This window comes from Hemiscyllium ocellatum, chromosome 2, assembly GCF_020745735.1.
Source record: "Hemiscyllium ocellatum isolate sHemOce1 chromosome 2, sHemOce1.pat.X.cur, whole genome shotgun sequence".
In the NCBI taxonomy this organism is placed as follows: domain Eukaryota; kingdom Metazoa; phylum Chordata; class Chondrichthyes; order Orectolobiformes; family Hemiscylliidae; genus Hemiscyllium; species Hemiscyllium ocellatum.
The window spans coordinates 148,354,348-148,415,295 of record NC_083402.1 but is presented as its reverse complement, the minus strand read 5'-3'; the positions used below and the strand labels follow the sequence as shown (position 1 = coordinate 148,415,295).

General features: G+C 40.4%; 1 protein-coding gene across 1 annotated transcript; it reads left to right on the top strand.

Moving 5' to 3' along the window:
- Positions 1 to 8,996: 8,996 nt before the first annotated feature.
- On the top strand, positions 8,997 to 45,588 carry LOC132826271 (prolow-density lipoprotein receptor-related protein 1-like; the record flags this gene model as incomplete). Its single annotated transcript, XM_060842035.1, has 41 exons — positions 8,997 to 9,123; positions 11,212 to 11,334; positions 12,115 to 12,237; positions 13,315 to 13,683; positions 14,777 to 14,905; positions 14,979 to 15,092; positions 15,548 to 15,667; positions 16,050 to 16,175; positions 16,442 to 16,613; positions 16,941 to 17,165; positions 17,625 to 17,743; positions 17,842 to 17,981; positions 18,986 to 19,127; positions 20,164 to 20,298; positions 20,702 to 20,824; positions 22,030 to 22,401; positions 22,584 to 22,703; positions 23,448 to 23,567; positions 25,473 to 25,592; positions 25,673 to 25,802; positions 26,419 to 26,586; positions 28,245 to 28,469; positions 28,743 to 28,861; positions 28,942 to 29,081; positions 33,188 to 33,329; positions 34,831 to 34,977; positions 35,326 to 35,445; positions 36,641 to 36,763; positions 37,626 to 38,000; positions 39,642 to 39,764; positions 39,838 to 39,957; positions 40,659 to 40,778; positions 40,866 to 40,991; positions 41,138 to 41,309; positions 41,458 to 41,679; positions 42,236 to 42,351; positions 42,435 to 42,574; positions 43,383 to 43,521; positions 44,106 to 44,243; positions 44,670 to 44,780; positions 45,473 to 45,588. Coding segments are annotated over 41 exons (6,351 nt in total), but the record flags the coding sequence as incomplete, so codon positions are not given.
- Between the last annotated feature and the right edge of the window lie 15,360 nt (positions 45,589 to 60,948).

The following is a 60,948-nucleotide window of genomic DNA, read 5'->3' as shown; positions in this document are numbered from 1 at the left end:
ACCTTTAATTATCAAATTCTCTAAGTTCCATTTCACTTTCCATCCTAATGAATTCTGAAGTTCTTTCCTTTTCCATTTCATTAGCTGCTTTATTTCTTTCTTGTGCTCATGCTGTCTTACTCACAACCTAATTCACGCTAACACAGTTGACTCACCACTTAGTGTATGTGGTCCCCGTTGTATTTGTATCAACAGGAAACGCTGGGCCATCATCTTAATGATCTCTGCCTTCCCAGCTTTTATAAAGAATTTCCACCATTAAGTCCTTTGCCAATTCTGTTGCATTTAGACCAAGTTAAATCTTGTAAAACAGTCAAGGATGCCTCTTCTATTTGGAAAATGGTTTTAGCTCTTCCAATCCCATCTTAACTTAGAGTACAATAAACCCTAATCCTTTATTAAATACTGTCCCTCTATGTCCAGTGCCATGTAATCCACATTCAAAAACCTAGCACTGAGCCCTAATTTTTAATGGCATGACCTGGTCAGAGGATTGAGTTGATAATCAAGCCCCTTCACTCCATGGGCAATCACAAATGTATAAATGTCAAAATTAAAACACCATTAAAAACTTAATTAAGAATTTGCCTGACTTTGACTGCTATCTAGGACAAAGGAAATTCCCATAACATTTTGTCAATAAACAAAAATATCCTATTGATTATAAGTTATCTTATCGTTTAACAAGTGAAAAGATGGATTATTAGTATGATATCACAAACTTAACCTATTTACTCACAAATGCGATAGAGGAGTCAGAAAACAAAGGAGAAACATGATGGGTGGAAAACACAGGCAAAAAAGGAATAAATTTTGTGGATTAAATGTCCAAATCAAAAGGTGGATTAGCTGAGTTTCTCACAGTTTTTCTTTGGTTTCCCGTAATTATATCACATATTGTCATCCAGAGATGTCTAGAAGATCCTCGATTCAGTAGCAAGTCAGTTGGACCTAGATTCAATCTGAGTTCCATTTCCATTTCCATCCTTATGAATTCCAATGTTCTTTCTTCTTCCATTTCCTTGGCCAGTCAGTTGGACTTAGGTCTTTGATTGAGTTGGAATGTCTTATTTTCAGACTCTTGAAATATTGGTTTACAAGAAGGAAAAGCTTAAACTATGAGGAATGTTTGAGGACTCTGGGTCTATAATGAGGAACGTTAACATATGAGGAACATTTGAGAATTCTGGGTTTATACTCAATGGAGTTGAGAAGGATGAGGGAGGATCTAATTGGAACATGCAGAATACTGGACAGAGTAGATGTTGGGAAGGTGTTTTCATTGGTAGGCAAGACTAGGACCCAAAGGCATAGCCTTAGATTAAAGGGAAGACCTTTTCGAATGGAGATAAGGATAAATTCCTTCAGCCAGAGTGGTGAATCTATGGAATTCATTGCCACAGAAGGCAATGATTGAATGGCAGAGCAAATTCAATTGGGTGGATGGTGTAATTTCCGCTCCTATGTCTTATGGTCTTATTTAGAGAGAGATTTATGCATGACATTGCTTGCAAATTGTCAGGATGCCTGTGTCCAATTATGTCCTCTTAGGTCCATGAGAGACTGCAATGTAAAAACTCAAAAGTTGTTGCTAGGCAGATATTCTACCCAGAAACACCTTGTGCCATCTTGTCTCACAAAAGTATCAAATGCAGCTTCTGCAAAATGTACATGTCCTTTGAAATCTGAAAAGAAAAACATACTTAGTGTAGTCTCTGCAACACAGCAGTGCCCAAGCTTCCTATTAACTAGTTTATATTCCAAACAAACGTATTCTTTACACTTCCTATTGAATCCCTCTCACCTTGAAGTGGAAAAATGAAATTGGGAACGTACAACATATTACAAATTCAGATTTTAATAATGCATATTACTGAATATTATACAGATTGGGTCTCTGTAATCCAGCAACCTTGAGACCAGGTCTTTGCCAGACCTTTGTGTACCAAGGGAGTTTGAACGTATTCAGTGAACAAACACCTCAAAAATAAAGGCCTCACTTTGAATTGTATCAAACACATACCTAATGGATGAATGATTCTCCCAGCTGGATATCAAAAGCAGGACATAAGGCACCCACACTAGACAAGGTGTAACAAGAAGTGACACAAGTCAAGATTGATGCTCTAGAATCATTTTAGGGGAAGCTGGAAGTATTGTGTGTGCCAAAGCACAGAGGTTGCTAAATAAGAAAGTTACAAGCTGCTTTGTCACTTTGCTTTGAAGGGCTAAACTTGCAAAGAGATCCCACTAACAGATTTAAAAAGTTGTTAACTTTGACCTCTGAGTGCATTACATAATAAAAAATGTAAAATGTTATGTACAATATTTCTATGTATAATAAGTAAAGTGCTCTCCCCTCAAAAAAATTATATTCACCTAACCATTGGACATACTGTTCCCATATTGCACATATTGCTTTCACCTGCGCTGTTTCACTTGCTCATTGCTGGAACACAGGTGCAGGGGCATAGTCTTCGAGGGAAACCACTTCTTGTTCTCAATGCCAATTCACGCAACTGAATGACATTAGTACTTTCAAAACATAAGTGGCAGTTTGTTGTTGCATCAACTAGTCCCATCTTCATGAATACAAAACCAATTAAAAATATTGATCAGATTGATGTCAGACAATAAGCATAAAGTGGTAATAATGTTTAAACATCATAAGCTGAGCTATTGACTCTAATCTGAACTGAAAATGTGTTGATCTTTCTGATGTCTACACACTTACACAGGTAAATCATTGTTAAGGATTGTTGCAATGATCAAATATTAAATATCAGCCTACCTATGCAAATACTTTGCCATATAAATTGTCAATAAATAAAGAATGTTTTAAGGTGTAGCAACATTGGCTGGAAGGAAGAAAAGAGAATTCACTTCTAAGTGATGAGTTAATCAATGCTGTAAAATGTACAGGTGTCAATAAGTTTCTGCATGAGAAAACAAATATTTTTCTTTTTGTTTTAGAAAACAGTACCCTTCCCTTCCACTCCTACCTTAACTTAATTCATGTTTTTAGCATGGATTTGCAGCAGACATACAGATAGTAACTGTAATGTCATCTTAATGCCATGTTTTCTAATTATTTTAAGACCATAAGGCATGGCAGTAGAAACAGGCCATTAAATCCATCAGTTCTGCCCCACCATTCAATACGGTAATTGTTGATGTAATAATCTTCAACTCCACTTTCCTGCCTTTTCCCCATAACCTGTGACTCCCTTACGGATTAAAACTCTGTCTCTTTCAGCCTCGAATATACTCAATGATCGCACCTCAACAGCACTCTGTGGTAAAGAATTTCATTGATTCACTCCGCTCAAAAAAGAAAGTCCTCCTCATCTCTGTCTTACATGTATGACCATTTATTCCGAGCTTATGCCCTTTGATGCTAGACTCTCCCACAGGGGAAAACAACCTTTCTCCATCCACGCTGTCAAGGCCTCAAAGAATCTTGTATGTTTCAATAAGGTAGCCTCTCAGTCTTCTAAATTTCACTAGGTCCAGGCCCAATCTACCAACCTCTCCTCATAAGGCAGTCCCTCCATACATGGTATCAGCTAAGTGAACCTTCTCTGGACTGCCCCCAATGCCAATATACCTTTCTACAGATAAAAGGCCCAAAACTGTGCACTGTATTCCAGTTGTGGTCTTGTTAGTGTCTTGTATAGTTTCAGCACAACCTTCCTACTCTTACACTCTACTCTCTTTGAAATAAAGGCCAACATTCCATTTGCCTGTTGAACTTAACAGTGTTTTTTTTAAACATTTAAATTGCATTATTTGAAGCTGATATTTTTAGTGCAACAAACCTTGTTTTAACCAGCACCTTATGAAACAGCGCTCTTGATAAGCCAGTCAAAATTATATACCTGAAATGCCAGAATTTTACTGTATTATAACAATCTCTGCGGTCTCCAAGTAGTCAGTTAATGGTGCGACTGAGAAGGCTCTCTGCCAATTTATGCGGTAAATAAAGTATAACTATGATGTGTATACTGCCTGCATTATGTTTCTGTTGCTTAGTGTGTGTTTTTTCCATTGAACATGTGAATCTCTTGGCCAATGAGAATATTTGATCAACTGGTAAGCTCCTGGTCCTACAGGTGCTGGTTAATAAATATATATATATTATATCCATTAATCCTTTCTCCAATTCCTCATTAATCTCATTCCTTAATTTTCATCTAATTATATACACAAAGTTGGAGGCTGGTTAGCTCAGTTGGCTGGATGGTTGGTTCAATCCCTGCTGAGGCTGTCCTGATGGATTCTCTTTCTCTACCACTCCCCCCAGCTGAGGTGAAGTGACCCTCAGGTTGAAACACCACCAGTTGTTTCTCAAATGTGAAAGTAATCCCAACCCCTTATGTATTTTTTTGTTTGATTTCTTATTGTCACGTACCCAGGTTCAGTGAAAAGCTTTGTTTTATGTACAGTACGGGCAGAACATACCAAATACAGTGCAGAAGGGTTCATAGAACAGAGTGAAGAATGCAATGTTACAGCTGTAGAGAAAGTGCCTGCAGAGCGAGGTCAACATTAAATTTGAAATTTGAAAGGTCCATTCAGAAGTCTGATAACAGCAGGGAAGAAGCTGTTCTTGAATCTGTTGATCCAAGTATTTGAAGTTTCAATAGTTGACTGTCGATGTGTCCCTCAAGGCTGATTTTATAATGAATATTTGGTTGATGTTTAGAAATGAAAATATCTCAGCAAGGTATTCTGAATTCACATTAAGAGAGATTCACATTGATTGAGACGTTAAAGAGCTATCTTTGTGGTTTATGAATATGATTTCATTTTCTTCTGAGATTAATCACTTTAGATATAAAAATGCATCAAATGGAGTTTTTTTTTCAAATAGGAGCCTTTAAAAAAAAATCTGTATAGTGAAATCTGCATCAAAACGGTAGAACTTAATTTGATTTCATCTCCACATGGCTCCTGAAATCTGCTGGGGGTGAATCCTGGGTAAATAGGCATGAGTTGATGTTGAAGATCTAAAGGACAGTGGTGTTGGATATCAGACATTATAAGGGTTATTGGGCGTCAGAAATTGGCAGAAATTAGAATAAGTTGGTATGTGGACATAATGGGCCCAGGAGTGAGAAGGAATAACTTGGCACGCTTTGAAATGGAGGGTACAAAGGTAACCAACAGAAAAAGGTAAAGAAAGAAAACACAATTCAATGATTGAAACAAAACACAGAACAACAACATGGCTTTGTGCATGGGAAAACATGTCTCACAAACTTGATTGAGTTTTTTGAGGAAGTAACAAAGAGAATTGATGAGGGCAGAGCGTTAGATGTGATCTATATGGACTTCAGTAGAGCGTTCAACAAGGTTCCCCATGGGAGACTGGTTAGCAAGGTTAGATCTCATGGAATACAGGGAGAACTAGCCATTTGGATACAGAACTAGCTCAAAGGTAGAAGACAGAGGGTGGTGGTGGAGAGCTGTTTTTCAGACTGGAGGCCTGTGACCAGTGGAGTGCCACAAGGATCGGTGCTATGTCCTCTACTTTTTGTCATTTACATAAATGATTTGGAAGTGAGCATAAGAGGTACAATTAGTAAGTTTGCAGATGATACCAAAATTGGAGGTGTAGTGGACAGCAAAGAGGGTTACCTCAGATTACAACAGGATCTGGACCAGATGGGCCAATGGGCTGAGAAGTGGCAGATGGATTTTAATTCAGATAAATGCAAGGTGCTGCATTTTGGGAAAGTAAATCTTAGCAGGACTTATACACTTAATGGTAAGGTCCTAGGGAAGTTGCTAAATAAAGGGACTTTGGAGTGCAGGTTCATAGCTCCTTGAAAGTGGAGTCACAGGTAGATGGGATAGTGAAGAAAGCTTTTGATATGCTTTCCTTTATTGATCAGAATATTGAATACAGGAGTTGGGAGGTCATGTTGCGGCTGTATAGGACATTGATTAGGCTACTGTTCAGATATTGCATGCAATTCTGATCTCCTTCCTATCAGAAAGATGTTGTGAAACTTGAAAGGGTTCAGAAAAGATTTACAAGGATGTTGCCAGGGTTGGAGGATTTGAGTTACAAGGAGAGGCTGAACAGGCTGGGGCTGTTTTCCCTGGAGCGTTGGAGGCTGAGGGGTGACATTTTCGAGGTTTACAAAATTATGAGGGGGAATGAATAGGGTAAATAGGCAAAGTCTTTTCCCTGGGGTTGGGGAGTCCAGAAGTAGAGGGCATAGGTTTAGTGTGAGAGGGGAAAGATATAAAAGAGACCTCAGGGGCAACTTTTTCACACAGAGAGTGGTACATGTATGGAATAAGCTGCCAGAGGATGTGGTGGAGGCTGGTACAATTGCAACATTTAAGCGGCATTTGGATGGGTACATGAATAGGAAGGATATGGAGGAATATGGGCCGGGTGCTGGCAGATGGGACTAGATTGGGTTGGGGTATCTGGTCGGCGTGGATGGGTTGGACCAAAGGGTCTGTTTCTGTGCTGTACATCTCTATGACTCTATGACTTGTAATAAACATTAGTTTCTTGCCCAGATTTGGAGACAAGGAAGTTCAGGAAGTGTTATGTCAGACAAAGTGAAGGTGAGAGAAAACTGAGCATTGGAAACAAAGTCAACGACAATTTCCAGCTCGTGGTAAGAAGCAGTGGTTAAACATTAATACATTTTAAAACTAATTCAAATGTTTTTTTTAAATTCTGTTCGAAAGCAACTCCCTCAAAATCTTTGAGGAGTTAAACTTGGGCTATTTCGATGTTGAGCGACTTCAGGAACTGCCTTTCTTAAATTCACTCCCTCACCCCTTTCTCCGAGTGACATTACAGTTCCTTTTCAGCTTGTTTTTTTTTAAAAAGTTTGGAGGGTGGAGGAGTTGGATTTAATAGTTCAAGACTTAACTTTTTGTTATATGAAATCATTGCTGAGCTCAGTTAGCCGACAGAAATAATCAGGGAGCTGGTCATTAGGCGGACTGCAATTAGCAATGTGAAACTTGGAACAGCTCAAGATGCGACCTGCAGTTGGTTAATAAGGTTAATTGGAGGCATTCATTGAACAATCAATTCCTTAGGTCAGCAATGGGGAATGTGATATAAAAAACACTCTCTGCACTAGCTTGCTATGTGCTTTTGGCCGTTTTGGTTCGGGGTTGTGAAAACGAATTATCATTGCTGGAGGAAGGCAAACTTTGGATTATTGCTGTTCCTTTAAGAATTGACATGATTCCTTTTCACGTAGCCTTGTTGCTACTGTCAGTAGTATGTTCAAACCCGACCAGACTCGTAAATGGTGAGTAACTCAACATTTAAAATTAAAACTAGACAGCTGTAATCTTTAAATATGACTCCCTCGTTGTGAGGGAGTTAAGATGGGGAAATTTCTAAATCTGTTGCCATACATGTTTTGTTGTGATCCATTTGTTCCACAAAGGGGAACGTGACTTTTTTTATATATATTTTTGTTTTCTACCTTTTTTATGTAGAGCCCTGAATGCAATCCCTTCTGATCTGTTCAGATCAACAATTGCAGGGAACCCAGCTCTAATTTCTAATGGCCCACTTGCAGAACACGGGGCTTTTTAGGTAGCACTTTAGGTTTACTTCCCTATGCTCGGTTAAAATCCGTCCTTTTTTCACTAGCTCCCGTTCAAAGTGACGCTGCTAACACTTGATCCTTAACTCTTGCACTCAATGTCCATTTTATTTCTGGTCAAACTTTGTAAGTTTCAGTTAACGGCGTATATCTACGTAGTGCTCCGTGGGTGGGGAGCTGTGGTGTAGTGGTAGTGTCCCTATCTCGAGTGTTGGGTTCAGTCCCACCTGCTCCAGAGTTAGGTGTAATAACACCTCTGAACAGGTTGTAATTAAAATCGTACCTACCATTGAGTACTTCACCTTGGAGTAAGCTCATCAAATGTTTGTAGCCAATTGTAGCACTGAATCTGTGTAGAAATTGGACATCAGCTATCAAAGTACTATCAGCTTCAGTCTTGATTCTATCCCACAGAATGGAATAAACAAAGTGGAAGTTGTTGGAGAAACTCTGCAGGTCTGGCAATCTCTGGAGAGAAATAACTTGCCCTCAGATGCTGCTAGACTTGCAAAGTTTCTCCAGTTATTTTCTTAAAATGAATATTTGCCACTTTTGTTTTAGTCTAATGTGGAACTTTAAGCACCAGTTCTAAGCTTATATTTTAACCATGAAGCAACTGGAGTGGGCTGAAAATGTGTTGCTGGAAAAGTGCAGCAGGTCAGGCAGCATCCAAGGAGCAGGAGATTTGACGTTTTGGGCATAAGCCCTTCAGGAATCACCTGAATCAGGAACCAATTGGAGTGAGGTCAAGGAGGAAAGGCCTAGTTGCCTTTGCTCTGATATTAAAATGTTCATGCTGTGATTTTAACAAACTGTAGTTTCAAGCTTGATTAGTGTTAAGTGTTTGACACTAATGAATTATTGTACTATGTCTAAATCTCCTATCTAATCTGTAGTCTCTGTTCCAGGCAGCCAAGCTCTGTACCCTGATCAGCATTGATCTCTGAATTGCCATTTCTCAATTATTTTACACTAACTTTGGGGCTGTGTAAATTGGAATTGCATTTGTTATATTAAGGGTGTTACACTTTAATGCACTATTACTTTAAAATGGTTAAAAGCTGTGGGACATCACAAACATTTTGTATGGGACACCAATAATTTGTTTACTAATAGATTCTCCATAAAACTGTGGTCTAATGGCTTATGTTTGCTATGCTGGGAGTAGTTTAATTCTTAATATTTTAAGCCAAATAGCTTAAACTAAAACACTCAATGTTCTTTAGTACCATAGTAAAGTATTACTTTGTATTGAGGGTGAAAATCTATCTCCAGTCCAAATGTTTGGAAGTAATTGTTTGCCAATTTTTATGATAGCTTTCTAGTTTTAATTCATAGTTGTACTAAAATTATTTATCTAACACTTTTTTTTAAAAAAAAAAATCTGATGCTATTCCTTAACTAAAAGGTTCAAGAGCACCCTGTGATGCATCATGGTTTCGGTGCAGAAATGGACGATGTGTGCCATTAATGTGGAAATGTGATGGTGATGATGACTGCACTGATGGTAGTGACGAGAGTGATTGTGGTAAGTAACTGCTCAGTAAGTTCATGCTGTGGGTCCTTGCTTGAGGCAGAAGCAGGAAGAGAAAATGTAGCTGACACACGAATCTTCAAACTGGACCTGCTCTTCCAACTTTCCTAATTTTATTGTCACAATTTTGAGTAATCCAAACTTAATCAATTGTAAGATAATAACACTCGTACATATGTATGACTTGTATACAGTTAGATATTTAACCTACTCATTTGAGCTTGCTTTTGAGCTATGGGCTAGGAACTAATGTCAGTTCTAGAACTTTCTACACAGGCTCCTTTACAGCCTGGCTGCAACCTTATTACTGCAGTGTGATGACCTGCTTGTTGTCATACCCTCCCCAGTTTGTTCCGTGGGGTAGCACCGATTTGGGAATCTCAGTAGAAGGTTTGACTTAATGAATAGCCATGAAACAAAGATCTCATACTGGAGTCTCAAATGATCACTTTCAACTAATTATAAGTTGGCTTGGTTATGGAAACTTACTTGCCTACTGAAGTGCAAGTAAATAACACTCTGCTTCTTAAGCAATAATTTTATAGTTTAGAATCCAAGTTACTACAGAAACTTAATCTTTGGCCGAAGAGCTCTAATGCATAGTCTTGGCAAATTCCATGGATACCATCTTGGGACATTAGTTGATCTACTTGCATTCTTGCAGATGTGCCAATGCTGAACCAGGGTGGATAAAGTGAACAGTTATAGCCCAATTAGTGCTGCTCCTTCTCTACCTGATGAAGGGACCTTTATATCTGCTTGCTTAATAATAGACTAACTTTCAAATTCAGGGGCAGCTCAGAGGCTAGCACTGTTGCCTCAACACCTGGGTCACAGGTTTGATTCCTCCCACAATAAACAAATGTGCAAGTTAGGTGAATTGGTCATGCTAAATCACCCAGTGTTGAGTGCATTAGTCAAACCTAAACATTAGGTAGGGAATGTCTGAGTGGGTTCTTCAAAGGGTTGGTGTGGACTTGTTGGGCCAAAGGACCTGTTTCGATACTGTAGGAATCAATAGCTCAAAGCTTTTAATTCCAAATAAACGTGTTGGGCTGTAACTTGGTGTTACTTTCATTTTGGCATTTCTAGGTCCCACGTAAGCTGATATGCTAAAATACTTAATCAAACATTGTGCATAAAATACATGGTGTGGGAGGAAGGAACATAGAATTATCATGTTCAAATTCATTCTACTTAAAGTGGAAGTTACTGTGCAGGTTCTCTTGAGGCTGAAGTTTTCAATTACAAATGAGCTCAGGCCATACAGCTCATGTGCCTATACTAGCTCTTGGTGATCTCAATGACATGTGATCCCTTCCATTTTTCTAGTTATTCCTAGATAACCATTATTTCATCTCAGTCCTCCAGTTACTGACTCACCTGAACTGGGGATACAATGCTCCCCACCACTCAAAGCCCTTCAATATTGAATACCCAAATCCTGCCATCAGAGCCTAACATTGGGCTGCATCAGTCTACAAAGGACTGACCAAAACTGAAGCATTGTGAAGTGGGTGCCAAAGTAACTAAGCCTACAGGTTATTATGCAAGACATGCTAAATCCAGCTGCAGGTGGGGGTGGAGACCTGGCTCAAAGTAGGTCCAAATCTAAAAATCCTTCAATGGGAGGTGTACAGAAAATGGTCTCTATTCTTGTTTAGTAAGAACATAACTAGTTTTCTTGGACTCCTTAAATTTTAATCTGAGAACTTGCTTGATGCTGCAGGGTTTAAGTCTACCAGCAAGTGAGAGCAAACTTGGAAACTTCAGGGTGCAATGACAAAGCAGTGTTGTTGAACTTTACTCCTAACATGGGCAGGGAGGGGTATCACTTTTCAAAGTGTAATCTGAATTTCCTCCTGAGGAGGATAGTATTGCTGGTTTGATGTACTAGAACATTTTAAGGTGACAGTGGCTAATATTGAAACTAGCTGAGGGGGAATAGTTTAAACTACAACACCTGAAAGTTTAGTTTAATGAACTAACTTCAATAACATGAGCACTTGGCTACTGTATTAATGATAAACATTAAGCTGCATTATACTATGATTAAACCTAACTCCTGGGTCTTTCTCCAAGGTAAAATCACCTGTGGACCATCAGACTTTACATGCCTTAACGGACATTGTTTGCCAAGTAAATGGCAGTGTGATGGCTCCACCGACTGTGAGGATGGATCAGATGAAAGTCCTGAGATCTGTCGTAAGTATCTTGTTAGGAAAATGAGAAGCCCTTAGCTACTGTTCTAACTTTACACTACAGAACAGTAGGCAAGGTAATCCTATTTCTGTATAGAAAGCCACATATCATCTTGTTTGGAGCAGCACGGTGGCTCAGTGGTTAGCACAGCTACCTCGAGCACCAGGGTCCCAGGTTCCATTCTAGCCTTGGTAACTGTGTGGAGTTTGCACATTCTGTCTCTGTGGGTTTTCTCCAGGTGCTCAGGTTTTCTCCCACATTCCAAAGATGTGCAGGGCAGGTGAACTGGTTATGCTGAATTGTCCATGGCTGTCAGGTGCACTAGTCAGGGGTTACTGTGTAGGGAATCTTAAACTTGTGGTGCACACATATCTAAGCTTTAATCTAGATTTAGTGCACTGTACTTTGGCCTTTCCTCATATTTGCTATTATCTTAGCATGGTATTCTAAAGATGTAAACTTGTGCTCTACAAAATAGACAAATCCATATAAAGGAACAACATGGTATGTGATTGACAGCATTCTGATTTACTTGTGCTAGAAATACTTTCCAAGCATTTGGGATTACCTAGCAACTTGCATTATTGAACTAACTTTGTCATGTACTCAAGTACAAGTCAAATGTTTACCAGTCTCTAGCTGTAACACCCAAGTGGGTGTAAGTGGGCATCTCTAGGCCACACTAATCATGACATTCTAAAACTTCAGTGTAAAGTTTCATAATGCATTGTTTTAACACTTTAGAAAAAAAGATAATCTTGACATTCAGTGTATCTCTTCCAGACACACAGGCATGCCATTTACATGAAATGAGCTGTGGCCCTAAATCTCTTCAGTGTATTCCTGTTTCCTGGAAATGTGATGGGGAAAAGGACTGTGACAATGGCAGTGATGAAGAGAATTGTGGTAAGCAACTTCACAAGTTTATCTAGAACTTGCTTTGCGTTATACTCGGTCCTCATCTAGAATAACTAAGTGAACATTAAAGCACCACTTTAATCTGTGGAAGTGACCTGCAGTAGTTAGTGCCAAAAGGTAAACTTCCAGCATGTACAGTTTTTTTGAAAGAACTTTTTTCTTTAGTTCTAGGTGTAGCTTTAGTACACCTGTTCACACCAGCTGTTCAAACTAGACTGATGCAAGGTTGACTTTGGCTGACTTTTGATTAAAGTCACTTAGAAATGGTCTCTTTCAAATTAAAAAGATCTTGTGATCAAACAATCTTTTAAATGTAAAGAGAATAAACATTTTGAGGTGGGACTGCCAAGAGCTACAATTGACAGCATAACTGGCCCGATTCAATTTCAAATTGCACTCGTGCCTGACAAAACCCAATGTCAATGTCTGCCACTGCAAGTAAATGAAGCTGGGATTCCAGTCAACTGCTGAAATACTATTTTGAATTTTAAATTAACTGAAGTATCACTTTTTTCAGATGTAAGTAAATAGCTCCAATTCCAATAACTCAGCAGTCACTTGAGGTTATTCTGTTTAACATTTGTCAAGACATTCACTAATGTGGCTGACTAACTGGGGATGTTGATTCTACAGCAGGGTTTTAAAGGATATAATCACTTACAGCCAACAACATCCATGTTATACACTGTTCTAAAGTGCAGCTTTTCAGTCACACGAGGTAGCACAAGAACACAGCCATTGCATGATAGAACTGACCATACTTTGTTTCTGTCTGACAGGCTTAAAGTTTGTAGTATTTTTAAAAAATACTATTTGCTTATTAATAGGAAGCTTGAACAGAATGAAGACAGTCATGTTTATTGATAACCTTGATGGCAGAATATTCCATATGCCCCATGACCGCTTGATCTATCAGTAATTGAACTTTCAAAAATCAGACTTTGTTTTGCCCAGTGGGATGATAAATGTGGATTAGACTCTGATATATTGAACACTACAAATTTGAACACCAGAGCAATTTAAACTTTGCATTAATACAACTCTGTTCTAAATGTTGTTTTTCAGACACTTTGATTTGCAGTATACTTGAATTCACATGCTCCAGTGGTAGATGCATTTCTAAAACCTTTCTCTGCAATGGTGAAGATGACTGTGGTGATGGGAGTGACGAACAAGGTTGTGCCCCATTTGTTTGTCACATCCACGAATTTCAGTGCAATAGCTCGGAATGTATCCCCCTGAATTGGGTATGTGACAACAATGCTGATTGTGCTGACCAGTCTGATGAGGCTCCAGAGCGCTGTGGGTACACACTTGCCCCTGTGACCTGCTCTTCCAGCGAGTTCCTGTGCAAGTCTGGTGAATGCATCAATCATCGTTGGTATTGTGATGGTGATACTGACTGCAAAGATGGAAGTGATGAAGTGAATTGTCGTAAGTAGCCTGTCTTGTATGCTAGGCTCACTCAATCTTACAAAACTGAGCCAAGTTTCTAGAGGCACAAATTTACCAAATCATCCCTTTGTTTTCTAAAAGGACAAAGTCTGCTGTCTCTTAGACTAGACTAAAGACCCTAAACCCCTTTCCTGCTCTAGTGTTTTTAAAGCTGAACCTCTTCAAAGCAGTGGGCCTGCTCCACAGCCAATGTAAATATTACAGGACCACAAATGGCTAGCTATTCATTTCCAAGTAAATGCTAACTTGATACTAATGCTCTCTACCATTAAACAATGGAATGTCTCTGACTAGAAATGGTCTTAATACAGCAGCAGCACAGGTGGTTCCACATCTAGTATGTCTGCCTTTTTCTGTCTGCCCTCCAAAAATGATACTTGAATGCATGACTTGTGGCCTTGGTAACTATAAGATGCTTTGAATCATAACACTAGAACAAATTTGGTTTCATACTTTAAATCTGTCCTCTAGCAAAAAAGTGAGAAATTTCCATAAAGGTTACAAGAGTCCCCTTCACTGCCTGCACTCTCCTTCCCTACCTCCACACCACCAAGGAAGGAATTGCTATTTCAGCATTGTCTTCAAAGCAATCACACTCATGGTGTTTTGAAATAATTAGTAACATCATACTCCTGGTCTGTCTCTTCATACTTAATTTTTGACTCTTTATTGAGCAGAGATCCATTTCTGTTCAAACAGCACCTCCTTGAGCACTCTGCTATACCTAAAATGAGTTTCATATGGATGTTCCTCAAACATATTCTATTGCTTTCGCTGCAAATCTGTTTCTATGCTCTAAGCATAGAATCTCCAATTTGGGCTCAAGGGACTAGCTTACTCATAACTTTCAGCTTTTGAGCATTTAAATTTCAGAATGTCCCCACAAGTTGACTGAACAGTACTTTCTAAGACTTGGTATGAAAGATTCAAACTTTAATTTCAGTGGCTTTAGATGTAATCTATTCTAACAATGTTATTGGGGTCATTATGGCTGTAGTCAACACTCAGACTAGCAACACATTTGGCCACCTTGGTTTCATGGCATTTCTAATTGAGACTTTGTATTAACCAGCTCCTCAAACATGTAGACCAGATTACTTCCAATGTAGTGATGGTGTCTGCATCCCTGAGAACAAGATCTGCAATAATTTTGCAGACTGCACTGATGCCAGTGATGAAACCAACTGCAAGAATGGTAGGTGTAGTTATATTAACTATTTAAACTAATAGTGTGAAATTCCACACTTATCCCCTAACTTACTTTTTTTTTTAAGATTGCACTGGTCCCTCTGATTTTAAATGCCAAAGTGGAGAATGCATAGCTATAACCAAGGTGTGTGACCACAAATGGGACTGCAGAGATCGCAGTGATGAACCCTTCCAATGTGGTAAGTATCTCGCATTTAGTTTCCTCCATACAATGAGGGAGGCAATGGCCTTAACATTTGACTGTTGATCCAATGGTCAAGGATCAGGGTTGAAAATCAGCTACAGCAGATGGAATTTGAATTCATAAACCTTGAAATAAAGATTGAATGACAATCATTCAAAGGTAAATTGTTGGGTTAAAACCCCACTTGGTTCACCTTTCCCTTTTTTAGGGAAAGCAACTGCCATTCTTATCTGGCCTGGACTAGACCCACAATGTGCTTTAGGAAGCTGTGCCTTAGCCCATGCAGTCTGATTCAAAAGTAGGAGGTATTAAAAACCATTCGAGGAATAGTTTCATTGTCACAGACTATATACTTACAAAATTTAACCACTTTGGGAAATCCAGTCTAGCACTACAGACCTGTTCTGAAAATCGGCATTGATCAGTTGAAATGTTCTGATCTCTCTGCAGGGCTGAATGAATGCTTGGCGAACAATGGAGACTGCTCTCATATTTGTAGGGACCTTCTTATAGGTTATGAATGTGACTGCCCTGCTGGCTTTAAGCTTGTTGATGAGAGAATTTGTGATGGTAAGTCTTTCTTTTTTTTTCTCTCTCATTCTCATACATGAGAATCCCTGCAGTGTAGAAACAGGCCCTTTGACCCAAGTCCACCAAACCCTCCAGTCACCCAGACCCACTTTCCCCTATACTTTTGCACTTACCCCTGACTAATGCACCTAACCTACACAGCCCTGAACATTTTGGTTGACTTAGTGTGGCCAATTTACCTAACCTGCACACCTGTTTTGAGAACTCATACAGATATGGAGAATGTATAAACTACTGGCACAGTTGTCCAAGGCTAGAATCTAACCTGGGGCCCTGGCACTGAGGCAGTAGTGCTAACCAGAGTGCTGTGCCCATATAAATTTTTTAACTTTCAGGATATTTAATATCCATGTTTTTGCAGATGCTGATGAGTGTCAAAATCCTGGAGTCTGCAGCCAGATTTGCATTAACTTGAAGGGAAGCTACAAATGTGAATGTTACGAAGGATATCACATGGATCCTGCTACTGGAGTTTGCAAGGCCGTTGGCAAGTATACATTAATTCTTAATCTTGGAAAAGATCTAAAAGCAATCACACATTCAGTGACTAATCTAGTATTACTGTGATACTTAGAATTTTCAGGAGGATACTTGCAGGGCTATAGAGCTTTTTTCCAGAACCAGCACTAGACTAATGGCCTTTTTCTGGACTATAGTCAAATCAGCACAAGTTCAATTTTCATGCTTGAATAATGCATCAAAATCCAAGTTTTAGCTTTAAGGTATTAACTCAATACTTTTCCTTATTTAAAGGCAAAGAGCCTTACTTGATCTTCACCAATCGTCATGACATTCGGAAATTGGGACTGCATCATCAAGAGTATAGCCAGGTACTTGCACAGCTGAAAAATGCTGTGGCATTGGATGTTGATGTTGTAGAGCAGAGAATCTACTGGGTTGATCTGGGCCAGCAGGCAATTTACAGGTAAGATCTGTATCTGACTCTCCTCGTACAACTCCACTCTACCAAATGGATATCTAATCCTTCAGATGTCCTCACATCCTGACTTGTTTTAAAATGGCAAACCTGTTCTATCTGATGGAATGTGGTATTGTGTATGAATAGGATTGTTTCTTATTTTAGATGAAGTAGGCCAAAACATGTTACAAAAATAGGTCCTTTTTGAATAAGGTTGCTGAAAACCACTTGGCAGTGGGCATCAGTTTGATTGCTAATAATGGCTTTACTAGTTTTGTGAACACTTTGGATGCAGAGGCAATTTATTAATCACTTGTCTTTTTTTTTAAACAGCATGTCCATGAATAGATACAAAAACAAAGCTGATCAGTCAGTCCTTACAAAGGATTTAGGCATTCCTGTGGGAATTGCTGTGGACTGGATTTACAAGCATATCTATTGGACTGACCGGGGTACAAAAACTATATCTGTGGCCACACTGGATGGATCCAGGAAAAGTGTTCTCTTTGACACCAACCTAACAGAACCAGCTTCTTTAGCAGTTGATCCACTATCTGGGTAATTTTTTTAAAATATACTTGCCACAAGTTTTATTTAGTGCCTACACTAACTCGAATTTCCAGAGTTAATTCTTTCAAAGCTTGACCAATTGTTTTACTGCACTCTCTAGTGGGATGAGTGGAAAAGTAGTAAACAAACTTCAGGTCAAATTAAAGCTGGAAAAAATGATGACCATTCACTAAAAATGAAAATGGAATACTTGAAGCCAAGCAAACCACTGCCTATTCCTGAAATATTTGCCAAGTAGGCTGACATTGGATTCCTTTTAAATAGTCAATGGTCTTGGGTGACCAAACACTTTTAACTTGCAATAGCCATTGAAACATCAAGTTAACAAGTGAGCCTTTTGGTTAAGCTGCATTCACTATTTCTAAACATTGCTTTTAGTAAAGCAATCTAGTGTTGTCGAAACAGTTAACTTCAACATTTTTAATGTTAAACAAATTTCTATTTAAGTTTCATGTACTGGTCAGACTGGGGTGAGCCAGCCAAGATAGAAAAGGCAGGAATGAATGGTGCTGATCGACAAATCTTGGTTGACCAGTGGATTCAATGGCCAAATGGCATTGCACTTGGTAAGCTGTCTGAAGTGGATCTTTAAAGCTTTTTGTCTGTTTTAAAACAAACTCAATATAATATCTCTCTCCTTTTTCCTCCCCACCCCCTCCCAAAGACCTTGTGAAACACTGCCTCTACTGGGTTGATGCAAAACTGCATACACTGTCCAGTATAGGCCTGAATGGGCAGGATAGAAGACTAGTGCTTTCATCACCAGAATTCCTTTCCCATCCTCATGGTGTTGCAGTATTTGAGGTAAGGCAGGATTTGGCAATCTCAGTATACACACTGAATGCAAGTGCTGTAGCGCAATAGCAATTCCTAAGTTTCATGATTTGAACTCTGGCATAGTTGGTGCCAGATGGATAGTTTTGCTGCAAAACTAATCATCCTGATTTAAATACCAGCTTGCAGCTCTAACTTCAATTATTTGTATGTTGCATTTCAAGAATGCAGTAAGTCAACACTATATAATTTTTTGCCCTATCTCTACCCTGAAACATTTGAACCAATTTGAGCAAAATAGTATGCCATGCTGGATGTTGATTCCAACTCTTTCTACTCTTGGTCAAATGTTCTGACCTGAATCACACTCTAAGGATGTTAACAATCCATGTTAAATACCAATGCTCCTTCCCATTCAACAGTACTAAATAGAACATAGTCTCAAACACTGGTGGTTTGAGACTAAAATTGGGTGTCCATGCCAGGGAGGTAAGCCACAAACCAGGTGATTATAAGTCAACTGGTGAGAACTTTCATCTTGCTGTTTGTCTGATAACAGGACATTTTTGTAGAAAACAGCTCAAACGCTGGAGTCTACAAAAGGGAAATTGACCACACAAATCCATGACACCTGAACAAAGTTTATAAGTTACATCTGTTTTAAGTGGATTTCCCTCCTGAATTTTTCTGGTCCAAATGCCAGAGTATCATGAATTTGACTTTCACTTGTACTGTGCACAGGAGCATCAACTTAAGCTTTGCATAAGCCTCCTAGTTACATAAACCCTCCTTCTGGAACCCACTGAGGGCTGAAATGATCACTCCACTCCATTTTCGTTTCCACTGGATAAAGTTTCTGTTGCTACTTTGTTCCTGCCTACAAAGTATTTAGAGCACTATTCAATTTAGATTTGATTTCTTTTAAACAATGAGCTGCAGTTGAGGTGGAGAATTCTCCACTTAAGTTGTGGAATCTAAAAATCATCTGGTATTTCTGTAACTGCTAACTTGCAATTACTGAACGGTTCTTTCAGGATCGTGTTTTCTGGACTGATGAAGAAACTGAGGCAATTTATGGGGCCAACAAGTTCACAGGAGCAGATGTTGAAACACTCCTTTATAATCTCCAGCAACCACAGGACATCTTGGTTTATCATGGGTTACTTCAGTTACCTGGTAAGTTGAGCCAGTGGATTGCTTGGTTTTCTTGTCTCAGTCCTTTTGTTTCAGGTTGCTCAGTGCATTGTTTCTCTGGCATTGCCACAGTACAGTTCTAGTTAGCTTGTGCTAGGCTGCTACAGAATCTCTGGGGAAGCTAAGTGTTGAACTTCAAGTTCACCACTTTCAAACTACAGTCTGAACTGGTCAAGTTTACTCTTCAATCTGTTTCGGCAAACTTGTGGTGCCTCCTTTGACTAAAACTGACTTCAACCAATATGTTGGATAGGCACTTTGCCAACAGCTACAGGTGAAGCATTCTTGTGTCTAATACAATGCCTGCACTGGCAATGTAACCTTCAGGTGAGGTTGACCTGTTAATTATGACTTGGAGATGCCAATGTTTGACTGGGGTGCACAAAGTTTTTAAAAAATCACAACACCAGGTTATAGCCAAAGTTTAATTGGAAGCCAGTGTGCTTCCAATTAAGGACACCAATGTCAGAACTCCTTTGGATCTGACTGCTCAGCAGTTTTGTTCCTACCGCCTTCCTGATCCAGTGGCCTTAAAGGCTGTGAAGTGTTTATTTAACAACATCACTCCACTTGATACCAAGCTGGCAAAGGCTTTGGTGGTTTTGCCTGTACCTAATGTTTCCTGTAACAGTGCTCTTCCTGGATACTATCATGCACTCACTTTTTTTTTTGCAACATTTTTCCCAAATGGATGGTAGCATGAACTGTGGCATGACATCTTTGCAGATAATGTGGAGACATTCACTCAGCACATCCTTAAGTGAAAAATCAGTCTGATTTTGTTCTGCCCCAGAATAAAGTTGCCTAACCAAGAAAACAACTTGTTTCACTATTGATTTATTGAATTAGTAAGTCAAGAATTAGTGAACCAAATGTGGTATTATTCAGTAAACTGAATAAACTTCAGTCACACTATAAAAGGTAAAAAGCAACTGCAACAAGTTGAAACTTGATTTTTGTTTTTAACAAGCTTTATATCTGGAATATTTCCTAGTGACTGAGTGAGTCTGTCTTGCAGGCAAGAACTGGTGCAATGAGAGGAGCTGTGAATACATGTGTCTTCCTGCTCCCCAGAAGAATGAATTCTCTCCCAAATACACATGTGTGTGCCCATCTGGAATGAAACTGGAGCATGGACAGAAATGTGGAACAGGTATCAAACCAGGGTTGAAGTTGAATATAAAATGTCCATTAGTGAGTTTTTTGTTGGGAAGACTTGTAGCTCAGTTGAAGTTCTGAATGTAGGTTTGCTCCGAGCCAGAAGGTTCACTCTCAGACATTCCATCATACTAGTAACAACTTCAGGTGAGTTTCCAGACAAAGCTACATAATGTCATAAGTGAACAGCAAAATTGTTTCTAGTCACTCCCAAGTATAGATCTGTTGAAACAACTTGCAACCTGTGCCTGAGCAATTAAAGGTGTAAAAATGGAGTGCCAGGAACTCATTTCTTTCAACTCTTTTCATGTGGAATCTCTGCATTTTTAGTCTTTAGTTTATTTTAATACATGACCAATAGCTTAAATGTTTAATCTAGCTCTAATTTTCTTGCTCAGACTTTGCAGCGTGTGGTATCTATGAAATGCCTTGTGGCCATGGATCTCATGAATGTATTCCTCTATCCTGGAAATGTGATGGTGAAAAAGACTGTCCGAAGGGAGGTGACGAGGAGAACTGTGGTAAATTGTTCAGTTGTCTACAACTAATGAGAACTGAAGGTTGAGGTTTCAATCTTTTTACAGAATTGAATACTCGGATGTACAGCATGGAAACAGGCCCTTCGGTCCAACCCATTCATGCCAACCAGATATCCCAATCTAGTCTCACCTGGCCCATCTCTCAACCCTTCCTATTCATATACCCATCCAGAGGCCTTTTTAAATGTTTCCTCCACTACTTCCTCTGGTAGTTCATTCCATGTATGTAACATTCTGTGTGTGGGAGGAAAGAGGGGAAAAAAAGGTTGCCCCTTAGGTCCCTCTTTATATCTTCCCCTCTAGTTCTGGGCTCCCTGACCCCAGGGAAAAGACTTTGTTTGTCTATTTGCCCTCTCCATATCCCTCATTTTTGGAAACCTCTTAAGGTCACCCCTCTTTCCCTGACATTCCAGGGAAAATCACCCCAGCCTGTTTAGCCTCTCCCTACAGCTCAATTCCTCCAATCCTGGCAATATCCCTGTAAATCTTTTGAGCCCTGAAGTTTCACAACATCTTCCTGATAGGAAGGAGACCAGAATTGCACGCAATATTCCAACAGTGGCCTAACCAATGTCCTGTACAGCTGCAACATGACCTCCTGACTCCTCCTTTATTGGTCAGAGTATTGAGTACAGGATAGCATCCCAAACACCACCTTCACTATCCTATCTACCTGCAATCGCACTTTCAAGGAACTATGAACCTGCACTCCAAGGTCTTTGTTCAGCAACATGGTCAGTTATTGAACTTAAATCAATTTACTAATGTTCTAGCATTAACCACTTGTGCATTTGTAGTTAATTTGCAAAGTCATTTAACTTTCCCTACACCTGAGTAGGCTTTGAGTCTAATGCTTCATCTGGCCTTACTCATTCCTCAACTATTGCTGTTATCATTTGAGGATTTTATCGAGCTCACTCACTGGAGCTCATTCTTGAGTCTTCCTTCTGTATGAAAAACACTTGCTGCTCTTAAGCTTAAGATTATTTGGAGTAATGCTTGTTACACACTTTTATACAGACACTAAGATTCCATCTTAATAGAATTTGTATGAATTATTTTGAAGATCTGTCCAATATCTGGAGAGACTAATTTCTGTGCTGCTGGATTTGTAGCTAAAATGGCCAACATATCTTTTGGAATTAATCTTCCCTGAAGCAACACTATACTCGGATTTTCTTTTTCAGGCACCCTTACTTGTAGTGCAATAGAGTTCACTTGCTCCAGTGGCAGATGTGTTTCCAGATCTTTCATCTGTAATGGTGAAGATGATTGTGGTGATGGAAGTGACGAGAGAAGCTGTCCCAAATCTAGATGTGGTCCACATGAATTTCAGTGCAACAGCTGGGAGTGTATCCCTTCAAGCTGGGTATGTGATGATAACATCGACTGTACAGACAAGTCTGATGAATCTGCCAAACAATGTGGGCATACACCTGCACCCCTCTCAACTTGTTCCAGCCATGAGATTCTATGTAACTCTGGAGAATGCATCCACTCCCGGTGGTACTGTGATGGTGATGTGGATTGCAAGGATGGAAGTGATGAAAGAAATTGTCGTAAGTAGTACTGTTAAGTCTTGCTAACTATTTTAGTTATTTAACTGATGGATAGTTAAACCTGATGAAAACTGGCATCTCAGGTCAAAGGCTGACTTACTTTTGTTTGGATAAGATAGCAACATTTACTCCATAGTGTTAAAATGTACACAGTTAATCAGTGGTGTCTCTTTTTTGAAAAGCCCCTCCCACTTGTCAACCAGATTACTTCCGATGTGGAGATGGCACTTGTATCCGTGAAAGTGCAAAATGTAATGGCTATAAGGATTGCAATGATGGAAGTGATGAAATAAACTGCAATGGTAAGAATGAGCCTGATTTCACCCTCTTAGCCTTTTGGATTTCCTTGATGCCAAAATAAAGATATGGAGGATAAACTGCTCTCCATCTTGGAACAATCTTTTAAATTGTTTTGGGGTTTAGTCCTGAAATATTACCTAACAAAGCAAATCACTGATCACTGCCCTGCTGTGAACTTTAGTCAATTTTTTTGGACAACTCCAATACCTGGCCAGAGATTGGGTGGCTAAGGTTTTGGGTTTGCAATCTAAGTTGGAAAACTTTTTTTCTTTTGACAGTTAAACCTTTTAGTTGTGGATAGATTTATTTGAAGATGGTAAAAGTTGTTTCTACCACCATCTGATCACAAATATAAAATCTTCCCTGAAGAGAATAGGGAAAGATCAGGTATGATGGAGGCAATGACTACTGATGTAGTCTCCCTGGCACTAAGCTTGGTAGCTGATCTGGCTGAGCCAGTGACTGGTACAAATGTAACTCTAGTTAAATGAATGTAAAAGACCTAAAAAGGAGGTTACAAACTCTTGGGTATGAGCAATGCATGAGTAGCTTATGAATTTAGTTTTTTTTTGGTAACTGTTTAGACTAAAACTATGAATTTTTAGAAATCTGAAGGGTCATCTAATGCCACAGGCACCCTTTTTGTTTCCTCAACAATCAACAAAACACATTAGTAATTAGTGTACTAAATACCAATCAGTGCCTGTATTGTAGTATCAGGTGGCATTTTGGCTTTTTCTTTTCAGGTACAGAATGTGTTGAGCCAACAGACTTCAAATGCCAAAGTGGTGAATGTATAAGCATTCACAAAGTATGTAACCACTGGCAAGATTGTAAGGATCGCAGTGATGAACCTCCTGAATGCAGTAAGTGGAGACTTGCATGCTACTTGGATGTACAGTCAGAAGCTAAATGTTCTGGCCTACCTTAGCTGACTTTATCTGGACTTGTGATGCTGGAGTTAAAGGCTTCCCCTCTACAAAAAGGAAAAATAAGACTCAATGAGGTGCCTTAAGTGAGAACACTTGCTCCCTGCATGGAATTGGGCCTAACTCTTAAGGTTTTCTCCAGTGATCATGCTGATTCATTATACCTGCAAATCCTAAAGTCTGGATGCATCTGGAGAAAAGGATAATCTTCATAAAAATCACTAGAATTTTTTTTAGATGAGATTTTTGCACTTTTTTTGGAAAGACTTTAAGGAAGTAGTGCAATTCTTAATGGAGAGCAATTTTATATACATGGCCACAACCTGGCAAACATGTAATCCCACTTCATAACTACCAGTGAGTGTAGTAGGATGGTTAAGGTGGTGGGCAAGTTGTTGGAGGGAATCCTGAGAGATGTACAAATATTTGGAAAAGGAAGGGCTGATTAGGAATAGTCAACATGGCTTTGTGTGTGGGGAAATCATGTCTCAAACTGACTTTTTTGATGTCTCAAAAGATTGAGGATCAAGCAGTAGATGTGATCTATATGGACTTCAGTAAGGCCTTCAAGTCTCCCCATGGGAGACTGATTAGCAAGGTTAGATCTCTTGGATTACAAGAAAACTAACCACTTTGGATACAGAACTGGCTCAAAGGTGGAGGGTTGTTTTCAGACTGGAGGCCTGTGACCAGTGGAGTGCCACAGGGATCAGTGCCAGGTCCTTTTTTTTGTCATAAATGACTTGGATGTGAGCATAAGACTTAGCAAGTTTGCAGATGACACCAAAGTTGGAGCTGTGGACAGCAAAGAGGGTTACCTCAGATTACAACAGATCTGGACCAGATCAGCCAATGGGCTGAAGTGGCAGATGGAGTTTAATTCCAATAAATGAGGTGCTACCTTTTTTTGAGAAAGCAAATCTTGCCATTTAAGTGTACAAGTCCTGCTAAGGTCCTAGGGAGTGTTGCTGAACAAAGACCTTGGAGTGCAGGTTGATAGCTCCTTGAAAGTGGAGTTGCAGGTAGATAGGATAGTGGAGCAGGCACTTGGTATGCTTTACTTGGTCATTGTATTCAATACAAGAGTTGGGAGATCATGTTGCAGCCATACAGGACATTGGTTAGGCCACTGTTGGAATCTTGCGTGCAATTCTGGTCTCATTTTGGCAAGATGTTGTGACCCTTGAAAGGGTTCAAACTACTTACAAGAATGTTGTCAGGGTTGGAGGATTTCAGCTATAGGGAGAGGCTGAACAGGCCGGGGCTGTTTTCCCTGGAGCATCAGAGGCTGAGTAGACTCTTCTTTAGAGGCTTACAAAATCTGAGACATGGGTAGTATAAAGAGACAAACTCTCTCCCCTGGGGTCAGAGTACAGAACTCGAGGGCATAGGTCTCATCTTCCCCTCATCCTAAACCAAAGGGGCAGCTTTTTTTACATAGAGGGTGGTACATGTGTGGAATGAGCTGCCAGAGGAAGTATAGGCTGGTACAATTGCAACATGTAAAAGGCATCTCCTATCTGAATAAAGGTTTGGAGGGATATGGGCCAGGTGCTGGCAGGTGGGACTAGATTGGGTTGGGATATCCAGGCAGGTTGGACTGAAGGGTGTTTCCATGCTATACATCTAAGTGACAGCTAGTTCATGGTCTTGTTTGCTTGTTTCCAATCATGAATACTTAGTCATGACTCAAGTTTAGGCAATTCTAAATGGCTTCACTAATTCTGCTCTTTACACATTCTAACTCAATAAGTATTTTATGCACATGAGTTAGTGATGACTGGGATATCGAGTCTTGATGTCACCAAACAGTTCTAAACATTTTGTTCTAACTCTTAACAGATCGGAATGAATGCCGGGTGAACAATGGTGGCTGTATGGATACCTGTCAGGATCTTGTCATTGGTTACCAATGTGGATGTGCTCCTGGCTTTGAGCTGGTTGATGACAAAAATTGCAGAGGTGAACTTTTTTGCCTTTAGTTTCATTTTTTTTCCTTAAATTTAAGAGCTTTAGAGTTAAAATATTTTAACTTTCCACAGATATTGATGAATGTCAAAATCCTGGGACCTGCAGCCAAGTTTGTACTAATACCATAGGGAGCTATGCATGTGCATGTCTCAAAGAATATCACATGGATCCAGTGAATGGCCTTTGCAAGGCAATGGGTAAGTGAAAGCAACCTTCAATGAGTCAGTCCTGTTAAACCTTTCTTCCCATGTAAGGGGAGAGCTAAGCTTAACGAGGTTAGAAATCTGTAGTTCATTCTGCAACTTGTAATCACTTTTTTCCACAGGTTCCCATTTTCAACTTGATCCATGAAGTTGTCTCCATTTTGACTTTAAAACACTTTCAAATATATTGAGACAGAAGGTTTAAAGCCCTTTTTGAAAAAAGCATAATTGTCCTGCAGTTATCACACTTGTACTGTAACCACTTCACTGCACTTCAATCAATGCAGTGGCATTAGTATCTACTTTGGCACTTTCTACAGTAAATATTGAAAACAAAGGGATTTGGGAAGAGTTGCCCTGAACACTTGCTAGAAATCTTTGCCCATACCCCAGTGACTTTGCCTAACTTATCACCATGATCTAATTTGATTTTAAGGCTTTGAGCCAGAAGTTATCCAGTAACTCTGCAGCATAATAAAGCCTGTCTACTGGCTGATGAGCAGACTCTTTATGGCACTGCTCCCAGAATGTGCAGCACAATTGCCCCGAACAAATAGGGCTAAAGTAAACACTTCCACTTAGTTTTGTTTTCTATTCCTCCTGAAAATAGGAAGAGAGCCTTACTTGGTCTTTACCAATCGTCATGATATCAGGAAAATGGGATTGCGCCAAATGGAATACACCCAAGTGGCCTGGAAGCTGAGAAATGCCGTAGCACTTGATGCTGATGTTGCAGCACAGAGGATCTTCTGGGCTGATCTGGGACAGCAAGCAATATTTAGGTATGCATTTTAAATCGAGCTGTAACAAATGTTTCATGACACTAGTCAAGATAGTCACAGCATACAGGGTTGAGCTTCAACTTGCTTTCAATCTGATTCATTCACTGCCATTGTGCAGCTCTAGGCAGGCTTTTAGACACCCCTTAAGTTTTTTTTTTTCCTTTCTGTACTCCTAGATTAACCCTAGGGCTAACTTGCTTTATGGTTACAATGGTTCTTACTAATGGTATCTAAACTGTATAACCAGGACCTTCCATAGTCCTCACAATGCAGGATAGTGAGGACTGCAGATGCCAGTAAGTCAATGGATACAGTGCCAAGTTGGAAAAGCATAGGTCAAGCAGCATGAGTTGGCTCTGAAGGGTGCTGACCTGAAACATCTACTGGCCTTCTCTATTCTGACCTGTCTTTATCCAGCTCATAATTTACTGACTCATGCAATGCAGACTTGTATCAAATTACAATGACTGGTATTAACATGCCAGACCATACAGTTGACTAACAATTGCAATAAATATTAAACAGATTTAAGGGTTCATCTTAGTCTTTGGCTCATGGTTGCTGCAGTTAAAGTGATCACTCATGTCAAATAGACTTTTTTATGCTTGAGGCAGCTTGCACACAAGATAGGTTTCTGGCTTACAATGAAGTACCAATTTGATCATTCTATGAATTGAAGTTGCTAATGCACTTGTTATCTCTATTGTTTTTTGCCATGTCTAACATTGTTTCACTTGCAGATTCAGAATTCTTTACAGCAGCCAAACTCTGGACCTTTTTTCTTAATACTTGCAAGTTTATAGGTGGGCACTTGGCTAAACACTTACAGACACAATACATCCAGAAACCCTAGCCACTCTCTGCTACAAAGACATCTCTGAAATGATTGCCAGACTACTCAGACCCCTTGGCATCATAGCCCACGAACTCTCACGAAAACAGCAGCTAATGAACTTGCAATACCCTATACAGACAATGAACAAAACTAACATTTACAAAATACTGTGCAAGGACTGTAACAAACACTACATTGGACAAACAGGCAGAAAACTAGCCACCAGGATACATGAACACCAACAAGCCACAAAGATATGACCCTCTAGTATCTTCACATACAGATGAGGAAGGGCACCACTTCAACTGGGACAATGCATCCATCCTAGGCCAAGCCAAACAAAGACATGCAGAAGAATTCCTAGAAGCGTGGCATTCCAATCATAACTCTAACAACAAACCCATCGAGTTAGACCCTATATACCACCCCCAAGAACAGGAAGTGACTTCGCCACAGGAAATAACATTACTAAAGGAAATGACATCACCACCAACCCAAAAAATTCAAAGTAGAAAGCAGGAGGTTTCAGCATTGCTTTGCATAAAGTCCATTGAGATGTTGCCTAGTAAGGTAATGAGACATCTGGAAACCTTTTTCAGCTCAGTGAGCAAACCTACATCCCAAACCTCCTCCAGCCTTAACTGATGTGGTCACAAGTACAGGATTTGAGCTAAACTTAATTTCATAGACAACTAAATTTCCTACATCTTACAGCTGTAGGGAGTTTTAAAACTTGAGCATCTAATGCTTAGCTTCTGCAGATGAATCAGCACTTCTGTTTTAAGCATTGTAATCTGAAAACATCACTGATTTATCTCCCTAGTGTCTCCATGGATAAATATGAACATTTAATGAATAAATCCATCATTGCCAAAGATCTTGGGGTGCCTGTGGGAATTGCTGTAGACTGGATCTACCAACACATCTACTGGATTGATTGTGGCACTAAAACCATATCTGTTGCTGACTATGATGGAAGAAAAAGGAAAGTCCTTTTTGATACTGGCTTGATGGAACCAACTGCAATTGTTACCAATCCACTATCTGGGTATGGAATCATGTTTACTTGCACAGTTTTAATGGCTTTTGCATGCGAAGCAAACAGACTAATGTTTTTCACTTGGGTACTTAGTCTAAGAATATGGTGTCATTGTATATCAAACTTGGAATTTGCAAATTTGAGGGCTTTGTTTTTTAAAAAAACTCCATGTCATCTAAAGACTGATCAATCCTCCAGCTATCATTAACACAAGTCCTGAGCATAACTGAGTCCTGATTAGGAACATGCATTAAAGTGTTTTGTTTTCATACTTTGTTCTAGTTACCTTTACTGGTCAGATTGGGGTGAGCCAGCCAAGATTGAGAAAGCAGGAATGAATGGTAATGAACGTGGTCTTCTAGTGACCAAAGATATTCAATGGCCTCATGGCATTGCTCTTGGTAAGAAGTACACTCCTATGTTTTGATTTTCTTCTTAAACTAGAAGGTGCTGTCATCTAACAAATCATCCTTGTTCGTAGATCTTGTGAAAAGCCGTCTCTACTGGGTTGACTTGAAACAACATAGTCTATCCAGCATAGCCTTAAATGGCCAAGACAGAAGAACTATACTACAGTCACGTGAATTTCTCCCTCACCCTCTTGGAATTGCTACATTTGAGGCAAGTTGGCTTTGTCATGTTCAGCAATGCTAGCATACTTGGTTGAAAACGGTCAATGGTTCAGGCAGCATCTCAGGAGAGCAAGCTAATGGTTAAGTCCAGATAACTCCAGAGCTTGACAGTTACTTTCAGGTTACAGTACCTGATCTTTCCTTGTCTGCTTTCCTAGTTCTGCTTTCATGCAGAAAGCAGAAGGTAGGAAGAAGGGTGAGGATGTCAGACAGGCTTTCAGGGAGCTAGGTTGGAAGCTCAGAGTTAGAACAAACCGAGTTGTAGTCTCTGGTTTGTTACCCGTGCCACGTGATAGAGAGTCGAGGAATAGGGAGAGAGAGCAGTTAAATGCGTGGCTACAGGGATGGTGCAGGAGGGAGGGATTCCGGTTTCTGGACAACTGGGGTCCTTTCTGGGGAAGGTGGGACCTCTATAAAAAGGATGGGCTACACCTGAACCTGAGGGGCACCAGTATCCTTGGGGGGAGGTTTGCTAGTGCTCTTTGGGAGGGTTTAAACTAACTCCGCGGGGGCATGGGAACCAGGACTGTAGCTTTAGGGTACAGGACCTTGAGTGTAGGGAGGTTAGGAATAATGCAGCAATCTCTAAGGAGGGTGCCTGTAACCAGAAGGGTGGATTGAAGTGTGTATACTTCAATGCCAGAAGTATAAGGAATAAGGTAGGTGAACTTGCAGCGTGGGTTGGTACCTGGGACTTCGATGTTGTGGCCATTACAGAGACGTGGGTAGAACAGGGACAAGAATGGCTGTTGCACGTTCCAGGGTTCAAATGTTTTAGTAGGATCAGACATGGGGGTAAAAAAGGGGGAGGCGTGGCATTACTTGTCAAAGACAGTATCACAGCAGTGGAATGGACGATGGAAGAGGACTTGCCATCTGAGGTAGTTTGGGCTGAGGTTAGAAATAGGAACGGTGAGGTCACCCTGTTAGGTGTTTTCTACAGGCCTCCTAATAGTCCTAGAGAAGTAGAGGATAATATTGTGAGGATGATTCAGGAAAAGAGTGAAGGTAGCAGGGTGGTTGTTATGGGGGACTTTAACTTCCCAGATATTGACTGGGAGAGCTATAGCTCGAGTTCATTAGATGGGTCGGTGTTTGTACAATGTGTGCAGGAGGGTTTCCTGACACAATATGTCGACAGGCCAAGAGGGGAGGCTATATTGGATTTGGTTCTAGGTAATGAACCAGGCCAGGTGTTAGACTTGGAGGTAGGTGAGCACTTCGGGGACAGTGACCACAACTCGGTGACTTTTACTTTAGTGATGGAGAGGGATAATCGTGCGCCGCAGGGCAAGAGCTATAGCTGGGGGCAGGGAAATTATGATGCAGTGAGGCATGACTTAGGATGTGTGGATTGGAAAAACAGGCTTCAAGAGAAGAACACTAATGAGATGTGGGGATTGTTCAAGGAGCAGCTACTGCGTGTCCTCGATAGGTATGTACCAGTCAGGCATGGTGTAAAGGGCCTTGTGAGGCAGCCGTGGTTTAGTAAGGAATTGGAGTCCCTTGTGAAAGGGAAGAAGGCGGCATATGTAAAGATGAGGCGTGAAGGTTCAGTAGGGGCGATAGAGAGTTATAAGGTAGCCAGGAAGGAGCTAAAGAGGGAGCTAAGAGAAGCGAGAAGGGGACATGAAAAGTCTTTAGCTGGTAGGATTAGGGAAAACCCAAAGGCTTTCTATAGGTATGTCAAGAATAAAAGGATGACTAGGGTAGGTATCGGTCCAGTCAAGGATAGTAGTGGGAAGTTGTGTGTGGAGGCGGAGGAGATTGGAGAGACATTAAATCAGTACTTTTTGTCAGTATTCACTCAGGAACAGGACACTATTGCTGATGTGAATATGGAATCACAAATAATTAGAATGGATGCCCTGGAAATATGCAGGGAAGAGGCTTTGGGAATATTGGAAAGGATGAATATAGATAAGTCTCCTGGGCCTGATGGCATTTACCCCAGGATTCTATGGGAAGCTAGGGAGGAGATAGCAGAGCCATTGGCCTGGATTTTTATGTCGTCATTGTCTACGGGAATAGTACCAGAGGACTGGAGGATAGCGAATGTGGTCCCATTGTTCAAGAAAGGGAGTAGGGATAGCCCTAGTAACTATAGGCCAGTGAGTCTGACTTCAGTGGTGGGCAAAGTCTTAGAGAGAATGGTAAGGGATAAGATTTATGAACATCTGGGTAGGAATAACGTGATCAGGGATAGCCAGCATGGTTTTGTGAAGGGCAGGTCGTGCCTCACAAACCTTATTGAGTTCTTTGAGAAGGTGACTAAGGAAGTGGACGAGGGTAAAGCAGTAGATGTTGTGTATATGGATTTTAGTAAGGCGTTCGATAAGGTTCCCCATGGTAGGCTAATGCTAAAACTTCGGAGGTATGGCATTGAGGATACATTAGAGGTTTGGATTAGGAATTGGCTGGCTGGAAGGAGACAGAGGGTAGTAGTTGATGGATTATGTTCATCTTGGAGCGCAGTTACTAGCGGTGTACCACAAGGATCTGTTTTGGGACCATTGCTTTTTGTTATCTTTATAAATGATCTAGAGGAAGGACTTGAAAGCTGGGTAAGCAAGTTTGCGGATGACACAAAAGTTGGTGGAGTTGTGGATAGTGAGGAAGGAAGTGGTAGGTTACAGCGGGATATAGATAAGTTGCAGAGCTGGGCGGAAATGTGGCAAATGGAATTCAATGTAGCTAAGTGCGAAGTCGTTCACTTTGGTAGGAATAACAAGATGATGGATTACTGGGCTAATGGTAGGCTACTTGGTAGTGTGGATGAGCAGAGGGATCTTGGTGTCTATGTACACAGATCTCTGAAAGTTGCCACCCAGGTAAATAGTGCTGTGAGGAAGGCATATGGTGTACTGGGCTTTATTGGCAGAGGAATTGAGTTCCGGAGTCCTGAGGTCATGTTGCAGTTGTATGAGACTCTGGTGCGGCCTCATCTGGAGTATTGTGTGCAGTTTTGGTCGCCATACTATAGGAAGGATGTGGAAGCTTTAGAACGAGTGCAGAGGAGGTTTACCAGGATGTTGCCTGGAATGGTAGGAAAATCTTATGAGGAAAGGCTGAGGCACTTGGGGCTGTTCTCATTGGAGAAGAGAAGGTTTAGGGGAGATCTGATAGAGGTGTATAAGATGATTAGGGGTTTAGATAGGGTAGATACTAAGAATCTTTTACCGCTAATGGAGTCAGGTGTTACTAGGGGACATAGCTTTAAATTAAGGGGTGGTAGGTATAGGACAGATGTTAGGGGTAGATTCTTCACACAGCGGGTTGAGTTCATGGAATGCCCTGCCCGGATCAGTGGTGAACTCTCCTTCTTTATGGTCATTTAAGCGGGCATTGGATAGGCATTTGGAAGTTATTGGGCTAGTATAGGTTAGGTAGGATTCGGTCGGCGCAACATCGAGGGCCGAAGGGCCTGTACTGCACTGTATCCTTCTATGTTCTAATCTCTAGACTAAAACCACTCGACTATGCAAGTTTACATCTGTGGATTTTGACACTTTAGAGCTGTTTTGAAAGCATTTGTGTGCCTTTTAAAGGCATGAGCCTGCATTCATCAGCCCTCATTTTAGAACTGGAATCTATTACACCTCTCTATCATCAACTGTTCTGATTTAAAATGGCTTATCTTTTCAGCATTGGTACTTTCCACTAAATGTTCTTCAGTCATTAATTGACTGACCCCAATTTTCTTAAGCTGACTTCCTGATGTGCTACACACTAGCCTACTGTGCTTTAGACTTTACAGGACAAACTTTCCATTAATGTGCTCTTGGTTTAAAATGTATTACCAAAATAGTATGGCTTTTACCTTGCCATCACTCACTGACCAAAGTGATCAAGAGCAAACGAACCTTAATTTGCACTTTCCAAACTAAGTGGGTGTTAATGTGGTGTTTTGCTCAATGTAGTAATGGTTCAGAAATTGTCATCCTTTATCATCCAAGTTAACTGCATTCATTGACAGTTAATTTTCACTTTTTTCAACAAATGTTGTGCAACATCTTATGCCAAATAACTTTCACTTTCAACAACTAGCTCAGAAGTAGCTCATGTCTTTGGGACAAATCTTCTTTTTTTTAATAGGATAATGTCTTCTGGGTTGATGGAGAACAGAAAGCTCTGTATGCAACAAATAAATTTACAGGTTTGGATATCAGGCTTCTAGCTGCCAACTTGACAGAACCTTCAGATGTCACTGTTTACCACAGGCTGACTCAGCCAGCAGGTGAGGAATCCGGGGGCGTTGGCCATTCTGCTAAATTACTTTGAATCTATCTGTTCAAAATGGTGGGGGAGGGGAGAACTCAGTTTCCACTGCAAAATTGTCAGATAAATCAGGGTAGGTAATTTGTCGTCATTTGAGGTTTGGTTGGTCTGCACCAAACTTGATTCTACAAACTGCAATATTTCTCACTTCTGCTTTTCCAAACAGATGCTTCCATCTAGCCCACTGCTGAATGTGAGTCATTCCTCCACCTGCCCATAGTCAATACCCTCATTACTTTCATGTCCTTCTGCAAAATGGAAGAATGAATCTCAAACTTGAGACTGGTCAGGATTTGATCTGAAATAGCAGCATTTCAGTATGACTGAATTTGGGTAGGGTATAAGCTGTTCTATAGCACTGTAATCCCTGGTGAAACTCCTAATTGCATTGGTATGAACTTGGCCACTTTTTTTTAAAAAAAAAATTCTGTACTTGAGCTTCCTGGGAAAAGCCATTTTGTTTTTCAAAAGGTGCATTCTACAGATAAGATCTCTGTGCTGGCCCAGAGCTACTGTCTGAAATCGGGGAAGGATTCTAACCAAATACTTGATTTTGCTTTCTATAAACCTAACTTGATTCCTGGGTCTGGGCTCATGGTGGTCTTTCCAAAAACTGTAACATCTAGTGATTCAGGACCTCCAGTCCTAATGTGTAAATTTTGCAGCATTAACTCTTCAGTTTCTCTAAAATTTCGGTCTATTTACCACTCACCAGCTGTGGATTTAACTTTTCCTTGTTTTTAGACTTAAAAACTAGAGCACAACTAATTAACTTGATGTCAGCTTGTTCAGAAACTCTACCTGCATACAAACTCACCCCTAACCCCAGAACTCAGTTCCCTGACCATTGGTCAGTTGAAGTCCATGTTATCCAAAGGCTAGAACTTCAAAAACCCTAGAGGATCTCTCTCTGATCTAATGAGACCTGATGGTGGTTTAATCTGAAGGTCACATGCCTCCAGGCAAAGGAAGACAGTCGTTCATAACTTCCATGTTGCAAGTTAAACTAAGCTGTTAGCTTGTGATTCTATTGTCCTTTTCCCAATGAAGTGGGTCAGTATTTAAACATCCTTGTTGGAATATTGTATAAATACTTTAACTTAGTCAGTATCTGAAATCTCTGGCCCCAGTTGGCATTCAGCTTTCTGACTTTTACTAGGCAATTACCTAAAATTTCAACTTCCAGGCCAATTTCTTAAGTCCTGGACCCTCTGTCTGCACTGTAAACTGTACCTTCCCTCCATGTGAGCCTTCGAATGAATGAATCTTTCTGGTGGGGTGTCTCCATGTGTAAATTCTGATCTGCAAGTGCTAATTAATTTGTGGTGACTTCAGTTCAAATTTAACTTGGAAACTTAGCTGGCTATTTGTCAGTTTGTTTAGCTTTATTGGATTGGAAAAATCACCTTCCCAATACTCAGGAATTCAGATTGTGAACCAGGTTGAACATCTTTCCACAGGCAAAAACTGGTGTGAGAATCTGAAGACCAGAAGCTGTGAGTACATGTGTCTGCCAGCTCCTCAGGTCAACAGTTATAGTCCAAGATACACTTGTGTGTGTCCAGCTGGAACAAAAATCCAGAAGGATGGATGGCATTGTGGAATGGGTATGTGGGTAAACAACCTAACTTTGTTCTAGAACAATCTAAACTTCATGCCTAATCTGTGTAAGGTGTTATGCAAGACTAGCATCTGAATTTAAGTAAAATCACCAACTCTGGGAATGGCAATAACCACTGTTTTAATCTCTTGGCATTTTTTTAAAGACCTTTAGTTTCCAAAGGTAACAAATTCATGAGTTGCAAGACAATCTAGGACTTGATAAAGATTTTTTTACTCTATATTGCTTAAAATGGATACTTGTGTGCTAAACCATTTTAAGCATGTAGTTTTCCTTAAGTTGCTCTGGACATGCAAAACAAAGTATAATGCTTGACTTGGGTTTTTCCTCCTAGTTGCAACTTGTGGAACATCTGACTTTATGTGCAACAATAGACAATGCATTCCCAGTAGGTGGCTGTGTGATGGTAAAGCTGACTGTGAAGATGGATCAGATGAGCTAACAGAAGTCTGTCGTAAGTTTTTTTTTTTCTTTTTTGGAGTATCCTTTCCACTAACACTTGTCCATAAACAAAACTGGAGGCTAGAATGAAACCAAGCTCAGTCTCTCTGGAGAAAAAATAAGTTAACATTTTGGGTCTGGTGACCCTCAAACTTGGTGCAAGACTTCAAAGTTGAGCTCTTTCTGTCTTAGCCAATTTTCAGCTGTGCAATTTTACCGCTCAATCAAGCTTTCAAATTGCTAAATGTAGCTACTAACTGGCTCCATGCTAGATTTTTTTTTTCAGTGCACTTGCACTGTACAGAAGAGATCCCAAGTGATTGTTTAAAAGAGCATTTTCCCACATTCCAGATGTGGGTTTTATGCCTTTCTAAGGTGGTTGCAGTCTCCCTTCCACTGGGGAAAATGTAGTGCCCAAATGGTGCTTCCAACAGGAGGCAAGGAAGAGGTTTCTACACAATTGACTAGAAACTGCAGCATCAAAACACTAAAATATCATTTTTCTAGGCTTGGCTCCACCTTCACCAGTTCCTGGAGGCAAGTAGGACTGTATATGAAATGCAAAATCAGTGGAATGATTGCAATAACTTGTATATGGTATTCTGATTTGGACCATTCAAAAGAAACTTGTGGTTACACCACAATCAACCCTAAACAACCAGTTTGCCCAAATCTTAAACAGCTTTTTTTAACCTGCCCTTTGGTCTAGGCTGAGTTTGGAACTGATCAGTCATACAGCACAAACTATTTTTTTCAAATTATGGTCAGCATGGACTGATTGGTTCAGTTTGGTCCAGTCACTCCTGCCTGTATTTGGCTCCTGTCCCTCCCCAGTAGGCTCCAACTTGTCCAAATGTCCTAAATTGGTTGATGCAGCTAGTCTGAAGTTCATTCCACAAGTTGCTCTGGTTTCTTTTCCAATTGGCCAAAATCCTTTTTTTTTGCCAGGCTGCATGCAGCCTAAGTGGAGTAGACATAGCACTAGCAGTTAATACTCTTCAGTCGTCTTAAGACATATGCTGATGCATTCAAGTTAAAGCTTAGACATCACTTAAAGCTAGGCATTGTTGCTGGCCACTTGTAATATCTTCCTTTACAACTGTAACTTGCCTGTTTTTATTTTTCTCTATACTGGTTTGTGGATCCTTAATGTTGGTATGTGCCAAATTAAAAGTGCACTTTTTTAACTTGACAATTTTGGATTTCAGATGAAATAACCTGTCTTGGCCATGAGATCAGCTGTGGCCGAGGATCACTTCAATGTGTTCCTATCGCTTGGCGATGTGACGGTGAAAAGGACTGTAGTAATGGTGGTGACGAAGTTGGCTGTGGTAAGTTGGTCTGTCTGTGCTGTCGCTAGAATCTTAAAATTTAGCTATGTTATTTTGATTCAGACTAGTTTTTGGTTTTGTGACCCAGCTAGTGTAACATCCACATTGGTTGGTTAGAACAACATTTTGGACACCTGCTAAAAGTTGCTTTGTCTCCTTGTAATGGAAAGACCTCTTGCCATTCAGAATGGCATTACCATCCAATTAGTATTGATGGTTTCATCTAACGTGAGCTGATGCCATATGAAGCAAAGACTCACTTAGAAACTGGCTTCCACTAGAAATCCATTGATTGTGCCCTGCAGCTAAAGCAATATAAAATTGCTCTTATCCCCCTCACCCCTTTTATGTATTCAGTTGCTTAACCTTTTTACTATCAAACAGCACCAGTTTATAAGTCTTTGCTTTTGGATTTAGATTTTTTTAATAAACTTTTTTTTAAAAAAAAACTAGATTCAGTTTTTCTGGTTTTTTAGTATTCTCAGTCAGTTAGTCAAACAGGACCAGTTTCTCTACTATAATCTGAATCACTGTACCCTTTCCTACAATTTACATTTTTGGCGAGGAATTAATGCGCTTCAGGCCTCTTTAAAATTTCAGAACCAAGCAAATAAGCTTTGAACTAAATAGGTTTCATCTCATTATTAACCAAGAGCTGCTCCAATTTTAACTAATGCATACAACATGAAGTTCTAAGTGTAGAATCCATCTTTGGTTCAACTGCTATAGTGATTTGTGAAGGCTCTTAGCTCATCCTTGTCCACACTGTTTAAGTAAACAGTTGTTTTTCACAACTCCTGATTTGCAACAGTCTCCACTTCTGGAGAGATGAATTAACTGGTTGTCTAACTTAATTTTTCAGGTATAATCACTTGCAACCCGGAAGAGTTTACTTGTCTCAGTGGCAACTGCATTTCTAGAACATTTGTCTGCAATGGTGAGGCTGACTGTGCTGATGGGAGTGATGAAAAGAAATGCACCTCACACACCTGTGGCATTCATGAGTTTCACTGCAATAGTTCAGAGTGTATACCTGCTAACTGGGTATGTGATGGCAATGTGGATTGCAATGACAAATCTGATGAGTCACCAGAACGCTGTGGGCACATGGTCTCCCATCTGCCTGTGGAATGTGCTCCTTATGAGCTCCCATGTGATTCTGGTGAATGTATCCAACGTCGCTGGTTCTGTGATGGTGATGCTGACTGTGGAGATGGAAGTGATGAGGCAAACTGTCGTAAGTAGACAATTGTTTTTCTCTCCTGGGGCTATATTGCATACCAGCTTCAGCTGTCTTAGCACCATTTAGCTGCGCAAGTAAAACTTGTGGCAAAATGACCATCTGATGCAACATTGGCTGTAACTTCAAGCTGTAAGAATAAGTTCTAGATTGCCTTGTTTCAGCCCTAAGGTATTAATCTGCAGGACAGTGTCTTCCTGGACAGCCCTTTCCAACGACCTGCATCCTGACGTAATTGTGAAATGGATAGCTGCAGTAACCTGCACTTCAGTCAGCATGAAATACAGTACCTCAATTGCAGCCAGAATGCATGGACTGTCAAGTCTCTCATACCCTCCTGAAGGGTTAGACTTTAGTTTTTTTAACTTGCAGAATCTGAGGTCCTCCCTGGATCAGCTTCAAAGGGAGTTGAACGTTTTCTCAATACAGCAGCTTGTTTGTGGAAGGAAGTTCTCCTAGTGTGATTTTGATTATTAATGTCAAGAATGCAGACTTTCACCTTGTATTAAGGGTTGCCTCCTGTTTCAATTCTAAGTAATTGTTTGGTCTTTGCTTAGAACTCACCTCGGCCACTCCTGAGACTAGGCTTTTGTCTTATCACAACTTCTGCCTGTGCTATCTGCATGGTAGTACCACAATCCCTTCATTCCACTCTAGATTTTGGACAGCATGTGACTCTAATCATTTTAGCAATACATTTGCTATTAACTAACCCTCTGCCAATCACAATGACAACAGGCTTGAGTTTCCAGCACTAAGAATTGCTGTAAACAATTTGGCCCTAACTTTTTCCTTTCAAATGGGACTTGACTGACTGGTCTGCTTCCACTTGCTGTTTCATACTTTCATGTCACTAATTAAATCTGATTCAGCTCTTCTGAATGGAGCTCTCCAGACATGGTCTCATTGCTCCAGTCAACACTAAGTGTTGACTTGCTGTAGCTGACATTAGGAATTCTCCATTCGAAGTCTAGTGAGACTTCATTTGCTTGCCTCCTAAAGTAGGCAGAATCGACCATATACAAGTGGTCAAGGCCCTGTTTTTTAAAAAAAAAACTGTTCTTCCACTTTTATTCCTAGTCCATCCTTGTAATGACCTGTTAATCTAGCAGCACCCTATTCAGATGTTTGGTCTCCGGGTGAAATGAGGAATCTAGATAAAAGATCTTGTGTGGATCTCAAGAGTAGGCTTAATGAGCACTGAACCCTCCAACCTGGACCAGGAGCCAGTTTAGCTCCTGATGGCTGCTTCACCAACTGAAGGGAGGAGAACCTGGTTTATGTTCATCCTTGGTGATCATTTTTATCCCTCAAGGAGATGGGCAAGCAAGTCAATCAGCAAACTTGATTTGCTTTATCTTCAATTGACTTTAATTTCAATTACTTAGCCAGCAGCATACTTTAGTGACAAATAGATGGTTATTTTTAATTTTAACTGAATTACCACAAACCCAGGAGTCCCAATCTAATGCAAGATTCCATGTGGTACTTCTCTAGGAAGTCTTTCAGAGGCATCCAGTACAGATCTCAGCACCAATTTGCTAATATGACCAATAGAATCATCAGTTGTCATTGGCATGTCTCCAACCCCCACTTTTTGAACTAATCTTCCAATTTAACCAATGTTACTGTTTTCAGCTCCCAAAACATGTCGACCAGATCAGTTCAGATGTGGTGATGGTAACTGCATCCCCAGACAAAAGAAATGTAACTTCCTTCGAGACTGTCACGATGGTAGTGATGAAGTCAACTGCAAGAAAAGTAAGTGAACAGCTCTTGCTTTGTGAAGGCATTATTCTTCTTTCCAATGCTCAACACTAGTGTTGCTGTTCAGTTTCAGAGTGCAGTGGACCTACTGACTTCAGATGTCAAAGTGGTGAATGCATAAACATCACCCTAGTATGCAACCACCAGCAAGACTGTAAAGATTGGAGTGATGAACTAAATGGATGCAGTAAGTGGATAATGTTGAACTCTTCAAGTCTAGTATTTACTAGAGAAGTTGGGATTGCAGCGGAACCACTTTTTTTGCTTAACGTTTTAAACCTAGAATTCAAGTTGAGATGCAAATCTTTTGTTTTACTAAACTTCAGATGGGTTGCTTTTGCAAAGGAGGTGATTTAGGTTTGTTGTGTTAAAGTGCATGTAACTGTCCTGGTTTAATCACACCTAAGGCGGCTCAGTGGGTAGCACTGCAGCTCCTCTGGTTCAATTCTCACCTTGGGCAACTGCAAACTTCAGACTTTCCATTCCATGGGTTCTCTGCTTTCATCACCTGGTCTAAACCTGTCTATTAGACAGATTGAACCTTTTCAATCTATCCAGTGCCCAGCAATGAGGATAGTGGCATTAATCCTTCACTTCCCATGGCAACAGGGATTGGCTGGGGGCCTTCAGAAGGTTGCTATGGAATGGAGTCACAGCCTGCTCCTGCACTACAGGGATTCTAAAGGACAGCATCTATTCAGAAAGTTGGATAACCTTCACAATGAAGGTGCAGAAGCTAGTGCTAATTCCTAGCTTGGAATGGAAGTGGCAGCTTTAAAATCATGGGATGGGCAGTCCTTGGTCAAATGTCCTGAGCACTGCACAATTGTGAGCTCTTCACTCAAAAGCACTTCTAAAATGTAATAGACTGAGTGCTCTATTCTACAGATCAAAATGAATGTTTGAAGAAGAATGGTGGTTGCTCTCACTTCTGCCATGATCTTGTCATTGGTTATGAATGTGAATGTCCTGCTGGTTTTGAACTAATTGACCAGAAAACGTGTGCAGGTAACAATCTTACTTCTAACAATGGCTGCCTAGTTGCCACATAGAAACTAGATCTTAAGCTTAACTTTTTTTGCTTCTTTCCCTCAGATGTAGATGAGTGTCTCCATCCTGGATCCTGCAGCCAAGTTTGTATAAATACAGAAGGAAGTTACAATTGTGAATGCAATGCAGGATATACTACCGATCCAGTTAGTGGAGCCTGCAAGGCAGTAGGCAAGTGTGGTGCTTGGGACAGTCAAATGTTGCTCCATGATTTTACAACTTCATTGTAAACTGTGTGCAGACTGACAAGCTAAACTATATTTTCCTCCCCTCCCTCCCCAATGCTTTCCATTAACCCATAATAACTACTACAGGAGGAGAGGAACCATATTTGATCTTCACAAATCGCCATGACATCAGGAAGCTGGGACTGCATCGCCAAGAGTACACAGAAGTAGTCAAAGAACTAAGGAAAGCTGTAGCATTAGATGCTGATATTGCAGGGCAGAGGATTTTCTGGGCTGATGTGAGCCAACAGGCAATTTTCAGGTAAAGTGAATGTTGCTTGTGCTATTGTGTGCTTTTTGCTATGCTAAAGCAAGCAGTACAAAGAACCTTCCTGCATTAACTTGTTATCAGGAGCTCATCTGCAAGTCAACTTAAAATTCAGTTTGCTGAACTATTTTTTTTCTTCCAGTATGCTCATGAATGAAACAACTGAAGCTCCGATTTTGAAAATCGATGTCAGTTTGCAAATCCCAGTTGGAATTGCAGTGGATTGGATCTATAAACATGTCTATTGGACTGACCGTGGGACCAATACTATATCTGTGGCTACATTTGATGGAAAGAAAAATATCATCCTCTTCAACACTGACTTAAGGGAACCAGCTTCTATAGCTGTTGATCCACACTCTGGGTACTGAATTATTCCTACAATAGAACAACACAACCCAGGAGTAAACTTTTGGACGAACTTAGAAACTTAAGACAGTAACATTTCAGTATTGCAAATTTCAACCTTCGTTGGTACTGAAATCCTTGCTAATTCTAGAGTGGGATCATCCTATTCTTTACAAAGCAGATTGGACACTCTCAATAACAATGGCCCTTTTGGGGGCAATGGTGGAAGCAATTCTCATCCATAGTGGTTAAATAACAATGATTTTCCATGCGTTCATTTCTAAGCTTAATAGATTCTCAAAGACCAAATTCTGTACACTGAATTCATACAGAAGTGATGGTTGAGTGCAAGTTCTAACTAGAAAGATTGCTAATCCTAGTTGTCATCCGTTAACTAAAGTTTGCCTTAACTAAGGCATGGCTGACTTTGTGGCAACACCAAGTCCAGTTCCTGTTTTGGGTTCTAGAGCAGTGCTTGAAATGTGAATGTCACTTGTATAAGGTGGTGCAGTCAATGATAAAACTTAGTTTTGTTTTTGTGGCTAATCACAGGCTGCTTTCTTTCCTCGAAGGTTTATCTACTGGTCAGATTGGGGCACTCCAAAGATTGAGAAAGCTGGCATGAATGGTGTGAATCGCCAAACCTTAGTTGCTACAAAGATTGAGTGGCCAAAGGGCATTTCTCTTGGTAAGTAAACATTTTGATTTAGTGCACCAAAGTGAACTTGCCAGTTGTGAGCTGTATTTTAAAAGCTTTGATTTTGCCCACAGATCTTGTGAAAAGCCGTCTCTACTGGGTTGATGCAAAACTGCATGTGCTATCAAGTGTAGACCTGAATGGTCAGAACAGAAGAACAGTGTTGCAGTCGGAAAAATTCCTTGCACATCCCTGTGCAGTTGCATTATTTGAGGTATCCCCTGTTCTGTGGTTTAGAATGGGGCCTTCTGAAAAGGTCTACACTTAACAATTGAGTTAGAATGTTATCACTTCAGTACCGAAAAGGTGTTGCTGGTTAAAGCACAGCAGGTTAGGCAGCATCCAAGGAACAGGAAATTCGATGTTTCGGGCCAGAGCCCTTCTTCAGGATGAAGGGCTTTGGCCCGAAACGTTGAATTTCCTGTTCCTTGGATGCTGCCTAATCTGCTGTGCTCTAACCAGCAACACCTTTTTCAGCTCTGATCTCCAGCATGTGCAGACCTCACTTTTTACTATCATTCAGTACCATCAAATTCAACAGCTGCTCAGCACAGCTGAAGTTCAATGTAAAATTCCTGCTTCAGTTGTGTGAAAAACTAAGTTTTTAAAACTGCAGATTCTATAAACAGCTGGGAAAGCTCAGCAAGTCTGGTAGCATCTGGAGAAATCAGTTAGGAATGCAGCAAGGCTTCCTCCCTTTTTTAAGGGTCACTGGGCCCAAAACACTCACTGACTTTCTCCTCAGATGCTAGTAGATGGCTGAGCTTTCTCAACCACTTCTCTGAATTCAAATTCCACATTGTGAAAAGTGGACATGAACACTACTCAGGCCATTTTTGTTATTTAACCACTCTAAACTCATCAGGTTAAAGTCTTATTTCTGCTCTTCCACTTGTAGTGTTATCATTGCAAATTTAAGCAACTGAAGCTGCTGGTATTTATAATCAAGACAATGCCATTAAAACTTGTCTGGCTGAGTTGAAAACTGGCATTTTGCTAAGTTTTTCCCCTCTCTCTCACAGGATCACGTATTCTGGGTTGATGCAGAAAACCAAGCAGTTTATGGAGCCAACAAATATACAGGGAATAACATCAAAGCTTTGGCCTCCAATGTGGATGCTCAGGATGTTATCGTTTATCATGAGCTCTTACAGGCACCTGGTAAGAAACCTAGAAACTGTTACCTGACAGCAAAATGGCTCAATAGAAACTTTCTACAAAGCTTCACCATTTGTTTCATGGCAAACTTGTTCTGAGCAAGACTGTCAACTAGCAGCAGTAGTGCAGGATGCCTTTTTTGTATATATCCCAAAGTGCTTTTAAATCTCCATCACAAATATATCTGGTGCCTTGATTTGTCCCACTCAATAAATGTTACAATTGACTGGCATAAGCCAACTTTAGGGTAATGCAAACAATCAAATGAAAGAAGCACTAAAGCGAAGTATGGATTTCTTAAATGTACGTAATGATCCAATGAATCACTAGAGCTGAATTATTTCAATATAATTGATCACATGTCCATATTTAAATGAGTGGCTCAACATGGGGTTGATTTTTGCTAAGCATGTAAGTTAACAGGTAGTTGAGTAAACAGTATGGTAACAGTTGGGTTGTTCATGGTAACAACTTGTTAGCTTGATTCCCATTGAAACTGGATATGCATTTGCAGCAACCATATTGATAAGCAGAAATCAAAATTGGAGTATGCACTTCTAATGTTCAACCTGTGACTCTATTCCCAGGGAAAAACTGGTGTGAGAATGGAGCCTGTGAGTACATGTGTCTTCCTGCTCCTCAAATCAACAGCCAATCAGCAAAATATACTTGTATATGTCCAACTGGAATGGAATTGACCAATGATGAACAACAGTGCCAGCCAGGTAATCTAACAATGCTGCAGAACTTATTACCATAAGCTCCTTTTAGCAGGCCCCTTGGCAAGAGTCAAATGCCCTGTGTCCAATCTAACTTTGATCTGTGGAAAGGAGATGGCTATCATGTTTGTGGGCTATGGCCCATTTATTACAACATAATTAGCTTAATTTAAAATCCAGCAGCGTCCTGTCAAATACAGAAAACCATATCTAAACTTGATAAACAATATTCAACTCCTTCATAATACACCTGAAGGCATTGACCCACTGAACCACCAGTTAGCTCCAGTACTATGATCTAAGACTATGGTGACTTTCCAATGATCATGGCAAAAGTTGATGCTTTCTTAATTGTAGCTAGCTGCCCCAGACTGAATTTGGATTAGGAAATTTTTATTAAACTCTGAACTGTAGCTGTGTTTTTCTTTACAGTATCTACACTCACAACAGCAAATGTGTCTACAATGGCTTCCAGTGTTGCCCCTGAAGAACTTTCCTTCAGCTTATCTACTATGTCACCAACTATCTTGGCTACTTCTAAAGGTAATGGGCTATTAACTAGCAAGACTCCAATGTTCTGCAGTAAAGTAGTGCTAGATAGTAAGCCATGCTACTTCCATGACATTTGACCTTGTTTAATCCCAGAAAAACATAGGGAATTTGTTAAAAGCAACTTGAAATGAGAATGTTACTTTCCTGCACCTTGCAGTATGCAGACTAGATATGCATTCAGTTACAGCCTATCAAATGCATAGGATGCTGACCCAATTTGATGCTGAGCTTACTGTGTGCATATCTCATACCTTTTTAGAAACTTATCATTTTAACTGTTAGACCAAGACTTTAGTGTGACTAGCTTAAACTCTTATTCCCAGGTGTAAAGTCTCATCCTCCTTTTGAACAAAAGTCCAGAGGATCTACAGCTGTTTGGGTCATCTTTATTCTTGGTAAGAACATTTTGTACTTTGTTAGCTGGCTTGACCTCTCTGGTCTAAGGAAAGTATTCAAACTAAGTTTGAAGCAATATATAGGAGTTATTTTTAAGTTTTTTTTTAGTTAAAATTAGTAAGGATTTATTAAACTTTTTTAAAATCCAAATTGTAAGATCTGATCCCTAATATAGTAATGCTACACTTGTTAGTCTGCTGAGCTAGATGTTTTGATTTACTTTTTTTATTCTCATTACACGGTCCCTTTTGGTTTGCATAATGTGTCATTCTTTTTTAAATTTGCAGCACTTCTAATCATCACTGGCTTAGTTGGCTATTTTGGTTGGCAATCCTGGCAGAAGAAGAATGTACAATACACCAGTTTTGAGAATCCAGTGTTTCAGCATAAATCCACTGAGTGAATCAAATAAAATTGTACTTTTCATTTAACCCTGGCATCTCTTGTCTAATTGCAAGACTTAGTTCGTTCATAAACCTGAACTAAATGGTTTCTAGCTCTGGCTAAAAGTGTAAATCGACTGGAAGAGCAGGTGGCTCTGTTGTAACTGCATCCAGTTAATCTGTATTGCAACAATCTTGAGCAGTGTTGCTACAGCAGAATTTCCAAGGGGAAAAGGTTACTTAATGTTTTTACAGCCATTCTTGGAAGATAGAACTAATGGAACTAACTACTTCAATTTCAATCTAATCCAGTTGAGAAACATCTCCATTCTGTCCCTTGGATGGTATTTCCCAAACCAAATGGGCACAGTAACCTAAAAGGTAACACTTACCTGATGGCAACTTGTTTCCTGTAACAAACCAGATGTGGAAGTCAGCATTAAAGTCTAATCACTCTTTTAATGCAACTAGTTGAGCATATTTATATTCACCACCAGTGCACTGTCCAGGCTAAACTTAAGCTGTTGCAGGCTCTTATGCCTTGAGGTCCAATGAGTGAGCCAGTTGTACTTGTGTCATGACTTGAAATACTTTTGGGAAGTCCATACTTGGACAATGCCTCCTCACCCTAGTCAGGTTGATCTCCAAGAATAGACTGCCACAAGGCAACAACTTAGACCCTGTCACACCACTTGCCTCCCTCTTACCCAAAACCAGTTCCCCAATTTGACTAGAACACCAAACTCAAATTTCCTAATTCTCCTCCTTCACTTTACATGTTGCCCCTGACTGGATCTGGTGTATTCCTGGTAGGTATAGCACTGATGACCAGAGACGTGACCTGTAATCAGAAACATTCATCTAGTGAATCTCTAAAGGGCAGTAGGTACTGAAGGGAAATGGAGGTGACTGTGGCAGATTTAAAGACCAGTAACAAGAATGGGGGTCCTTCTAAAGGTCCCTCAAACCACAGACTGTTTAGTATGACTTTCTCCTGTAGAGAAGGAAATTGCAGCTAAAGAACTTAATGGAAAATTACTAAGACATTACTATTTCCAAGGCATTAAAGGTAGATAACTCAGGATACTTATCCAATGTTTGGAAAATATTGGAAGCTAGGGAAGAGACTACTGGGCCCCTAAGAGTTCTCATCAGTGAGAACTGAAGGTTGACCTTTAAGCTGAGGTTGTAAGGAAAAGTCTGGGAACTATCACCAGTGAGCCTTGCATCAACGGTGGGCAAGTGATTGACAGGACAATATTTGCATGCCTTTTGAAAAGGCAAGCACTGATTATGAATGGGCAGCATGACTGTTTTGTTAGTTTGGCTTTTCAAAGTGATTGAAGACAAAGCAATAGGCATTTAATGGACTGGAGTACTTCAGGTTTGTCAGGGTAGACTGGTAAGATTAGATCACATGGGGCCTGGGGAAGTAGCCAATTGGTTGCAATTACCTTAAGGTAGGAGACAATAGAAGTTTGTTTTTCCTGACTGGAGACTTGTAGCCAATGGTGTGCCACAAGGACTGGTGCAGAGTCCACTGCATTTATGCCTAAATGCATGTTGAATATAGAAAACTCCATAGACGCATGCAATGGTCAGTATGACAAACCTTCAGATGCTCCAATGGGCAAGGAGTAGCAGATAGTTTAATTGGGGTGTTGCAGGACTTAACCATGGCATGGTAGGATTCTGGGAGTGCGGTACCTGCAGTCTAGTTGCTGTTCAAGTATACTTCACTTTTTTTTTTGAAAGTGGAACAACTAGTCAAAGTGAGAAAAGCACCTTCTGCACTTATTGGTCACTGCATTGTCTTAAGAGTTGGGATGTCATGTTTGCAGCTGCATGGGACACTTGAGGCCACCTTGAGAACTCTACACTTCTGAGTGCCCTTCTACAGAGAGGCAGTTTGTTTAAAACGTGCAGGTTTTGCTGTGGATGTTGCCATGACTCTAGGGTTTGGGCTACAGGAAGGCTGAATGGGCTGAGGATATTTTTTCCTTGAGTGGGTGAGCTTGCAGCATTTTAAAACATGGGCATGCATAGGGTAAAACCCCAAGGTCACCCTCCTGGGGTGGGAGGAAGAACCTAAATCTCGAATTTTTAAGTGACTGACTGGAGGGGTTACTTTCTCCAGCTCATTCCATATACACTTTCTCTTCCTCCTCCCTCTTTTTTTTCTTTCCCCCACCCCCCACCTCCTGCATGAGGTTATGGATATCTAGATGAATAGAAGGGTTTAGACTCATGGGCCAAATGCAGGCAAATGGAACTAGGTCCAATTGGGACTGTCTGATCAGTACAGGAGTTGGACCAAAGGGTGTTTGTGCTATATGTCTGACTAATGCATCTGATGGCTTCCCCTACTAAATCTTCAACTCAAACCAGAGCAAAAGCTTTGTTCTTGTTTGATATTCCTTTTGGAGATCTAAAGATCCAAGACTCGTGTTGCACTGTCCAATTAGTCATGGGGTTGATCTATATGCAGGACATTTACACTCCAGGTTCATCCTTTTGTAGAGACTTAAGTCGGTCTCAAATACTAATTGAGAATTCCATAACCCTTGGCTTGGTTAACAATTCCCTTTTTTGTATTGTAAACAAAGGAATACTTCCTTTAATCTGAAATGAAGGAGCCAATGTCTGCCTTCACCCTCTGCCATGTTAAGACTGAACAGGGGGACTGGGCCTGTATGCTAACCTCTTTCTTTTCCTTCTGGACAATCTCCACACACCAGAGCCTTTTTTGTGAGGAAGCTTTCCTGCTCACTCGCAGTGCAGTTTTGGCCCAGATGCCTATTGTTTAGCCTCCTGCTGAAGGGCTTGTGCTTACAACATAATTCTCTTCAGTTTGCAGTAAACACTTTTTTTTTTAAATGGAGTCTGGCTCCTTCATCAAACAGATTCTCATTTACTTTCCCATTTCAGCTCCTTCACTGCTCCCTCCCCAACTGTCTCATGGCCAAAAGCCTTGCAACTAGCCCCTCCCATTGTTCAGCAGCAAAGAATGTTGCTCCCTAACACTTGGAGAACAGAGTAAGGCAAACTAGAATTTCAGTTAACTAATGCCTAAGTGTTGTATATTACCCCAATCAAGCTCAAATTTACTTACCAACCAATTTGGGACTTTTTTTATTCAATCAAAAGCTTGTGAAATATCCAAATCACTACCTACACCATTTTCTAAAATTCTCAACTGATACCACAACAGAGAATGCTTAACAATCTGTTTAGGGGCTCAGTGGTAAGCACTGCTGCCTCACAGCACCAGGCAACCAGGCTCCATTCCAGCTTCCAGCAAGTGTTTGTCACTTGTGCATTCCCTCCATAGGAGAAAGTGAGGACTGCAGATGCTGGAGATCAGTGTCAGTATGTAACTGGGAAAACTCAGCAGGTCTAGCAGCATCTGAGTAGGGGTATTGACATTTCTGGCATAAGCCCTTCACCAGGAATGAGGCTTCTGGCCCAAGGATGTTGAGATAAGTGGGGTGGGGCAGAGGTAGCTGGGAAAGTGGTAGGTCAGGAGGATGGAGTAGGTAGTTGGGCAGGGAGCACTGTTCAAAAGGTTGGCTGTTTCTGCTACTTACAAACAGATCACTAATGGTGGGATCTATTTTCCCTCCTAACCCACTAGGCATTTTGGACAGACGATTCCTTTTGCCAGGTCCACAATTCCTGGCACCTTCCCCTGCCATAAGTGCAAAACCTGTACCCTTGCCTCTTTTTCAAGGTCCCAAAGGATCCTTCCACATCCATCAGAAATTTCTGTACTTCCATAAGTCATCTACTGTATCCACTGTACCCAACGTGGTCTTGTCTACATCAGGGAGACAGGACACCAACTTGCAGAACGTCTCTGGGACACCTGCACTAATCACCCCCCACCCCATAGCTAGAACACTTCAACTCCCACTCTGCCAAGGATATGCAGGTTCTGGGCCTCTATCGCCAAACCCTAACCACCCGACACCTGGAGGAAGAACACCTCACTTTCTACCTTCGGAGTCTCCAATCACGTGGGATCAATGTGGATTTCACCCAGGTTCCTCATTTCTTCCCCTGCCATGTCCCAGTCATTACTTTCTAAATCAGCACTACCTTTTTGAACAGTCCTACCTTTTTCCATCTTCCTTATGTATCACTTTCACCCCCATCTTCATCTGCCTATTGCTTTCCCAACTACCTTCCTACCCCTTTCCCATTTATCTCAGTCCCCTTGGGCCATAAGCCTCATTCCTGATGAAGGGCTTATGCCAAAACATCGACCCTCTTGCGCCTCAGATGCTGTCTGAACTGTTTTCCACACTCTGCCTGACATTTTCTGTGTAGGTTTCCTCTGCGTGCTCCAGTTTCCACCTACAGTCCAAAGATGTGTAGGTTAAGTCAATTGGGTAAATTGCCCATAGTGTTCAGAGATGTGTAGGTGAGGTGATTTAGTCTATGGTAATTGTAGACTAATAGAGTAGGGGAATGGGTCTGGGTGGGATACTCTTCAGAGGATCACTCTGGATCTATTGGACTGAATGGCCTGTTTCCACACTAGGGATTCTATGGCAATCCTTTTATAACAGATTCTAACATTTATTCTGTTTTTAGATTAGATTTAGATTACTTAGTGTGGAAACAGGCCCTTCGGCCCAACAAGTCCACACCGACCCGCCGAAGCGCAACCCACCCATACCCCTACATTTACCTCTTACCTATCACTACGGGAAATTTAGCATAGCCAATTCACCTGACCCGCACATCTTTGGACTGTGGGAGGAAACCGGAGCACCCAGAGGAAACCCACGCAGACACTGGGAGAATGTGCAAACTCCACACAGTCATTCGCCTGAGTCAGGAATTGAACCCGGGTCTCGGGCGCTGTGAGACAGCAGTGCTAACCACTGTGCCGCCGTGCTGCCCACTGAAGGCTAACTGACAGGTCTTTTTTTTCTCAGTTTTTACTTCCTATATTTCTGGAACCATTTAAAGACTCTGCAGAATTTTAAATGCTTTGATACCTCCTATCTCTCCAGTGCTAACACTTCCACTTTGTTCTTACTGCTCCCTTTCCAAGATTCCTAAGAAGTGTTTTTTCTCTGTTTTGACAAAGCATTTGCTTAGTTTATCTTCCAGACTCTGTAAACTCACCTGATTCTGTCTGTAATGAATACACACTCTTTCCTTGCTAATCTTTTGGACCTAGTGTAGCTTCTCACTGCCTTGTTTCATTTTTTATTTTTCCTTTTTTTTTGATCTAGGTCACTTTTTACTTGGAAGCAACCTTTAGAATTCAGTGAGCTTAGACTTGCTGCTTCTCACTGGTATTGTGGATTCCTCCTTTCCCTCCCACCAGCCCTGTCCCCCTCGCAACACTGGTCATGCCTTGAGTTCTTTTAAAATAAAACCCTAAGCTCATGTCATCTGTCTGATTTTTATTTTTATTTTGTTGTTGTTCATGCTGTCCTCACTAAATCTCCAAGCTTTAAAATATCATACTCCTTTGGCCTACATTTTCTTCCACTTCAAGCCATAATACATCTCTAAGGCTATGTTGCCTTTTAGCCTTGTAATAAATTCAATCTGTAATTTTCCCTTTCAATCTCCTAATCTTAGCTTCCTCCACTTCTCTCTTCCTAAAGTATCTCTTTTCCTATTCAAAGAGCCTCCTCAACTTCCCTATAATCAAGTGTTTAGTTTCTATGCCTTTCAACATTTCTCCCTTGCTCTGACATTTATTTTTATCGGCTTGTGCATTGAAGTTCAACATTAACATTAGGCTAGCCTTTAAGATATTCTGCTATGCGCACACTGCATGGAGTTCAAAGCTTGTCTAATGACTGTCATGATCCTAATATTGCTTAGTGAATTAAAAGGATCATGTATTATTTTGAGGACATTGTTAGAGGCTGGGCCACGTAAGCTGATGCTTGGTTATTAATTGCCTTTTGAACTGCTCCAGCAAACTAGTCACTGGCTTCAAAAACTGCAATGAAAACTTAAAAATTTAATGCCACATGTTTCGATCTAAGCACCAGGAATGGCAATGATTCTAGTCCTATTAATTCTGCAAAATCCTCTTTCTAACACCAAGGGTGTGATCAGGAGAGCTTTCTATAGCAACAACTCAACACTAATTCTTAATGATTATCTTACACTATTTTAAATGCCTAAATCTAAGTAACTGCTGATTGAACTTCTCAACTCGATCACATCAAGTAGCAACGGAAAACCCTACATGACCTGATCCTCTCCAACCTACCTGTCTAATTGTATCTGTAGATGGGAATTTATTCATCTCAAATTATATCCTCTACGATGCTGGAAAATTGCCCGAGGGTGTCCTTTTTTTAAAAAAAAATGAAGTAGTTGCACCCTTAATGCTCTTGTGAGCTTCCAGGATCTTAATCCAACGATCGTTAAGCAATAAGCTGAGAAGGGTCATTCAAAACCTCAAACAGTCCTAATAGCGAAAGTGCTCAAGATCAGAGAGAAAGTGTGCAAAGCAGAACAGACGGACAGAGATGCCCTGTTCTTGAGACCGATCCCTCAGACTTATCGTTCAATTCTGCCACAAATCTCACTGCAGCCCATGTCACTCAAATAAGATTCTATTTAAATTATTTTTCATTGAGCCCTTATTTATGTATATAAGCACATGTAAAGCTTGGCTCCTTCATTTTTTTCATTGTCCTTTCTATTGAAGAGCATTTCTTTTTGGTAATGCTTAAGCTCTTAATGGGACTTGTAAACTTCACATAGTCTATGGACAGCGATAGATTTACAAGCTATCCTCCAAGCCACACATGGATCTATCTTACCATTTCTTCGCTGTTGCTGGATCACAATCCTGGAAAACGCTGATAAAATGATATGAGCACCTGCAGCAGTTCAAGAAGGTGTTTATCCCCATCTTCACTTCGGAATACACTTTTAAAAAAACTTTGTTCTAGACATCTTGAATACTTCAAGAGTCTGCTCTTAACTAAGGCATCACACCAGAATTATTGCGGGAACCGGGTTTCTTGTGAGGAGGGCGAGTAGATGAAGAATAACTGATAAAACAAGAATAAAGAACGTAAGCTAAAGAATTCAGCTTGTTTGTTTTTGTAAAATAAACTTTTCGTTTTCACTTTTATGAAATGGAACTGTTAAGTTTGTAGACTGCACCTGTACAGATTATCCAAAGGACATGGGCGGAGAGTATTTCGTTCAGTTAATCGAATGCTGGATAATCGATGCCGGATAATGTGGTTAGCCTCGCCTCCGGACCTTGTGAGCTTGTTCGGATGATCCGAAGTTTGGTTAATCGAATGCCGGATAATTGAGGTTCCTCTGTATTTGATGATATTACATTGGTGCAATGATGAAAACAAGAAAAGTAAGCATTAATTGTGAATCCCAATAGTGTGGAAATAAGCCATTTAGCCCATCAAATCCACATCAACCCTCCAAAGAGTTTCCCACCTTCTGCCATATCCCATGTTTATTCCAGTTATCAGCATATCTCAGAACACTGTGGGCAATTTAGCATGACCAATCCATCTAACCTGCATATAGAATCATCATAGAATCCTTACAGTGTGGAAACAGGCCATTTGGCCCATCAAGTCCACATTGACCCTACGAAGAGTACCCCACCCTTTACCCTATCCCATAGCATAGCCAATCCACCAAACCTGCGTATAGAATCATTATCGAATCCCTACAGTGTGGAAGTAGGCCATTTGACCCATCAGGTCCACACAGACCCATCCCATTATCCTATCCCTGTAACCCTATGTTCCCCATAGGTAACTCAACAAGCCTGCACATCCCTAGACACAATAGGCAACTTAGTAAAGCCAGTCCACCCAAACTGCACGTCTTGAACTGTGGGATGAAAATGCTCACAGACACGGAGAATGTGCGAGTCCACACAGTCGCCTGAGATTGGAATCAAACCTGGGTCCTGGTGCTGTGAGGCAGCAGGGCAAACCACTGAGTTCCCAAACATTACCCTTGTATCATGTTACACATGTATTTACATGACCATCAGCATTGGGTTGAGATGATAGGGAGCCAATAATAAGTCTTGGAGAATTAACAACCATTTTATGGAAATTATATAATATTTGTCTTCAGTATTCCCAAGAGAAGTGCAGAAGCTTCAGAGAAGGTTATGATGGTGGAGACCTGGACAGCTTCTCAATTTAGATTCCAAACTACTGCAGTCAGTATAAATTTAATATCAAGGCATCTAATTTTGGCCTGTAAGAATGATGTCTTCCAGAAATTTCAACTCGAGCTGAAGACGTGCTATGGTTGCTTCACAGAGATGTCAGAATAACCAAGGTAAAGCCATTGTATGTATTACACAAGCAACACAAACACTATTATAATTTTATTTTAAATTCTAAAGTCTCAAAAAATAAAAATGAATATATTCTGACTGTTCCATTAAAACAATGGTCTTGATCATGGGCTAAAGTCTTTGGAAAGTATAGGTTGGTTCTTTGTATGTCAATCCTTTTTGAAAATGGTTCATGAATTTCTGAGTTTTTTTACATGTGTGTAGATTGCCTTTCCAGAAGCTAAACAAGGTCACTAAAAGAGTTAGATAATGTGGGCTGTGGAAAATGAAACGCTAGTATTAATGTTTTCTAAATTAAAGCAAATTGACTTGACCACTCCATTTATAATGTTAGAGAGATGAACAGCACGGAAACAGACCCTTCGGTCCCACTCATCCATGATGACCAGATATCCTAAATACATCTAGTTCCATTTGGCAGCATTTGGCCCATATCCTTCTAAACCCTTCCTATTCATATACCCATCCAGATGCCTTTTAAATGCTGTAATTGTACCAGCCACCACCTCTTTCTCTGGCAAACTCATTCCATATATGCACCATCATCTGTATGAAAACGTTGCCCCTTAGATCCCTTTTAAATCTTTTCCCTCTCATCTTAAACCTACACCCTATAGTTCCTGGACTCCACAACCCCAGGGAAATGACCTTGTTTATTCACCCTATCCATGCCCCTCATGATTTTATAAACCTCTATAAGATCACACCTCAGCCACCAATAGCCGAGATGAGAGTGATGCTGGAAAAGCACAGCAGGTCAGGCAGCATCCGAGGAGCAGGAAAATCAACGTTTTGGGCAAAAGCCCTTCATCAGGAATAACCAGAATGACATAAGCCTGAAGGTCATTCCTGATGAAGGGCTTTTGCCCGAAACGTTGATTTTCCTGCTCCTCGGATGCTGCCTGACCTGCTGTGCTTTTCCAGCACCACTCTAATCTAGATTCTGGTTTCCAGCATCTGCAGTCCTTACTTTTGCCTCGGCCTCCTACGCTCCAGGGAAAACAGCCCCAGCCTGTTCAGCCTCTCCCTATAGCTCAAACCGTCCAACCCTGGCAACATCCTCGTAAATCTTTTCTGAACCCTTTCAAGTTTCACAACATCCTTCCAATAGGAACTAATGATTAAAACAGTGCTTTCTGCATAATATTTGTGAAAAAAGCATTTGGAGCTAGCAGCACTTTAGGGTTTTTAAAAAATCATCCATATGTGTTGCCATTGGTAACAAAATAAGCATTTATTACCCATCTGTCATTGCTCTTGAGATGATGATGGTGATCCACCCAGTGCTTGTGGTGAGCTTGTCCCACAGGACTGGCTTGGAAGGAGCTCCGGCATTTTGATCCAATGACCATGAAGGAACAATGACATATTTCCAAGATAAGATGATTCAAGGTGGAGGAAACTTGTAAGTGGTGGAGTATCCATTTATTGCTGTCCCGTCCTTTGAGATGATAGAGGCCTTGGGTTTGGGAGATGCTGCCAAAGACACTGTGATACATTGCTGCAGAACATGTTGAGACAGAATTTGTACCACACTTTTGACAATGCTCCTGAGTGGAAATGTGGTTTGCAGCTTGTCATACTTAATAAGTAGAAACAGACCCTTTGATCTGACTGGTCCATGCTGACCAGGTTTCTCAAACTAAACCAATCCTGATTGCCTGTGTTTGGCCCATATCTCTCTAAACCTTTCCTAGTCATGTAGCTGTCCAAATGTCTTTTAAATGTTATAACTACACATGCATCTACCACTTGCTCTGGCAGTTCATTCCACAGACAAATTACCTTCTATGATAAAAAGTTGCTCTTCGGCTCCCTTTTAAACCTGTCTAGTTTTGAATTCCCCTATTCTAGGCAAATGGCCTTCACTACTCACCTTATCTATGTCCCTCGTAATTTTATGAACCTCTCTAAGATCACCCTTTACCCTCCTTGTTGTATTGCTGTCCCATTGCACCATATCTGTGCAGTGACACCATTGGGAAGGACATTTTCTGTGGCATGATATGACAAATGGTCACTTCCAGCAGAGTGGAAGGAGAAGTGTGTGATGAGAGATGTGTGATTTATGTATGTGTTAATTTTAGAGCTTAGATTTTAAAATAGTAATACTTGGGCGGGTTACTTTTATGAATGATTTTTTTGAAACAGTAACTAGGTCAGACAATTCTTCTGGAACAGCAACTAATCCAATGTGTAGCAGACAGCAGGGACCTATAAGACATGAATGGAAGGTTGTTTTTACTGTAGTGGTTTATAACAGATAGAGTAAACATTGAAGTGGTTCACTTGCTTTTGCTTGAGAATACACAATGATAGATTTTAGGTTAGGAAATCTGGGGACTGAAATATTCACACAGTTTGGAATCAGAAGCAAATTTAGTTCCTCTCTGAGACAGATCAGGAATAACCCCTGTAAGAGACCACTTTTATTATTTTCTTGAGTCTACAAGCTGAAATAGAAGCTGAATTGTTATAATTGAAATACAAGAAGAGTATTCCAAACGAAAACTGAAGTGCAGCATATTTTTGAGCTGTGCAATACAGTGTTGCCTTTTGAAATAGTGTGAGAGACAGAGACAGAGAGAGAGAGAAATTGTGACTGAGTGACACTGAGAGTCTTCTGCATTAAGGCAAATCCCACCCTGGGATTTGTTTGAGCTGTTGATTGTTTAAAAATTGTAAGTGCTAGGGCAACAGCAATGAGAAAACTTCAGGATCTGAAAACAGAAAACATTATCTCTTTACACATACATGTGAGAAAAAGACAGAAAAACCAAGAAAACATAAAAGAAAAATTCTAACCAGAAAAGATCTAGGTGATCCAATTGAGGAACAGTCATAACCTGCTGACAACTGTGTGTCCATCGTTGCTGAAACTTAAAGGACTATGAGAAAAACATCTTTCCACCTAAAGGTCCCGACTTTTGATCTTTCGAATTTTGTTTATCCTGTCTATTGTCTATTCACCAATCTGTGTACGGGTAAAGCAATTTGTATTTTAATTTAGATTAAGAGTGACAATATCTTTGGGGGTACTGAAGTGACATCGTTTGCGCTGGATAATAATAGACAAGAAATCATGTCTTTTTCCTTGCTCTTGTTAGAGTTAAGTGTGTTCTAAAAAAAGAGTTAATTTTTCTGTTGCTGATGAAACCTGGTGTGAATTGTTTTTGTCCTGAATAGCAGTCCATCATTTTTTGTGATCTCACTAGTATGTTGTACATTTTGGGATGGTTTGGGGAAGAGTAAAGCCTGATTATTGGTGTATTCCCAGTTAAGTCATTACATGAGTGAAAATATTTTGTTTGTGAAACTTTCAAACCAGGGATTTTTTTCTTAGAAATCAGCAGATTGTTCGAAGTGTAAAGTCTATGCTCATTTTTGTGAGTATTCGTACAAAATGACTTGCCGACTCCCAGGGAAGGACTCAGAAGAAGCAGTTAAGTTGAATTTTTAAGATTGGTAGAGAAGAAGGGCATGGATATGGTAAATACATAAGGTCTTTTCCCTGGGTTGGGGGCGTCCAGAACTAGAGGATATAGGTTTAAGGTGAGATGGAAGAGATTTAAAAGGGTCCTCAGGGGCAACCTTTTAACACAGAGGGTGGTATGTGTATGGAATGAGCTGCCAGAGGAAGTGGTGGAGGCTGGTACAATTACAGCATTTAAAAGGCATCTGGATGGGTCTATGAATAGGAAGGGTTTAGAGGGATATGGGCCAAGTGCTGGCAAATGGGACTAGATTAGGTTAGGATATCTGGTCAGCATGGATGAGTTGGACCAAATGGTGTGTTCCTATTCTGCAAATCTCTATGACTCTAAGAGTAATTTCTCTGGATTTGAGTCTTCATAACAAATAGCGTTGATAAATTGAGTGAGATTTTTCTGTATGGTTTAAAATCTTTTGAATGCTGAAATATGGTGAGATAGCTTGGTTTATTTGATACCGTTCCCCTTTTCTGTAATGGATTTACATTGTTAAATAAATTCTGCAGCCTGTGTGACTATGCTTCAGTAACCTATTACCATGTTAGTGGAAATGGAAGAAAAAGCACATGGTCTATCAAGCCAGATTTCATTCTGTGGTTTGTCTTGTTCAGTAGTATCATCAGTTACCATCACTACAGGCCTCTTCAGTCTCAGGCAGACACAACACTGAAGATCCTTTTCCATATCCAGTCATCAACAAAACAGCACCAAGCCAACCATCTCAATCTGATACAATTACCTCCTCAACTATTCACTAATTAACTGAGTATCTCTACGTCTGACCTGACTGCCACCAGACCAACTCTGGCCTGACCTGCCTAAGCACCCAACTCCCCTCACCATGTCCACCTAACTACCCCCTGACCCCATCCAGCCATCCCCTGACTATCTACAATCTGAGACGATTACTCATACCTTCGCCCAGCTTCCAGGACCACCTCCCATAAGACCCATTTCAGCCAATCACCCCTCACCCACTTAACCATTCACCAATCCCATTCAATTACCCACAACCACTCATTGGAATGTTAATGCTTACCTGACCAGATATCCTAACCTAATCTAGTCCCATTTGCCAGCACTTGGCACATATCCCTCTAAACCCTTCCTATTCACATACCCATCCAGACACCTTTTAAACGCTGTAATTGTACCAGCCTCCACCACTTTCTCTGCCAGCTCATTCCATACACATATCACCCTCTGTGTTAGTCATTGCCATAAAAGGAGAGGATGTATCTCTGCTTTGCTTACTGGACTTATCCTGGACACCCTGTGCTGTCATTTCTATTATTGACAGGATCAGATAATCCCAGAAAAAATTAGGAGTGTCAGTCAAAGAAATGTCCTCACCAGAGGATCTAGACCAATATTTATAACTGGAGCAACAAAGGAATGTTATATTTAACCGAGGCACATTTGGATGAAAGAATATAAAATCATTTATGATTTATGTGCTTGATTGTTCCAACGGTCCATGGTTTAAAGTTAAAGTGTATGGAACCAATGCCTTGTAACAAATGGTTTCTATTAGTTTGCCAGATAGAAGTTTATTGATCCAAGTATCCTTTGAGAAAGATAATGCAACTATTCATCTTCCTCAGAGAGTACAGCAGCACCAATCATGGTTCTAAAACCTGAATGTGCAGCTTCCTTTCATTCTCCATTTTAATTGTGGTGTTCTTAGAAATGTACAAATGACAAAAGTGGTTTGACTATAATCAAATGTTAATTCACCAGCAAATGTTTCCAATAAGTTTGGTGAGCTTAATCTTTGTGTTGACAAAACAAAGGCAATAATTTAGCAGCAGGATAGCTTTAATCAACTAACAGTTTTCCTTTTATTAGGCAAATGGGGAAATCTTTAATGAAACTTAATATAATTACATTAGACCTAATTCTGGTCACAGTGCACGAATTTAGATTCACTTAACATTCTACTAAGAACTGGTTCATAGACGATATCCACTGTCTATACATGTTTACCCACAAATGATGCAATATTTTTCATTCATGATATAGTTGTATGGTACATATTTATTATTTAGGAAGTAGAATTGTTGAAGTAGATCTCAAATAGATGTCAGTTTCAGTTCTGTGATGGTAACGTTTTGAAAGTGATCAGGAAGTCACACAGGAAAACATGCCAAGAGCCGTTATAGTTTAATTTCAGTTCAGGAGAATGGTTTCGCCCCAAGAACTATTTTAGTTTATCAAACCGCCACACTGTGAGAGTTTGTGTAGAAGTGTTTAAGCTGAGAGAACGGAAGAGGTTGAGATCATCAAAACTAGAGAACAGATAGAGAACAAAAATGTGCAAGTTAGGTGAATTGGCCGTGCTAAATTGCCCGTAGTGTTAGGTGAAGGGGTAAATGTAAGGGAATGGGTCTGGGTGGGTTGCACTTCGGCGGGTCGGTGTGGACTTGTTGGGCCGAAGGGCCTGTTTCCACACTGTAAGTAATCCAATCTAATAGCTTTTAGGTCAGTAAACATAGAAAGAGTCAGTTAAGTAAAAAATAATTAAAATACTTCACTGGGTTGAGCAGCTGCAAAGGGTATTGCTGAGAAGAAACATTTGAAACTTGATTTGCTACTTCTGTTAAGATATTTCTAAACGTATGCATCCACTGCATATATATATGGTGGCTCAGTGGTTAGCATTGCTGCCTCATAGCACCGGGGTCCCAGATTTAATTCCAGCCTCAGGTGACTGTCTGTGTGGAATTTGCACATTCTCCCTGTGCCTGCGTGGGTTTGCTTCAGTTTCCTCCCACAATCCAAAGATATGCAAGCCAGATGAATTGGCCATGCTAAATTGCCCATAGTATTAGGTGCATTAGTCAGAGGGAAATGGGTCTAGGTGGGTTGCGCTCTGGAGAGTTGGTGTGGACTAGTTGGGCCAAAGGGCCTGTTTCCATACTGTAGGGAATCTAATCTATAGATACACGATATGTGTAAATATTTATATTTATTTATATTTCTAAACATATATATCTAGTGCATATATACATACACAATGTGTGTATATATATTTTTGTTTATATATATTTAGATATACACATATTTTGTAAATTGTAATAAACTGATTTTTTGCAGTAATACACTTTCATTCTTTTGTTAAAGAACATTGACAGCCTCATGATTAATTGTGGTGGTATTATTATGGTAAGCAACTGCAAAACCTAAATCAAGACCTATCAAGTCAGATTTCACTCACCTATCTGACTTGTTCACTTTTATCATGGAATGGTAACACACTTTAAAGTATGTTGTAACACCGGACTGGACCAACCTAATGCAGCAAGCCTACTTCATCTAGTCTATTTTTAACTGATTAAGCATAACTACTTTGAACTGGGAAAACTTTGTTCAAAGATTTTGGGAGTTGAATTTTCCCACAGGAAGTTTTTTTTGGCTGTCATCAGTTCAGAAGGAGGAAGTCATTCCTGACAAAAATGGAAGAGGATTTCCAGGCTGACAATTGTACAACTGCAATTACTCAGACAAACTGTGAACTGAGTGAGTACTGTAATATCTATCCATTGAAATTG